The sequence below is a fragment of the Notolabrus celidotus genome, chromosome 17, assembly GCF_009762535.1.
Source record: "Notolabrus celidotus isolate fNotCel1 chromosome 17, fNotCel1.pri, whole genome shotgun sequence".
Lineage (NCBI taxonomy): Eukaryota > Metazoa > Chordata > Actinopteri > Labriformes > Labridae > Notolabrus > Notolabrus celidotus.
In genome coordinates this window covers 19996582-20068670 of record NC_048288.1, presented here as the reverse complement: position 1 = coordinate 20068670, position 72089 = coordinate 19996582, and the positions used below count along the sequence as shown (strand labels likewise).

At 39.5% G+C, this 72089-nt stretch overlaps 2 protein-coding genes across 4 annotated transcripts in view; both read right to left on the bottom strand.

Annotated features, from left to right (window-relative positions):
- Positions 1-21202: 21202 nt before the first annotated feature.
- Positions 21203-60088, bottom strand: plod2 (procollagen-lysine, 2-oxoglutarate 5-dioxygenase 2). Of its 2 annotated transcripts, XM_034707037.1 has the most exons (20): positions 59688-60088; positions 46240-46331; positions 45088-45224; positions 42142-42305; positions 38035-38147; positions 37873-37936; positions 37457-37554; positions 35765-35866; positions 33436-33561; positions 33194-33315; positions 32603-32707; positions 31573-31698; positions 29720-29861; positions 28961-29023; positions 27683-27796; positions 27319-27384; positions 26866-26970; positions 23706-23852; positions 23393-23518; positions 21203-22265 (listed from the first exon to the last, which is right to left on the bottom strand). In XM_034707037.1, exons 1-20 carry the CDS (start codon positions 59788-59790, stop codon positions 22110-22112), a joined length of 2271 nt encoding a protein of 756 aa, XP_034562928.1. In that variant the 5' UTR covers positions 59791-60088; the 3' UTR covers positions 21203-22109. The 2 variants fall into 2 exon arrangements, with proteins under 2 accessions (XP_034562928.1, XP_034562929.1); XM_034707038.1 differs by lacking the exon at positions 28961-29023 and having other exon boundaries at positions 21230-22265.
- An 11478-nt stretch (positions 60089-71566) lies between these two features.
- The window catches only part of si:ch73-206p6.1 (phospholipid scramblase 2), a 5619-nt gene continuing 5096 nt past the window's right edge, over positions 71567-72089 (bottom strand). For both annotated transcript variants that reach the window (XM_034705819.1, XM_034705818.1), the window contains exon 7: positions 71567-71721. In XM_034705819.1, the coding sequence (XP_034561710.1) occupies positions 71692-71721 (30 nt within the window). In that variant the 3' untranslated portion in view covers positions 71567-71691. The remainder of the gene's footprint in view (positions 71722-72089) is intronic.

Below are 72089 nucleotides of genomic sequence, written 5' to 3'. Positions count from 1 at the left end.
CTTTCCCACACGCAAGACTTCATCTGAGACATTGAAAGGTGTCTTTAGAACTGAATAGGTTTTATTCTCAGCTGAATTTGTTCACCTTGTGCATTGTTCAGTTGTGTAGTTCTTCAGAGGCGTTTGGGGGACGAGCACTCTAAGATGCTTTACGAATCCCTTGTGCTTCAGCATTGAGACACTGGCATTATGTCTTAGGTTGCTCTTGAAGTGGGTGTTACAAGATTACTTAATAGACAAGGCCTTAACTTGACTGACCCTCATAGGCTGTCAGCAAGACACCGATCAACAAACTCAAGCAGTCCCTATACTTAGTTCTACAAAGCAGGATGTCCTTTCATATGGTTTGTTTATTACACTAACAGTTGTAACATAACAGGGCTAGAGTAGTTATTATTTTTATGGCAGTTATACTGTACTGAAGTTTTCTGTAAATCACAGATCAAACTTTGTTATGACACGGCATGAATAACAACAGTCATTGAATAATAACAGTAATAGTAGTTTAAATCAGACATATTGGGAAAAAGTATGACTATAGTTTTAAAAGCAAAAGTGATACCATCTTGTCCTCCAGTATATGTTAATGGCAGAGGAACTCTGTTTTCTATCAGTTTAAGGCTAGATTCGATGCTCGTCTTAAAAAAAACATGATGAAATGACTTCTTAACTTGTTTTCGTAACAAAAGGTCACTGTCAAATAATAGAGATAGGTGTCTGGCTGCCAGGTTGACATTTGCTGATGGGGAGCCAAGAGGCTTTTGTGAAATTTAGATGGACTTTGGAGGACAAAGAGGGCGACATCCGACTTTTTTTCAGATTAACCAGAAAAATATTCTAGAAATCTAGCAGTTTATTTTTAAAGACAAGATAGTAACTGATATCCAATTTGAATCTCCTTTACTACATTTTCCTTAGACAAAAATGTGCATGTTATCTGCATTACAATGGCATTAAATGGTGATTTTATGTATTATATGTCCCAGTGTTAGAATCTAAAGACAAAACAATTGGGGACCTATAGGATGGTGCTTTGGGGGACACCAAAAGCCAGAGGAGTCAAAGGAAGGCTTCAAAACCAGCTTACAAAAAGTGTTCTGTTCAGTATATTTGACCTGTACCAGTCTTAAGCAGTATCCCTGATAAAAGTCTGTATTATTTTATTTGTTTTATTTATTTTGAAGGGTAGAGGTGGGTGAGTTTAAGTAGAAATGAACAATCGGTAGTACCAAACCTGCACTCCAATTCTGAAGAGTAAGAATGTCGTCAGTTTCTGTGATGTGATAGTGCCATGGTGCTATAATACCTCCATACAATTTCTTATAGGTGTCATTACTATTTATAATCTCATCATTTCTGAGTTCACAACTCTTTCTAACATTTTGAACAAACTTGTAAAATCTACGCTTGCCTTAAATAAGAAAATGTTAAATTTTACAATGACAATTTGAAATGCGATAGAATGACAAATACCAACAAATGAAACCGCCTGTATCTATGTATGTGTGCTGTATCAATAACCAACTAGTACCTGGAACCCTTATCCAACTTCATCAAAACAGCATTACAGCATGGCTATTATACCAAGGCCTCCATCTAATGGCTAAAAGTTGCGGTTTTGTGAGAAAACATTGTTTGTTTGCATATAATGTATTTTCATATTCTTTGGGAATACTCCATACTTTTGAGATTTGTGCATTGCCACTGCTTAAATTGTGATTTATGGTGCAGCCCAAATGGAAACAGGACTACATTTTTTAAAATCTTAGAAATTGAGTCCCCTTCTCTGTAAACAGGAAGGAGCAAACCAGAGGACAGAGAGCTATTTGTAATCCATTAGCTGATTAGTAAATGGACAAAAAAATGAATGAACAATTTTTCATGACAAGAAAAAGTGAAGAGCAGTAAATCCTCACTTTGGTCAGGCCATTGCAAACTCAGCAAAAACACTTAATCATCTCAGCCCTAATAATAATTTCATCATTGTTTCTCTCTCGGATTAGGATTGTTTCTTTTGTTTGCTTTTGTTTTCCATTCAGACTGTCTATGATATGAGTCAGTCGCCCGGATTTGCAAGCTTATTCAATAATGCAAGACCAAAGTGCTTGTGTTGCCGTCATTTATCAGACACAAAGAGCAGGATGAGAGCCAATTCCATTCCTTCGCCACCTGATGTTGTCTCTCAGGACTGCAATTTTGCTAGATAAGTGTCCTTATCCTCGGGTGACATAGGGCCCACCTTGAGGAGAAATCCCTCACATTGTATTATGCCTCCTGCAATCCAGACAACACCCAGACTTTCGGTTCCCACAGACATCCATCATATCTCCCTGGACACAAACGCGGAGAAGATAAACCAAGCCTCGTCCATGACCATTCATCTCTTCTTCTGCTTGTGCAGTCTCCTCTGATCCTCTATAAAGCTGGATGGACTGAATAACAATTCTCTTTGACAACACTCTCTCAACACACTCTGCTACTGAAAATCCTGACACCAGTGCGTTTGAATCTTCAAGAGGAAATATGTAACAGATTTAAGTTTATTGCAAAAGATATGAGCCATTCAATTTGTTTGTGAAAAGGGAGCAGGGAATAAAAGCGCATCATTTTTATGTTTTTGTCAAAGACATCAGTGACTCCAGAATTATCGCTGCGCCTCATAAAAAAACATTTACTTATACTTTGCGGATGAAGCTCATTTCAGATCACAAATTCACCAAAGGCTCAGAAATCCACCCAACAGCCACATTAAGCCAGTGAATGTGCACCACTATTTACCCCCCCACCAACACTCCCCGCCTCCCATCACCGACCTGCTTTCAAGCCCCAGTGGCATTTCTCTATTCAGCTGATGAAAGAGATTGCTTGGGTCTTGCACTAATGAATTGGCATTATTATTAAATGATGTTTGTAAATTATGACCCAGTTTGCTCCCAATGAATGGCGCAGAAACTCAAAACCCACATAGTCAATTAGGAGCTCAGAGCAAGGGCGAGCAGTAAGTTGTGGAGGTGAATTTGGATTTGGAATGCAGGGTTGGAGTTTAGGAAATTCATTTGCAGCTCACTGGTGCTACCTTGTGGGCCAAAAGCAAACATCCCTTATTTTACTCAGACAGAAATGCTGCCTTTGACGCAATATATGAATCTATGCAACATTCTCTTTGCATAGAGACATTTCTTGATTACCCAGCTCAGCAATATATAAAACTGAAAGTTATTTATAGTAAAGTATGCTTGCTGCATTAGACAAAAATCTATGTTCTAGAGACTGAACTTTTGGCCAGAGTGTCTGCAGGCTAGGATTAAAACATTAAAAAATACATGCTTGAAAGTCTAATAGTGCCTCCTTAATTAGGACCTATTTTTTGTCCCATTCTCAGCCACAAGGGGGAAGAAGAGTGGAACAGATGCAGGCTTCTCATCTCACTGATCAAATATTTCCTTTTCATTTGAAATTCTGCTTTGTGGCTAATGATGTTGACAACAACTTCAGTCAACTTGTGATAATTCTGATGAATGAACATTTGACAAAATGCAAATGAGCAAATGTTAATCAGTCTTTTCATCCCGATGGTTTTCAGAAGCATATTTGTTAAAAGCCTCCCCATGCACTGTGTTGATAATGTTGTTTAAGAATGATGCAGAGTTATTGCTCACGGCACAGCTGCTGTGGATCATCCGCACACTGACATTTTGCTGGAGTGGGCTGACATTTCAACTCAAGTACATCCAAACTTTAAACCGTAGCAAGATAACATTTGAAAAAAAAATTCAACGTAAGGTATCGTCGATTTATTTTCATTCAGGATGCTTTAAAGCCAATGTAAGCCCATGGGAACTCTCCTCCCACCTTCTCCAGTAACTATTTTCCCACACAAGATAAAGATTTAAAGCTCCTTTGAGGATTCTGCAACTGGTTATGAAACAGACTGAGTTTAACACAGATGACTTTTTATGACCATAAAAAGTAGATAAGACCATTACTTAAAAGATGTAAATTTCTAGATCATAATTTTTAATGCCAATAGTGCAAAGGGGTAGGTGTCAGATTAGGGGACTGTGAAGAAAACACCATTTTATTTAACTTTTTCCATAGTAAATTTTTATAAAGAGTGATACATTTTACTGTTAAAGTGGCCAGGATGAAAACATCTTACATGATTTCCCTGAACTAAATCAGCAAAGACATATAAGGTGTCACTTTGTCAACAGGGGGCGTCAAAATCATCACAAGCCAAAAACTCCTCATAGGAGCTTTAAAGTAAAGTTTCTGACTACTGAATATTATTTTAAGTGTGTCAAACAATTTGACTAAAATAGTACTAGATGTTATGAGGTCTATGTGAGAACTGTGAATACTTGTACTGTTGAAGTCCTGTACCTATCTGAGTAAAAGCTGTAAATTACGTCATTTGACCCCTTTTAACCTCAATTTGACCCTAAACTACAACTATAAACACACATGCAGGACTAGCTCCAGGTGCAACTTTATGGTGTTTTAAGTACACATACCCCCACTTCTCTCCAGCCACTTTCTCTGCTTTAGCTTGGACAGCTGTGTTGACTGTCCTTATTAAAGTGACAGTGGGATTTATCTGCGGCGGAACCTACAGCAAACTAAGGACACAATGGGATCTAGTTATTTATTTGCCGCTAGTAAAATATGCAAAACACAGCAAATATCTCATGGATCAGTAGATAAGATACCACAAAGAGGCCGCAGTGTGTGGTTTCTGTTTTATAGTTAAACACCAACAAGTATCAGTAGTTTCCTTGATGAAGGCATCAAATAAAATTGATGAAACATGATCAAACTGTATGAGATGAACTGGAGACACTTTTTCACATGTTTTAATTGGAGTCCATCTCAAATGCATCAAGTCATAATCTGAATGAAAAGTGCTTGTCAAGAGAGTTGAAAGCTCTTTTCCACCAAAACAACCTGGAACCATAACTTCTTATCAAGTAACTTCAAGGTACTTTCAACCTGTTGTGTGTCTCCCTCTTACAGACCACAATGTGAGGCAAAGTAGTCTAGTGTATATAGCAGGACAAGCAACCAACCATGATATAAAATCTTAAAGTACTCAACAAATGAGAAAAGTTTCACCTGTAATGTTCCTGCACTCTACATAGTACCACCCATCAAGCAGGAACTTTGTAGAGAGCACAATCAATTCTTCCCAGGACTCAATTTGGACTATTGTTCAAGTGTTTAAAATGTACAAAGTTCCTGCAAAAGTTTGCAGTCCCTGGATAAAGTCCCTGTTGTGAAAATGTTAAAGAAACAAAAAGGAATCTGTGTTTTTGAGTCTGCTTGCCTTAAGAGTCTCTAACATAATTAAAGTCTCTCACAGGAGTCTCAAAAAACATGAGCACTGTTTGGTTATTTTTTTTAAATTAGTGAGGAATTTCCTGAATGTTCAAAATTGGGAGTGCTGCTCTTTTTCCAAGCAGTTTGAGAACGTGAAAAAAACAAGAAAATTAAAATGCAACCAAAAATGTCATCTTCCCATTGTTACCTCTACTTTCCTGAACCTCCTGTTGGTGTGGGTTTAGTGTTACAGTATTGCATGACTGGCTACATTCCTCTGCCATACTTCACTGACCAGATGTCTCTCCCACGCACCAGAGAGGCGATGGAGCGTTTCCAGCCACATTGTGTGACGTTTAACACAGCACTCCCTCGCCCAACATTTGAAACCACCTGAGAATTATCCATCTTCATCAGCACCAAGGAGGAGAAACTCTTCAGAAAAGACTCTCATTTTCAGGGATCTTTTTTGGCCTTTTCGTGAATTTATATCTCCCCTAACCCTTCAGATCGCTCTTGGTATTCATATGCTGTTCTGCATCTGCAACACAGCTCCATTTAAATTCAGCAGTATTTCATCAGATCGCAGTAATAACACCATTCAATTTGGCATTTAGCATTACGTTCCACCCATGCTGGGGACATAATGGAGGATAAACTCACTTAATGCCTATTTTTTGTGGAGCAACCCTGCAATTTGACGAGGCTGGATTACAGCGCATCCCTGTAAATAGCATCCAGGAAAATATCCATCATTTTAGGGCTCTTATTATTTTCTTTATGCTGCTTAAAGTGCCTCAAGTGAAATTATATTACACACATCACTTCCTTATGTGTTTATCTGTACAAGTTTTACTTTCTCTCAGGGTTTTGGGTGTCTGTGAACCTTTACTGTGTCTGCTATCATTGCTATGGATGAATTTCACAGCTTTGTCTTATCCAGACAGCAGCAATGGGGTTTAAAGAGGAGGAGGGGGTCGCATTCCAGACCTACTGAAAGGAAATGATGTCAACCTCACCCAGACTACCATGACTCATTAGTTTCAGGCTGTGCTTTTAATGTTGCCCTACATTTGGACCCCTGGCAGCTACGACTGTCTTAGCAGTGCCACGGAAACTGTGAGGAAAAACACCTCTACCATTAGATTTTTTGTCTCCACACCCATTTCTTGTCTTTTTTTTTCTGAACCAAAAATGTTTTGATCATGCTTGTCCGGGCTGCAGACTACACACTGAGTTTCTTTTTCACAGTTCTTATAAAGCACATTTTAGTACCTTGTTAGCAAGCTGTAAATTTTTACCTTCTTGCCATACATTCCTGTCTGCAACAGTGGAGTGTGGCGTTGATTTAAAGCAGTATCCACTATTAATGATTTTCAGGTCTTGAAAGCCTTTTCATTCCACCATGGCTCACTTGAGAACAGTTCAAGACCATCATTGCCAGTGTACATATAATTTTCCTGCTCTAGTTGCATTGTTTATGTGCAGTAGGAGAGAGTGTGCATACAAAACATATAAATAGATAACTACCCAGGGAAAACCTTACATGTTTGTTCATTTTTGGCTGCGTTCTTATCAGATATAACCCTCTTTTTAGCTGTACTTATACAAGATAGGATAAAGCAACAAACCACTTAACCTACACAACATACATGCAGCAATAAGGCAGTTCCTGTGTGGAGGAGTGTGTGATTTCTCTAGCAGACTCAGCACATTGTGGGTGAGACAGAAGGCAATCAACACAACCAGCGCTGGGTAGCCATATGTGTACATTTAAGAAGCTTCCTGCACAAGTGTAAATTATAGAAAATTGTGTGTGAATGCGCACGTAGGCAAACATACAGCAACCACTGATTGACCCCAGTTATTTCAGCCTACTGAGTAAATCAAATGAGGGCCTTTAAATAGTCGGTGTGTGATGAGATGTGTGTAGGTAGTGTAGTTTTGCCTGTAAAGGCACACTTGCTTGAATGTTTCATCTTGTTTGACCATCTATGCTATTAAATGTAATTTCACAAGTAAATATAAAGAAGATGCATCATTTTTACGAGTTGGTCTTAGAATACCCCAGATTCCATAAGAGTTAGGACACTGTGTATATGTTGACAAAAACAGAATTTGATGGTTTTACAAATCATTGAAACCCTATGTTCGATTGAAATAGTGCAAAGTCAACAAATTACATGATAAAACCAAGCGGCAACCTCCGGTCTCAAACTATGAAGCCCATACGGAAGTGTTAGAAACTGCAATTCATTGAGAATCCGCTTGAGGCTGGCTGAAGAAACACCAGAAACCACATACACACCAATTCAAAAAAGACGATCTTTGCAGCAGAAATAAACATGTTTACAGCCTGATTCAAAAAACGGCTTGGCTCTACGTAGCTAATTTGTCTATCGGCACACACTGTACAGGGGTGAATTTTTTTCTAACGCGTCGGTTCAGAAGATATTGAGATTATGAGTTTTGCCCAAATAAGGACATGACTGACGACTCCCGGACGGGAACACATAGCTGTTTGCTAGGAGGCTCAAACTTCGCCTGGCTTCAAAACAGCGTTCAGGAACAGATGGGTGACGTCACGGATACTATGTCCATCATTTATACAGTCCATGGATAAAACTGAAACATTAGTTTTTTATGCAAAACATATTCTCATTTTAAATTTGATGCCAGCAGCACGTCTCCAAACAGTGGAAAAACTTACTTGCAACAGGTTAGTAACATGACTGGGTGTAGAAATGGTATTTCAGAGAGGCTGAGTCTCTCAGAGGAAAAGATGGTTCACCACTTTGTTAAGGACGAGGTGAGGAAATAGCTCCTGAATAATGTTCCTTCGTATAAAATTGCAAAGAATTCAGGGATTTTATCAACAACAGTTCATGATATCATCAAAAATCTGAGAATCTGGAGAAATCTCTGAACAAAAGGGACAAGGCTGATAACTGATACTTCAGGCGGCACTGCATTAAAAACAAACATGACTCTGTAGTGGAAATTACTGCATGGGCTCAAAATTACGTCCAAAAAACATTGTCCTTGCTCCTCTAAGGGACTGTAGTTTTTTTTTACGAAAATCTCCTCTTGCTTTATTTTGATGGTCTAATGTGTCCCTCAGTGAGAATCTTTGCTGTGGGGAAATCTTAAAAAAAGGCAATTTTTATGGTGTGCATTTAGTTACTTTGTCAGACGTAAAGCATCTTAAGAAATGTGAAAGTTACCAGACTCCATGTGATTTGATATGATCAGGTTGTCCCTGGCATTGCTTTTGCTGTTGAAGATTAATCACTGCTGTTGTTGGGTTTTGACCAATCAGAATCAAGTACACAGCCATGGAATTATAGAAAAAAACAACTGACCTTAGAGTGCTGTAATCAGCCATACAGAATAAAGTATTCAACAAAGCCATGTTGTAATCTTGATAATGTCCCAATCATCACTTCAAAAGCTTCCAACAAAAATATAAAAAGTAGACCCTGCTGAAGGATTTCAGGAAAACCCTCCAATCTAATTTCTGCCAGACATTAAAATGAGATCAAGATAACCTTGAAGGAATTTATGATGATTGATTTTGGGAATCGTTTTTAGATGTTTGATGTTCTTGTTTGTTTTTCCACAAACACCTGAAGCTCTGTCAGAAACCGGTCAACCAGCAGAGATTTATTCCTACGATAAATATATGTCCAGCTTTTTTATGAGCATTCATATGCATGCCAAGATAACTGCATTCAATGAATTATGTGGCTCTCTCCAGACTGCATGATACATTACAGGTGCAGACATCCAGTAGATATTGTTTCAAACTTGATGATTATATAAGACATGAGTCAGTTCTGTAGCATTCAAGCCTTTGATTTCACTTACCTATGTGACAGCTGCTTTTATCAACGTTATTTCACTTTAAGGGTATATTTTCTCCAACTACAGACTCCACATCTACAGATTTTTATGACGTTTCTTCAGACTGTAAGAGGCGCACACCAAAGAGATTTAGCGACTGAAGAGAGAGCGTCTCTGTGAATGAGTGCTGCCAAGTTCCAGTTTTATCAAGCCTCTGTAACAGAAGGACAGCTTGATGGGAGCTACAGTATGCATGAGTGCAGATTAAGAGTCTTGTAGGTCAGGCTGTACATAAGGAAAATCTTCCTCTACCAAAGTGGAAACATATGTATGCTCTCTGTGTGTGCATTCACTGCAATAAATCATAGATATTGTGGAATTTTGCCACATAAATAAGCTCACTGGTTACTCCCAAGCCACATAGCAGAAAATATCAAAAAGATCCTTTCCTGTGACTATTTCAAACATTTTTAATCAGTGGTCCCACGTGCTTTTTTAAGTTTGAGAAAAGAAAGTGGTGGAGGAAGAAGAGAGGTACAGAAGGAGATCTGAGAGAGAGGAGAACTTTTGACCTCACGAGTCTCTGCATACCGGGGAGGTTGTATTACTGGAGAGAGATGTGTGATTTCCAGCTTTCACAACTCCCCCCTGTTTTCCAACCTCTGTGTTTGTGTGTGTGTGTGTGTGTGTGTGTGTTTGTGTGTGTGTAAGGGGAGGATGGAATGGAGGGAGGTGGTTATGGTGGCAGGGGGGCTTCCTTGTGTCCTTTGTAATGACCTCCACTTGACTTTGGCTTTGGCACTTCTCAACCAAACCCTGACCTTCAAAGACAATATTTACTGTTTCATTTCAACAGAGATCACACACTGTTGGGTCTAGTTTACTCTGTGATTGGATCAAACCAACCCTGATATTACAGAGAGCTTCACCTGATTAATGCAGAAGCAATGGCGTTATCTCATGCCCTGACGTCTCTGCAAATGTGCTTCCTTCGAATGAGGACATTTTTTGTTTGGTTGGATGTGATGTTTGAGTCTCAGAGGACTCCTTTTATTCCTTCTTTCCTTGTAGAAATGCTCTCGTGGAATTATTTGAAACATGGCTGAATCTGTTCAAATGAGAGATAAAAGGATCATTTGAATTCACTGACTGTTCAATGTTTATTGAAGTCTTTATGTTGATTTAGCCATGCTGAATCTGGCACTGATGCTTGGTTTGGTCAGTCCACCAGTCTCACCATATGAGATATTATGTATATATATAATTCGAAGTTGCCCGGGACTACTGCTTACTGCTAAAAGGTTTCACTTGATGCATTATTTTGTTTCAAAGTGTTGATGTACATCTTGATACAGTGATGTTCAATACAATAAAGCATCATGGGAAGGGTCGTTGCCATTGGTTTTGTCATGCTTGATGATCACATATCAGTTGGTTTAATCCAAATTGAAATATTTCACAATTGAGTTGACTCCATACTTGATCAGAGGACGAATCCTTACTTTTCAGCAACAATTTAAGTTGTCCTGCTTGAGGTCTGCAAGCAGGACCTCAAGCTGAAGAAGAAGTTCTTTATAGGTTTAGGTAGAAACTGAGTATTCTATAAACCAAAGCTTCCAGGGGATAGTAGTCTATTGAGATTTGTTTCTCTTTAAATTCTTAATAAAGGTCTTTTAATGCAGTATTAAACCATGCATCCCGAACTCTGAGAATCCAGAGTGAGTAGTAGTGTTATAAAAGTGACTTGATTTTATGTGATTTGGCAGCAGAAATTGGTAGCATCTGCTATCAATTCCAGAAACAGTAGCATTGTTCCCCAAAGCAGCACATCTTGACAGAACACATGCTTTTTATAAAATTGTTCAGCAATCCTGAGTTCTTTGATAGTCACCTTCATTAAAAGAGTTGTCCATGTTTTGCTTTCATTCCACATTAGTATTTATCCATTCCGCTAATAACACAAGTGGAAACTCACAAGATCCCATGAGGTAAACATCAGAATCAGAATCGGTTTTATTGTCGTTGTACAAGTACAAGGAAATTTCGTCTGACTTCTCTCTGTTTAAAGATAAGAATTTAACAAGAATATATATATATATATATAAAAGGAATGTTAATCAAAGACGACAGATTGGCAGTATGAAAAATTTTACCGCAACTGGGAAATGACGGTCGGATCAGGAACATGGATATCACATGGACATTGACCCGAATGACAAACTGCACACACTACCCATCTCAATTTGAAAAACAATTATATCTGAATAGGCTCAATTGGAACAATTGGGTCTCTTCCAATTGAAGTGTTGGCATGAAGATTTTTTTCCTTGGCTGATCAGTTCCAATTATTAGTGGTCCTTGTAAAGATATCTGATCAAAGTCTCCTCAGATTTCACCCATTACTTTACTACTTGCAGCTGTGGCTGAGGAGAAGAGTCAGTTTCTCAGTTAAGTCGTCAGTTATCTCTCCATCAGAAGGTCGGGGGTTCAATTCCCAGTCCCCATGTTCACATCCGAAGTGTCCATAGGCAAGAGATGCAACCCCGAAGTGCCTCCATTGGCTGTGCTATCCATGTGTGAACAGAATAGTTAATACTGATGGGTCTCTGCCATCAGTGTATGAATGTGATGTGAATGGGTGAATGTGACAGTAATGTAAAAGCGCTTCAAGTGGTCAGAAGACAGGGGGTATAGATCTCTATCTATTTATAGATATAGATACTAATCTCAGTCCATTTACCAAAGCGTAAAAGCTGATTTCATCTTTCTTTGTTTATGCAAAAAAAGATGTCTCTATATCTATCTTTTTGAGGCAATAAAAAACTAGCAAAATGCAAAGCATTCATACTTTCTTTTATGAAAATCCACTCAAGGTATTTGTTTATGTCGTGTGTGCCTTTCTAGGGGAATCTCCCTCATGAAATGTGATCTTACAGTATTTCCCTGGCTAGTTACACTTACCCAGATCATAAACCATCCATCTAAGTAAACTTGAGAAAGTTAAAAGAAAAAGGCGGTTATGGCAGCGTGCCTGCACGGAGCCCGAATGCCACAACACCGAGCTACAGACCACAATGACCAGTGCAGAAGACTTCCCTCATACATTCACAGAGGTATCCAAAGAAAAGAAAGAGAGGCCCTCACTTGTGGTTGGTCTTTTAAGTTGAAGCCAAGGGGCCAATTAAATGGATTAGGGTGGATCACCACTGGTCTTGTCTTGATGTGCTGTGGTCACCAGATTGCCAGTCTACTGCTACTGCTGCTGAATCGCTTCTGGCTCCTCACAGGGCAACGGGTTCACGTGGGATGGATGGCTGGAAAACAAACACGCCCCGACTGTGGGATTCTGCATCTCCAGTGTCTGATAGGACTAGAGGAAGAAGTGCTAACTACAAATCCAACAAGAGCCACACAACTGAAAACATACAATTATATCCTACCAAAGACATAGACAGGCACTCAGAGAAAGCTCGACATGGCACGAGGTCAAGAGCGAGCAAGACGTCGGTAATGCTCCCATGACACGAACACTGCAAGATCCCTCTTCTTTTTCTCTTTATAAGGAAATGAAGCACGCACCCAAACACATAAAAATAGTTCAGAGGTGCTGTAAATATAGTCCTCGACACCGGGGAGAATGAATGTGGTTGATTCATTTTGTGTTCCTGGATGAACCTCGTATGCCTTGTGGCAAATTCAGGTGAGTCACATACTCACAGGCTTTCATCACAGGTTCAGAGAGATGGTTGCTATGTCATTGTGTTGTTGAAACCCACAGTTTGCCCAGGGCATCTGTGATGATTTTTGAGGAAGCACTGTGAAGTGTTTCCTTGATTTTACCCTCAGGTTCTTCCTCGCTGGTATAGCTGCTATAATACTGTTAGATACTGAAATACACTTCCAGCTAAAAATCATAATCTGTGTTTATTAGCACAATTTTCTTTTTGTAAAGGCCACACTGACGCCCACCACTGATTCCTTACATCTATTCAAAGTTTGTTCCATCTTTTGCTGTCCAAGGCCTCAACTTTTAAGAAGAACCTATCGCAGCATTCAAACGAACTTCAATAAACTTCTGCAGATTCAGAAATTCTGAAAATTCCTAAACACATGCAACAGCACAAACTACAAATGAAAGCGCATGCAGTAAAAAGACAAAACATCAACAGCAAACCTGCTGTACAAATACATACAGGATGCAAATTAAAAAAAACAAGTGTATTGAAGAAACTGCAAAATAAAGGCTTCAAATTGAATCATATCAACAGGAGTGCTCCAGGCCTGTTGATATGTCTTATCATTGACGGTAGAGAGTGAGGAAGACCAGAATTTAAGTTTTTTACCGGTAGTTACATTATAAGTACAGTAGCCACAGGGCTAATTGAAGCTAATTCACACTCTGTATTCAGAGCCTGACAGCTGGCAGTGTCAGCTAATACTGAATCCCGCTGCAAACAGAGTATTATAGCTGACTTAAGCCTCTCTTATGCCGAGGTCAGACTACATGTTTAGAGCACGATTATAGCCTGATCCGGTAGATGTAGGGTGTCAAGACCATGTCAGCCCCCCGCCCGGACTACACACCACTGTGTAGTCCAGGGCTATTCAATCCCTCTTCTAACATTCAATTCTGACATTGCTGTCCAAGCAGGGTTGAACTTCCGGTCATTCACTGTCTATTTTTCGCTTTAGAGTGGACAACAACATCTTTGAAAGCTAGGCTACCAATCATGGTTTGAAAGATTACTACAGACTACCTCTGCTCACCTATGTTCTGATTGGTACTGCATATGTGCAACTCTTGACAGAGATAGGTATGGATTAGGATGGATCACTTGCAAGCTACTTTCAGGCAAACTGGGCTGTTGAACCATTCAGATATTGGATTCATGTATTCAGGTTGAGTTGGAGCCTCTCAGAGGTTGCCTGCGGGCCAGATTCAGCCCTGGGGTTGCCAGTTGAATAGTTCAGGTGTAGTCTGTTACTCTTAATGAGGATCATTTGGGCTGTTTCATATCGGTTAGCCTTGTTGGCCACTCTAGGGACTTGACCAGAACATGATGACACACTGAGCATTGCAGCTCTTATGACCTGTCTGGAAGATTATTTGTTAACTTAAAATACCTGCTCCTGTAACAGAAAGTGTTTAATAGTAATATGCATCATACTGTGCAATCCACTGTCCCCAAAACTCTGTTTTGTCATTGTTTTTTCAGGGAACAGCTACATGTGGGTGGCCTTCTCCACCAGTGTGCCAAAAATCACAAACTAACATAGATGAAAATCGAAAGGAAATAGTTTGTGTGGAAACAAACAGAGACAAAGTCTGTTGACAGATGTCAACAAACATTGCAGGAAGTAGCATCATCTGATGTGTGGGAGATTTCCCTGCCTGTCTAAAAGAAACATCCGCATGGAGAGATTTCAACACTCTGCTCTGCCTGCCAACGTGTCACACAGTTTAAAATTATATTTCTCTATTTCATAACTGGCACATATTATGTTGTTTGAGTGCTGAAACAATCTCCTACTACCTGCAAACAGAGTCTGGATTAGACTCCTGTAAATTTGTGCCTTGATATTTGCGGAAATACGTCCATGCAGGAACTACACACAGTGTTTCTTCTTCTTTTGATTGAGGCTTCGCAAATGTCAGTCAGCTCAGAATTTCGACTTCTCTTGCTCTACAAGGACCCGTACAGGTGTTTTTCTTACTTGGCATTACATCATTTTTTAGCACTTGGCTCATGAATTATTAGACAGGAAGCACCTAGTCGGTGAAACTGTTGTTTTTAGGCTCCTCAAACCAAAGTGCAAGTTGTTCAAAGTTTACACCAGAAAATGCACAGGCTGTCTGTACCCACACGGGGGCTCTGGGGGTCTAAACACAGGCCTCCTGTTGCTCCTCCCTTTGTACCCATATTGACCTAAGACTCATATCCTCCACACACACTCAGGCACACACACCCTGACACCAGAACCCTCCACATACACTCCCATTCTTTCATCTCCACTTGAACTCTTAAAGACGCGATTGAAACCAGACTAAACATACTGAATGATCATTCAGAGGACTCTGAAATAGCCTGTAAAAGGCACGCTGTGCGACTTTTATTTTTCTCTGCTTACTATAAACGGAGCTTCTGCGGTTTCTGACATCCACCCGTCTCTAATTCTGCTTTTGTCTTTTCCATAAATCAATATCTGTCAGGGAGTGTGGGGCTGCTGATTGTTTTTACAGAGCGTTGCTGTGTAATTTGGCTAAATGGTACGTGCAGCCAGTTGACTCTGAGGAGGTAAACAGTCTGGCTGCTAAAGAGGGAGTGTGTTGATAGACTTAAAGCATACAATCACATATAATTGGTATTTTGAACTATGGATCTATTTGATGATTTACCTGGGAGAGAGTCATGATGGCAGGCCTGCAATAACAAGTGCTATTTATAGTAAATTATATAATACTGATCACATTCACCTCATCACGCGATACCTGACATGTCTCATTTCTTCTATCCATCACCGCTGTACGTATAATCAAAGCTCCTAATATGGGAGATTTCAAACACAAAAGTTAGACTCTACAAATGTATACTCTCATGGTGTTTTTCAAAGAGTCCAATAAAGTTGACGAAAAAAACTTTTACGACGTGTTAGAGCTGGAACTGTATCAGAAGTCAGTGGTTCAAGTTGTTAAAATTAAAGAATTAAAGGCTCATTTTTCTACAGCTGGTTAAGAACTTGAGCTCCCCGTATACAGAAAGAAATGTTGAGGTTTTAGCCTAAAGGGAAATATGTACAGTATAGAGTCCATAGTTAAATGAAGGTACTCATCTTTGGCTGCAACCAGAGCCATTTTTATTTCTATTTTTTAAAGTACATTACAAATAATGTGAAAGGTTTCTAAGCATTCTTTCCGCCTGTTTTTTCAGTACTGAAAATTTTCCAGCAACTTTTCCACTGACCATTAACTCAGTAAACTTTACCATCAGAGTCTTTATGGTGAGAGTTTACATTGAGTCTTTAACAGCAACTTAAATACTCGTTGCCTTCTTCTGAATATTTCATCACAGTTTACTTTGGTTTCATCCACTTTTTACAAATTTTGTTACTTATTTGGACTCAGAAATTTGATAAAGGTGATGCAAAAGACAAACAGCTCACTCAAACAATAGTTGACTTTTTTGACAATTTCCCATTTTCTCTAAGTGGATGTATAGTGTGAAAAAAGTCTAAAGACCCAGTAACTCATATTTGCAATTGTTGCTAAAATCAGGCATTTTAGAGTGCGGTAAGTGAGTGAGGGCCTGTGTCCACTAACAGAGTTCTTGGCATAGTTTTTTTTTTCCCCTTTTGCTTTTTTAAATATAGAATCATTGCAGATCAGTATTTCCATCACCTAGCCTCCAAATTACAAAAAATACTCCAAGCATCACATTTTTTTTGTTACTCTGCTTGTTGGTGACAATAGTTCAGCTGTGCTATGCTTTTCTATGTGACTTCTCCATCATCAACCAATAGACATCAAAAAGTGGTTGGACATCTGATATCAACTTTGTCAACAACAAACGTTGAGGTCAATACAGAGGGGAAACTAAACACTTGTATTGTAGTGTGTAGTGTACAGTTTCCTGCTTTACTTTACAGCTGCTGCTAATGATATGATATCAGTCTTTTCCCTGTTTCCTTTGTAAAATATCACTCGATATGTGTATGTGTAAAGCTTGCAGAGCAATTTTAAACAAACTTAATGGTTACTACCAAAGGAAGTGGACTTTAGTTATGGGAAGTTCGGCTCTTTTCAGAGAGCCGGCTCCTTTGACTCCCGAACGGCTCTTAATTTGACCAGACCCTAACCCTAAGGCCTAACCCTAATCCAAACCCTAACCCTAATCAAACCCTAACCCTAACCATAGTCAAACCCTAACCCTAATCAAACCCTAACCCTAATCTAAACCCTAACCCTAATCCAAACCCTAACCCTAACCGTAAACCTGATCGAAACCCTAACACTAACGCTAATCCAAACCCTAACACTCACCCTAATCCAAACCATAACTCTAACCCTAATTAAAACCCTAACCCTAATCTTAATCCTAACGCTGACCCTTATCCAAACCCTAACCCTAACCCTAATCTTAACCCTTACCCTTACCCTAATCAAAACCCTAACCCTAACTACAATCATAACCCTAACCCTAACCCTCATCCAAACCCTAACCACTAACCCTAATCCAGACCCTAACCCTGAACCCTGACACTAAACCCTAACCCTAATCAAAACCCTAAACCCTAACCCTAATCAAAACCTTAAACCGTAACCCTAATCCATTAGGGTTAAGATTAGGGTTAGGGTAAAGATTAGGTTTAGGGTTAAGATTAGGGTTAGGGTTATGATTAGGGTTAGGGTTAGGGTTAGGGTCATGATTAGGGTTAGGGTTATGATTAGGGTTAGGGTTAGGGTTAAGATTAGGGTTAGGGTTAGGGTTAAGATTAGGGTTAGGGTTAGGGTTATGATTAGGGTTAGGGTCATGATTAGGGTTAGGGTTATGATTAGGGTTAGGGTTAAGATTAGGGTTAGGGTTATGATTAGGGTTAGGGTTATGATTAGGGTTAGGGTTATGATTAGGGTTAGGGTTATGATCAGGGTTAGGGTTAGGGTTATGATTAGGGTTAGGGTTAAGATTAGGGTTAGGGTTAGGGTTAGGATTATGATTAGGGTTAAGATTAGGGTTAGGGTTAAGATTAGGGTTAGGGTTATGATAAGGGTTAGGGTTAGGATGAAGATTAGGGTTAGGGTTAAGATTAGGGTTAGGGTTAGGATTATGATTAGGGTTAGGGTTAAGATTAGGGTTAGGGTTAGGATGAAGATTAGGGTTAGGGTTTGGGTTAAGATTAGGGTTAGGGTCATGATTAGGGTTAGGGTTATCATTAGGGTTAGGGTTAAGATTAGGGTTAGGGTTAGGTTTATGATTAGGGTTAGGGTTAAGATTAGGGTTAGGGTTAAGATTAGGGTTAGGGTTAAGATTAGGGTTAGGGTTAAGATTAGGGTTAGGGTTATGATTGGGGTTAGGGTTATGATTGGAGTTAGGGTTAGGGTTAGGGTTAAGATTAGGGTTAGGGTTAAGATTAGGGTTAGGGTTAAGATTAGGGTTATGGTTAAGATTAGGGTTAGGGTTATTTTTAGGGTTAGGGTTATGATTGGAGTTAGCGTTAGGTTTAGTGTTAAGGTTATGGTTAGGCTCTCAGAGCCGCAGCTTCTGATCATGACACATCATTAGTGGACTTTTCAATGACAACATTCCTAATCTAGCAACAAGCGCCTCTGAGAAGAAGCTGTGGGCACTGCAGGGCAACAAAACCCCACTGTTAGTGGACACAGGCCCTAACCTAGCAACGAATAATTCTTGATTTTCTATGTCAGAACATTTTAATGTTGAGTCTTAATAACATTGTGCAAGTAGCCCCCAGAGGCACCCTTAGTGTTGAAACAGCAGAAGGCCTCTTACTTCATCATACCCATTTTTAGAGGAATTTCAAAAATTAGGGCACTATGCAGAGGTCTCATGCTGTCCAGTAACAAATCACACAAAGGGGGCCTTGTTTTTAGGCCTCAAATATTCATGCATTTCATGTATCTTGCTCTCTCTCTCTCATACACACACACACCTTGAATGTTTTGTTCTCCGAAGCCACATTTGTATAACACGTAAAGTTTAAAAATACATGAAATGCACACACAAAAGCAACACTTGAGTACACAAACCTAAAGACATATGGTACACTAAAACACACACAAACATACACATTCTGTGTCCAGCTGGATTGAACGTTTCCTCATTGAATTCTTGTTCCATCTCAGTACTTTTCCACTGATGTCTGACTCGCTTTGCACTGTGCCTGAACCCGGATACCCCCACTCTCCGCCCATCTCCTTCAAACATCATTTGAGAATTTACAGTAAGTGAACCATGCACTACACTGTATATGTCATACACACACAGTTGGCTTGGCTTGCACGCTTGTGGATGCAGTGCATTCTACACAGATGGCTTACTCTACAGGGACTACTGTAGATGACAGTTTAAACCTACTGTCTCTATTTCAAGGCCCTTAGATTGAAGACATGAACAATCTACATTTTTAATGTTAAAAAAATTGCAATGCCTTCTTACTTCCCTAGCTGAAGCCTTATGAAGTTAATTAGTCGGCTTCATAGACCTCCTTTGTTTCAAAACAATCTAAAATCCATCTGAGGACTACAGTGCTGCTTTGGGAGACATGTTTCTTAGACAATGGTGTTTATTATGACTCAACTCCAAGTATAAGCCATACCAGTGCCAAAAAATACCACTGTATAAAAAATCGATATAAATGCAGAAAATAGTTCCTAGGAAATGCTCTACGTTCCTCACTAACATTGGTGAAAAAGCAACGCAGCAGGAAATTACAAAGGAAATAAAAACACTTTGACTGGAACTATATATTTCTGACCTTTTTTTATTGCTTTGTCGTCAGTTCACCACATGTAAGCTTTAATTAGCAGCGAAGTAAATCACAGTGCAACATGATTTATTACCTGGGACAGTATTATAGACGCCGTGACAAAAAATAATTCACACCCTACAGACGGCAAAAAAAAGAGAAATGTAGTAAATAGCAGTGGGATGATAGGAAAGTGGTTACATAGCCCTGTTGACTGTTTTTCCGACCTCCTTGTGGCACAAACCAGGTCACCATACTGCATCAAGATATGCTGGAAACTTCTCCCGATTGTCACATAGCACGACTGCATCCAAACCACGGGCACCAGATATGACCACACACCGACTGGCCTCAGGCACTTGCAGGCTCTCATCATTGTAAACACTTAATTTAAATCCTTTGTTTAGTCAGGACCAGCGTGGATGCCGCAGTAATGGCTTAATCACTATCTGTCAGCGGGCACCCTGCAGTTAGTGGCACGCTTGAATTTACTTTGGGAAGGGATCATGTTTCCCGTTGACCCAAAGAAGGGGTGTATAACTGGGTGTTTCTGACCTACTGGTGTGATCGGGTTTGACTTTAAAAACATGCACTTGGCAGTTGAGAACTCTTTCAAGTCTAACATGAACAAAATGATCTGAGACATTCTGTGTTTGTATTTCAAATGCCCAGTCTGTTTTATTCTCCGTCTCACTTTAGACATAAATCTGACTTAAAACACTTCCTTCTGTTTCTGCCTTTAAAAGTAGCCGTTCCGCTGTCAAACCTACCCGTAGAAGGTATGCAGGTTGCTCTGCACGCCTGGCCCAGATCAATGTCACCTTTCAGAGGGGCTGAACGCAGGGCAGAGAGAGGGAAACGGCGGCCACAAAGGGGCTCTTTCAGCATGAGAGCCTTTCCCCCCATGCTGACCTAAATCTCCTCCTCCTCTCCTCAGCAGCTACTCAGACATTCAGCCTTCAGGGTTCAAAAACGTGTGCCTGTAGTCACGGAGGCAGGTCTCAGGGGTAAAAAGACAAGCCTTACAGGAGAGGGGGGTCCTCAAGTGTCTAGACACTTTGGGTGCTAAAAAGTAACAAGATTTCACCGAAGGGTCAGACCTTGAAGAGATAAATAAGAGCACTGACCCTCCTTTCTCTAATGGATGACAGGTTTTCTGTTCACCCCCCTCTGTTTTGGCATCAGCCCTAAAGTTTTTCTAAGGTTACATGTACGTGCTTGCACTGTGCCCTTAAAGTAAACTGAACTACACTCACACTCATGTACATCATCACACTCAAGTGTTGAAACGAAGCAGAACTACAGACCAGACCTGATTGCTTCTACATCTGACATGTTCAATGTGGAACTACTTGATAGACTGAAGGATGAACTGATGGAGTGATTACACAATAAAAGGCTATATAAAGTGGATGTGATCATTCCCAGACATTTCTATAATTCTGCCAGAAAAATCAGCAGGGACTTAATGCTGAGTCAGTAAGAAGAGTCTGTTAAGGTCTTGAAATATCAAGCACTGCTGTTTTATGATGTAATAAAAAGAAAACAATACGTTTTTTTTAAAAGACTTTTATTATATTTTGTCAATAAGTTAAACAACTTTTCAGGAAGAAAAGTCAAAAAGTCCATGAACAAATATCTCTCAAAAAAGTTGCAGAATGTTCTTCAGAAAAGCAAATGACACCAACCAATTTCAAAGAAAGAAACAATCCTTTCAAGTAATACAAAACATTGAACTTCATTCGAACAGAACTCACATTGAACTCTGCTGTCTTTTTTTTCTTGTGTGCAAAATTCCAAAAATATATTCTTTTTCGGGCACAAACCAAACTTTAAATAACAAACAGAATCTGAGCTCTCTCAGGGCAGAAAAACAATCTGCATCAAAGTGACCTGAATCCTTAATGCAGAAACATGGAGGTTGAAAGCACCAGTAGTCATTCTTGAAGTAATAATGGCATGATTTTGTGACATGAATGGGATGAGGGAATTACACCCCAAAACACAAATGTAAACACAAAGACTGGGCGCATGCTAGCATGGTTACGCTAACTGCTAGCATAGCTTCCAATGTGTTTTATTGATGGTTACCATGACAGTGTAAAAATCAGTATCATAAATGCCAGGAGTAGCTACAGTACCAGGAAATCTTTGCACAATGTTTTTTTGGGGTCCAAAAACAAAAAACAAAATGGAAATGCGTGTGAAGCAAAAGCGGTAACCCTGTGAGCTTGTTTCTCTTTCTTCCTGCTTGTGCATCTTATTTTGTCACTTTCTAATCTACACTCTGTTTGACAGAGATTCCTTTAATGCAATGGTCTCTTCTTTTAAAGCAACTGCTTTGAAACAGAACTGCATCAGCAAAACATGTAAAGGCACTATGGTTTAAACGACAAAACAACACAAACATGGCAACACAAAAGATGAAGCATGGTCAAAAAAACTAATTTACAGTCTAATCAGAGAGTTCAAGGGTCGATGAAGGAGACAGCGATATAGCGGGTGCCGTTGGTGGTGGGCAAGCCTTCGTGAAGATGAGTCAGTCGTCCTGGGTGCATGAAGCTCCAGCCTTTCCTTGGTGATTCTATGGAACAGTTATACCTGTGGAAACGGCAACCTCCACCCTAATTCAGGACAGAGGGTTACAAAACCATAAAAGGGTTAAGATTTTGAAACTTGATGGCACAGTTATTATTTCAAACAGTTGTCCTTTTTCAAACATCTCTCTACAGACTCTTCTCAGTTTTTCTCTCTGTCTTGTGTTTGTTGGTGTGTTGTTATGGTGGGAAGTGAGAGCTAGCATGGAAGGGGCTGGTTGTGGGGCGCTGGAGTTAAAGGCCAAATTCCACCAGGTCCGTTTACGATCCGTCACGGCACTGGATCTGATTTCTATTCTAGTCAATCTGTTAACTTCCACTGGATCCGCTCCGTTGTGTTCCGGCTGCGTCTCTGATCCGGCAAGTTGGAACGCAACGGATCAGATATGCAAGACTTCTACTTGTGCCGGATGCCGGAGCACGACGCATCAATTCAGCACAGAGCAGATGGAGCGGGACAGGAAGTCAGGCACCAAAACAAAATAAAAACCTGGTTCAATTTCAGAATAAAACAATCTGAGTTATCGTTAGATCGTTTTTAACTTAACTATGACAATTTTTTTTTATTTAGAGTGACGCCTGGAGTCATCAGGTCAGAGGTTTTTAGAGGCTGATAAAGACAACATGGACGAGGCGAGGAGGAGGAGAATCCTTGATTCAGTGATTGCCGTGGGAAAACCTCGGTCACATGACTCCAGCTGTCCGGCGGTCCTGCTCCGGACCGCTGCGGATCGGAGACGGACCGGACACGGATCTGGTGGAAGTCCCGTGTTACAGAGGTTTTGCAGGCCCAACTTGACAAACCAGTAGGAAATGGAGATGCCCACTTGATAACCTCAGTGATGAACTGGCTCTTGCAGCCCATCTATCTTTAAGTTTGGGTGTTGGGGAACATTAGGCGCAATGTAGAAAGTCATGTAATTTAATGCTAGAGCACAAATATTGGGATGAAAGCAAAAAGGAAAGGGTTTCTTAGTGTGCACTTTTTCTTTCATCACAGCACAAGTACCTTGTTTTTATCATTGTGCTATTCTGACTGCTGAACTGCTTTTCAGACATTTTTCCAAATTATATTGAACCTCATTGCTATACCCTAATTAACAAAGTAAGAAGAATATTGTGAATGCAGGTCTTCAAAAAGATTCCTTTAATACCTGAAAGTCTGTGTCTTTGTTATTGAGAGCGATGTTGATTGTGAAGGTGGAGGAATCATGATGTGGCCTCAGGTATGCTTGCCTTTCAGGGGTGTATTTCACAACAAAGTTCATTATAGCGTAACCCTGCGATGAAGGGGCAGAAATACACAGAATTAGTTGACAGTGTATATTTGGACATCTAACATAAGAAAAACCTGTCAACCCACTGCAAATGTGGAAACAGATTTTCCTTCAGGTGCAGGTTCATTGAAAAAGAAGTCGGGTCTGTTTGTCTATCTTCTATTATTTTTTTCCACGAGGTCAGACCAACCTTTGTGTAGTATCCAGAGAAAACTTTTAATGTGACAGGTGATATGAACTCTCGGATGAAGTGCAGCCACTCCTTGTCAAAGCCGATCTGCTTCATGTGAATGTCGTCTGTTGGCACTGTCTCGTAGCCCCCGGCGATTCGCTTGTCCTGAGGGGAAAAAAGAAGAAATTAAACTTACTGCTTTGTGATTAATAGTGGAACAAATGACCCACCTTCCTGGCTGTTTGTGTCCACAGTTTTTAAAGTCATAATGTGTCTGTGCGTGTGTGCGTGTGTCTCAAAAAACCGCAGGCTGTACTGCTGTCTGTCTGTGTGAGGCTTAATGATCCATCCAGCTCAACCATTTCCCAAACACAGTGAGTCAAAGTATCTGAGCACATTTTGTCTCCAAGGCAAACTTTTAGACACGTTAAACACCAATTCCAAACTACATAAAACAGGCCACATGAATTAGAAACCATAAACGTAAGACAGAACATCATAACCATTTATCTGGAAACATGTAAATGACAGACCTGCAGATGATGGTGATAAAATTAAGTCTGAGAGCGCATGAGAACCCCAGTCATGTCTGTGTGTCTGTGTGTGTGTTTGAATGAGATTATGCGTGTCGAAACAAATATATGACATCAACATTAAAAAAGAATGATGCACTATCGACCCTGAAAGTAAGAGCTCACCAAACTGTCGTAAACAAAAAATACATTACTGTTCCAATAAAGTTTACAAGGAAACACAAGGAACTTTATTTCCCTCCTCGTCCCCCTGTTAAGTGTGCTATAATAAATTTGACCAGGACACAAACAAACACTAACCACTCTCTACTCTGATAATTATCAAACTGAAGCAATTAAAAAGTTTAACACATTTTTATGAAATTGATTTTGTGTCTTCTAATTCAATTATATAAAACTATCTTCTGTAGGTTAGAAATGAGCCAAAATGTCAAAAACTGTGTTAACCATGTGCTACCACTTTAACAAATAATTATATTTTCACTTGTTCTTTTTTTTTGGGGGGGGGGGGGGGGGGGGGGGGGGATATAGGACTCAACTGAAAAAGCTTTACATGTTTTAACACATTCAATTGCAAAAGGTCTCTTTCAATTTCACATCTTAAGATTTTTGTAAGCCATGATGGAAGGCTAAATGATCATGTTCTGACAAAGATGGAGACTTCAGCAAACATTTGACCTTCTAAATGTCAGCAGACAGTGTTGCCAACTTAACGACTTTGTCACTATATTTAGAGAGTTTTCAGACCCCTCTAGCAACTCTTTTTCAAAAAAGTGACTAGCGACAAATCTAGCAACTTTTTCTGGTGTTAAATGAAGACTGTTTGAGACTGACGTGAAAGCATGTATCATGCCCAGGCGCTGCTGTGAGTCCCTCCTAGGCTGCATTCAGAGCAGGAGGCATTCAACCCTCAGCGTGCAGACTGCAAATGTGTCACGCATGTACGAAGACACCAATGGCTGAGCCCGCCTACTGTCTCTTTTTTGGTCCATTTAGATTGTTAAAGCAGCTGTGAGGAACTTTTGTTTTGTATCAATTCTGGCGCCCCCCTTGTGGACAAAGTGATACCTCTTATCTCTTGTCCTATACATACAAAAGTAGTGTTTTCAACAAAACCCTCATCCTGTTGTCTTCAACAGTCAATTTTATCAGGCAATGTGATTATTTTCCATGAAAACAGTCAAATAAAGGCTGTTTCTGAAGCAAGAAGTCCATTATCTGGTCTGGGACCTACACCCCCAGGGCGGTTTCAGGCATTAAAAATTACAACATAGAAGGTGTTAGTGTTGCTGCTGATGGTCTTGTTTGCTATTGAAGGTCATAAAGAGGCATCAGTATCATTTTCAGTCTGTTTCTCAGCGAGTTCAAAACTCCTCACAGGGCCTTTAATGAAGATTGTATACACTAAAAATGTAGAAAATGTTATGGTTGAAAAATTTCACGTTTTACTTTGATTTGTTCTAGGCTCCTAAGTGTAGTTCTAAACATATTTAGGGTGTTTTTTTACTCTCATTTAGTCTCTCCTACAGCATCTATTACAATTCAGATTATGCAAATTAAGTGATGACATCATTTAGCGACTTATAGCGACTTTTAGGACAGCCAATAGCTACCTTCCTCACTAAGGAGTTGGCAACACTATCAGCAGGTAAGGGTTTCATTGTTTGCATGTTAATGATTGAATGTAACCTTTCAGCCAAAAGCACAGACTTAGAGTCGACTTTTTGGTCTTGTTTTACAGATAAAATTATCACCATGGCAGCTAAACCATGAACATAAGTAAGTTGGTAGCTAAATCTTGAGTTTTAATTTTATAGCAAAAAGGAGCAGTGTAATGACTCCTAACTTTTAAGACTTTATTTATAGTAAGAATTAGCGACATGGCAGCTAACTTTGTAGTCTTTAATAATAGAGAGGATTAGCAAAACTCAGCTAACTCTGCAGAAATATTACTAACATGCTGCTAGCCTTGTAGCCTTTATTAATTGAAAAAATGTCATGACATGGCAGCTAACCCTTTAGTCTCTATTTACAGAAAAAAACTGTGACATGGTTTCTAACTATACTGTCTGTTTTTCTATAAAAAGAAACATTTGTGACATGGTAGCTAACTCTGTAGTGGCTACTTACAGAAAACATCCATGACATTGTGGCTAACTCTTTTTTTTCTTCTATTGACAGAAATAGTGACATGGAAGCAAATTCCTCTGTAGTCTTTATTCATTGAACAAATAAGCATAGTAGCAGCTCTTCAGACTTTAATTGATGAGAAACTTTAGGAACAAGGAAGCTAACTCCGTAGATATTTACCGAAAAAATACTCAAAAGTGGCAAAAAATTCGTAGAGAAAAAAAAAAAAGTGACATGGCAGCTGACTTGGGATTTGATTGATTTAGAGACAACTTGTGTAATGACAGCTACAACCCGAGTCTTGATTTTACAGACCATATCATACGATCTGCATTTGTATTTTATTGTCTGAAATTTTATGGCTAAAGCTGTTGATGTTGCAGCCTTTTGTTATTTTTCACTATCTTGTTCTTGCCAAAAAGACCTAATAACAAAACCTCATTAAAAGTCAGTGCATGCCTGCAATGTGTTGTCTACACCACTGTGTTCAGTGAACCTCAGGGAACAGCACTGACCTCATGGTTTCCTCCAGACCAGGAACCCAGGTGCTCCATCTCCCCCACTATTTCATCACAGGCCTTCGCTGAGAACACGGGGAACCAGAACACATCTGGACAGGGCTGCAATACACACGCACAGGCACACGCACACGCACACACGCACACACACACACACACACACACACACACACACACACACACACACACACAGCAGCAGCTCAGATAGACTTCTGAGAATAGACTTCAGTCACACCTCCACCTTGAGCTACAGTGTGGATGTAATGTAATATCCAGATATGTTGAAAACAGATGTTGGGCTTTGTCTGTGAAATTATGTCATTCCCTTACAGTCTGGCACGAACAGATGAACACACACACACACACACACACACACACACACACACACACACACACACACACACACACACACACACACACACACACACACGCACGCACACAAATACCTACCTCCTCCATGTAGTTCTCTGTAAAAATGCGAGTATAGTTCTTGTGGATGTACTTCTCCTTCCAGTCCTGCGAGGAGAAAGAGTTTAATGATTAGTGACCATTCTTTTGGACTGTTTGCTGACCTGCATACCTAACAGAGTTAATCCCCCTCTCCCACAGAGCAGGTCCCAGCATGCAAAATTCAGGAGAAAATCACAAAGCCTTATCAGTCAGGAGTCTTAACACACTCAAGTCATTATTTCAAAATCATCTCACATCTGGAATCCCCTCCCATTACAGCTAATAGCCTTTACAGGTGGCTGCTGTTTATCCCAGCTATTCAGAGAAATGTGTCGGAGAATAATGAGAGATTCTAATGGCTTACCACTGGGTTTTCATATATCTGCCACAAGTCATTGTTATAATGAGAAATGTTATAATTGGCTGTGGAAATAAGCCTCCCGAAGTCGTGTCGGTTTGTAAGGGACATGAAGACTCCCTGCAGCAAACAGGAAAAACTTCAGTTAGTTTCACAGCACATAAAAGTTGAATTATCTCTGACATTTCACAGAAAGCTTAATATCTACCTAGCCATTACACATGCACAATTACAGAACATAATAGTACTGCATGATATAATTATAGTGACATATTAATAGTTAGCACTAGCATAGAACCTGACAAACTGTTTCTTGTAGCAAACTACTTCAAAGCTTCATTTGCACAAAAAATGAAGAAGTACGATTTAAGTGTGCTTTAACACACTGAAATCTATTGTTTATTGATTTAGACAAACACAGATGCCATATAAATAATCTAAGATTATTTATGGATGTTGGGGCTGCAGGGTGTTGGTGGTTTGGGGATAGGAGAGGGTGGGACAGTGAGGTAAAAGGAGTGGGGGAACAGGAACAGAGGGCTGCTAGGGAGCTAGGGATTAAGCAAATCCAGGAATGATATTCCCTCTACAGTAAAGCATGAGGAGGGGCTGTGAACGGCTGGATTTGGACTCACTATCAGACTAGGCTTTGTGAAGGACAAGATGATGAATTAGGAATACTTTTGCAATTTCCTGGTAAAGGTTTCCAAATTGCTCACGTCTGAATTCATAATGTGAACCCTGTGATTTAGACCAGGACACTCTCAGGAGTCAATAGACATATTTTTGGAGCCTAGTCTGAGATCAGTCAGTGTGTTTAAAGGAAGCAGCTGGTTACATATGTTTTCTGTAAAGTTTGGCTGTTTCAGGGTAAAGCATCAGGACAGGGGACTTGCATGTGAACCGACTCTCCAACCTTCTTTCTCCTCCTTGATTTCCTCATGGAAAGCATTTTTAAAAACAGGGCAGACACCAGTGTTTTCTTTCTCTATCTTAGACAAGAATATCTGATTTTAAACCAAAACTCAAGCAAAATGTCAACATCAATTTCCAAAGAGCTGCCAGACATCTTCATATGAAAAAGGCAGCAAGAAAAAATAGCAAATTGTGTAACTGCCAAATCTCTGTTAAGCTTCATGAAATACACTTTCACAGACTTTATCTCAGGGCCAAGAATTCTTTTCATCTTTAGCACGTGATAGAGTTTGCTTATGAAATGAGCCTCCTGCTAACCCATTGGAAATGGATGTTTCAGGCAGCAAAAGAATCAAAGCAAACGGACACCTTTGGGGGCCTGAGCATATGGAATGATTCCGGTGAAGGAGAGTCTTTTTCTCTGTGACTTGTCTAAAATGAAGGAGAAGCATCATGTAAATAGGATAACATGAATTACGATATCAGAATATGAGACAGGGTGACAGTTGAATTGTGTACATATGTCACAAACATGGGAGGAGAAGAAATGCATGAAAAAAGGAGCAAGGTTCCCTCTGAAGCTGATGTTTTGGTGGATTAATACGGGGGGAATGCATGCTGGGTAAAAGGTAACCCGACAGCACACAGAGTTTGGATCAGGCACGGTATTTGTTTGTTGAAAATAAGAGATTACAAAAACACAGCTGATTCAACAGTTTATAAAAGGAAAGGAGAACACACAACAGACAAGACAACTTCTGTCAGCTAGCCAGTGGGGGACTGCAGCCGGTTGCAATGTCTGTGGTTATGTTACAATGCGGGCAAGAGAAAGTCAAGGCTGATGGGATACAAGTGGAGGCAAGAACACGAAAGCACCACAAAGAAACCGTACAGAAAGGAGGATCATGCCATGATGACATACACAGACATTTAAAACCTCTCATACTTGCCGTCATTTGGATTCCGTTGAGCTGTTGGGCTTTTACGTTAAGATTCATTGTATTTGTAACCTAGCAGCACCTAATCTTTCTATGCGTGTATGCATATATGGTATTCCTGCAGACTTGTTCCTTATGACAATATGTTTATAGGAGTGTGACATGAAGATGGATGGTTGAGTAAACTTACCATTTCTCTGGCATTTCTACACAAAGACATATCAGGGTCTAGTTTCTCCAGAACAAAGTAGTTCCTTTCTTTCAGCTCATTCCTCAATGTACTGCCCTTGACAAGGTATACATGTGCCATGTAAGGAATGTTCCACACACCCCTAGAAACAACAAGACAGGAACAGGCAAAATAAATGATCACTTTGCATTGACCTTCCTTGAATACTGGAGATTATTCATTTTAAACCTTATGGACTTCAGGTATGATATCGGGGTCATTTGAGGAGAAATAAATAATTTATAACATGATAAGAAAAAAGCAACTTATATAAATCCCTTTATATTAATTAAAACCAACTGAGCAGCAGCTGAAACAACAATGTGGAGTGAAATCCAAATGGAGACAGAGCTACAGTTCAGGTCTACGGTGCAACAGTATTCTACCATTTTTAAGCTAATATTACTGTTCAACAGTGTGGCTTGGAAGATTAGAAATTATTTGCAAGTGATTGTGTTAGTTAGCCAACATTGATGTTAGCTAGCTAACACTAATGCAAGCCAAGTAACAGTGACGTTGCTAGGTATTGGATTTAAGCTGCTTTGAGGTTTTGTAGTTGCTCAGGTTTTTGGGACTTGGCTTGGGAACCAGAGGGTTATCAGTTCAAATCCCAGTACAGACTAAAGGTGCATTTCGACCAAGTGTTCCGGGGTCTTTTAGCCCCCAGAACTACTTTCCCTGGAACTAAAGGGTTCCTGTGCCCCCATTATTGTCTGCGTATCGACCGCGGGCTGAAGTCCCGGGTAGATTGTGCAAATCAGGCCAGTGACGTATGGAGAAAAAAAAATTATATTAAATAATATTTTGAAATCTTAATAAAAAACTAAACTAGTATGCATTCCCAGGAACTCCCTCTGTGTTTCAACAACTGTGTAAACTCCACAAACACCGTTACGTTCAACCGAAAGTCCCAGGACCTTTGAAAAGTACTAACCCCCAAGCAGGGGCTTTTCAGGGGGGAGATTATCTACCCCTGAACTAAATTTAGACTCTGGTTCCTCTGGTCGAAACACACGTAGTTCAGGGGTAAAGTCCCTAGTTCCGGGGTAAAGTTCCTGCGCCTTAAAGTCATTAGATTGGTATTGCCTTGGTGCCCCTTGAGCAACCCCTGAGTACTCGGGATGCCTTTCTATGTGAGGTCCCGCCAAAGTGTAAAAAGTGATATTCCCCTCCGGTATTAAAAAACTATGTATCCAATTTTATTCTTCTTCCTCTTAAAATCTCTTATTTCTGAGCTGTCTTTAAATAATTGCTTACTAAATATGTTTTCTCTTAAAATCTGGCCCAGTGTCTCTTCTGGATTTGCACTATTCACCGTCTATTCAGCTGCTTCACAATCCAGAAGCAGTGAAATAAAAGCTGATACCAAACATTTCTTTGATTTGAGCAGGATTGTTGACACTGAAGACTATTCTTAATCAGTTTAAACAGTATTACATAGATCTGACACATGTTGATTTTTAGGGGACTTACAAATTATGATATCAGTATCTGTACACATTTTCAACTCATTTTAAACACATGAAAATAATATGTGAGACAAAAACTGGACTTTGATAAGAGCTTTCTTTTTTCCATAATTCAGGCTTTGTTTGTTTGTACTTTATGACTGCTCAGGTTGATTTTGGCCTGTGTTGTTGTTCATGTGTATTGTAAGAAGTAGCTTATCATAATAACATCTTGATTTACTTATTTATGATAAAAACCACATGATTTACTTTAGTCATGGACACACAGAGATCCAACTCTGGTGTGTGTGAACCATAAAAATGCAAAGCCATGCCGTATGCGCCTGTATTGCTCTTGTGACTTACACACGTTTCCTCTGCACAATGTCGACATAATCCTCCGAGCGAGCGTAATAACCATCCAGACTCAAAGCTCCCCAGAAGTTGGACCACAGCTTGCTGTGACGAGTGACAAGGGGGCCAATTATTTTTCTGTAGGGAAGAAGGAGACGGAGCAGAGAGATGGTAATTCTGTCAGAGCGGATAAAACTCAAGTGACATCTCACAGACATCCAACCACCTAATGTACTGGGTCTCTTACAGCTAAAGCCAGAGTGGTGCATTGATGAGATCAGCCTCTCCTTGGCCTGATATGATAACCTGCCCAGTTACAATCAGATTGTAGAACTGTGTAATTCAAAGCAGGGCAGGAAATCATCCTAAACTGGATTCAGTATAACAAATTGCTGAAAGCTGTTTTTCTAAACTCTGAATCTGGTCGATTTCCTAGAATTTGAATGATTTTTCCGCTGCTGTCTTACAAACAGAAACCACCAAAGAAAAGTACTTTTTCTACCGTAAGAAATAAACTTTCCAATAATTGAGCCATAAATGACAGGGTAGCTTGATATGGATGCGCTGCAGCACTGTATAGTAATGCTCCTTGGTGAAAACAGATCAGTGTTTTCTTCCCACCGCGTCAGTGCCAGCAGAGAGTTCTCATGCTGTCCTTAAATAATCCTAGAAAGGCTTTTACTTTGCATGCCTCCAACGGGACAGAATGCCACGCCACTGCCACATTACATTGAGTTTACGGGAATGTTTCTTAACAATCACGAGCTGCAAAAGGGGAAAAGGGTTTGCATGTTTGTTTTTTGTATAATGAAGACTGGCATTTCGGGGTTAGGGCAATTGACTATTCCACTCTTTCCATGTGGCCATGGAAAACAGGAAGCCAAGGCGTCTTATTTTTAAACTTTTATTCACTCGGCTGTAATGTTCCTGTGGGTTTGCCACTTGAGGGACAACTTCCAACAGTTCACAATCACAACAGCCACCAGGGAGGCTTGTTGACTTGTTTTCAGTTTGGCTCCTCTTCATGGCACCACATGCTTACCTGTTCTGCTCGATGAGAAGCTTCAGTGTCTGTCTGTTGGTGAGCATCACATCTGAATCGATGCTGAAGTAAAAGTCACATGTGGCATCCTTACGGCAAAGGTCCCTAATAAAATCGAAAACACACACAGAAGAGAAAGTAGTGATTACTCAATTTGGCACTGATTACAGTCAATGAAATACTTGGATGTAATCACAGAGAGTTAGACTCTCACTGACTATCTTTATGCTTCGAGCGGATAAATGTGATTTTATGAAGATTAGAGGCTGCTAATAAACCCTAGACGTCTTCATTATAGGGCTGTCCTGGCCAATGCTTTTAGGCGTGTTGGGCTTTGATAGAACCTCTCAGATAAGACCTCACAGATTGAATTATCTCAGGATGACAGAGTATTACTTAACACTGAGCAATGAGAGAGAATGAGCCCGCAGGAGGAACCAGGGAGACAAACTCCACCTGTCTGACTGGTGGGTAGAATACCAGATGCACGATTCTATGCTCTCACCAAGACAGAAACATTTGGTTGAATGATTTCCTTCCTTAAACCACAACTTCAAAGAGATGCTACATTTTGAGAAGAGACACACATACATGCCCATGTTCCTGGCCTCTCCTTGGCTCAGATTTTCCTCTGGTCCCACAACCTTGAAGCTGTGGAACACGTTCCTGTTCTCTTCCCAGAAACTCTGGATGTGCTTCTCGTGGTAAACCTCCTGAGTGGGAGTACCGATATTAATGGATTAAAGGTGTCATATATAGAGCCAAACATGATCCATTATAGATATTTATTAAATGAGGGTATGTTAATAGCATATGCAGCTGCTTGCACTCACATTGTTATGGATGAAGAGATTGAGTTTATCTTTGGGATAGTCCAGGGTCAGCAGCCGCTGGAAGAATTCAGGAAGAAATGGAGTGGGCTGCTCGATGAATACTCCAACCATCACATTTGGATACTCCTGTTTAGATCAGAGAAGAAATACACTAGTACTATTTCAAACAAGCTATTTATACGATGGAACATTGTTTAATACTCACCACTGATGAAATTGACACTTCCCTTAGGACATAAACAAAGAACATGGTTCCTCCCTCCGTTAACAACTCTTTTTTCCACTAATGCAAATCCTCTTTCCTCTCTGCACTGTTCCATCCAAGAACTGTAACTCCTTAGGTTTAAGATAAGTAAACATTGCCTGGGCCTTTCCTGCTACTAGTTCCCACACAATAACTGAGAGATCTCATATGAACAGTTTCAAAATAATCCTTACTTGTAAACTGGAATGCCACGTATATGTCTTTTTTAGTGAAAACCCATGTTCAAAATTACTGCTCAGACAGTAAAGGGCAAGGAAGATATAAAGGGAAATAAAGCAAGAGACACAGAGAAGAGACTAAGAAACATTTTCCCATGACACTAGCTCCAGCCCACACAGCTCAGTCTGGATCCCTGATCCTCTTGACCAGTTCACAGCAAAGGTCTGGGACGGGGATGAAAAGGGATTCGCGCAGAACCATCTAATTTGCAAGTTCCGCAAAGACTGTGTTTAGGGTACAAGTACGGGAACTCATGCATCTTGCTAGTGTGACCATAAATTGTTATGGACTTACAGTGGACAGGCAGCAAAGGAAAAAGAGAGGAAAAAGGATGGGAAACAGTAAAATAAAGCATCTTTTACTGACTGAAGCAGACTACAGGGACAACTAGCCCTTCAATTGAACAAAACAAGACAAGAGTTAGCAGTGCAGGACTCTGGCTAGCTCAGTACAGGGCTTTGGTTGTGAATCACAGTGTGCTGCCATGGGGAGAAAACCAAAACCCAAGTACACCAAAAACCAAGCTAGACAGCCAGTGACCTGGTTTTACCCCAGTAAGACCAGCGTGTCCACATGACCTGTCTCCTAGAACTCTCAGTCCCAAAAACACAGTCGAATGAAACGTTTTGAGAAATAACCTGACTATTATTGAGAAGCAGCATTTTTTAGTATGCACTTTGGAAGGTCACTGAGAGCATCTTTCACAAAGAGGCCTTTCATGTAGCTGGGTTTGTATTGAATCAGCTCCAGTCACAGTATTGAAGCAGATTTATTTATAGAGCATTCAGGATGAATGTAAACCTGCCGTCTGTGTACACTGAAAGCCTTGATGTGAATTAATTGCAAAATAAATTATTTTCTCTCTCTCTCTTTTGAACATGTTGAAAAAGCTGAAACGTATTATCTGCATTATTAATATGCTGAGCGTTGTCATGATAACTGGATTATGTGTTCAGTCTATGGAACATTAATGAGAGAAAAAAATGCACATCCCAACTTCCAAGAGCCCAAAGTGGGGTCTTGAAAGTTTTTAATTTGTCAAATCAACACTCTAAAGCCTAAAGAGTCTTCATTTGTTATTATAAACGATATAAGCTTTAACAAGCAAATGATGGACATCTTTCTTTGAAATTTGACAAAAACAACAGTGAGGTTAGTGTCAAAATTGTTGCGGGTCTATCAGAAATGTAGATGAAAAGAAGGATAATAAAATAGATTTACTGGTCTCTTGTGCATACTGCAGAACTATGTCCACAAAAACTGAAGTAACGTTTGCTAACATTGTTGACAGAAGCAACCACACAGCCAGAGACATTTCCTTCTGCCTGCCATTCCTGCTGTCTATATGTCGCCAGGCTTGGCTGAACTCTGCGACAAATTTTCAACGTAACCACCATAACTTACTATTGTGGATAAAACCCATACTGAAAGCCCACTAAAAGGCAGGCTGGCCGACAGTGACACCCCTTTAAATGAACCCTTCTAAAAACCCCAGAAGCCATATCCTGCACCACAGCAGTGCCGGGCTTCCTCTTCCCTGAGGAGTTTCCCTGGCACTTGTGCTCTTTTAAAAGGGTCCAAAAGGACCAGCAGGCACATAACCTATTTTCGTTGGAAAGGGTGCAGTGTGTGCAGCACTAACGGTCCTGCTTATCTGTCGAAATAGGACAAAGTGGGCTCCACTCCTGCTGTCTAGACAAACGCACATAGTTCACAATGGTTCACACTGGGAGACAGGGCAATGTTTCATCCTTTCCTATGTCCGCAAATACAAACTTTCCACAGCTGCACTTTGAATATGGGATGGCAAACAGAAGAGAAAATGTCTCAATTTGAAGCACTTACTTTTAACTGAGACAAGTCCACAATGTCATCATCGCAGTGGCTACACCCATGCTCGTAGTTCCATGTATTGGGGACATAATTACCTAAGTAGTTCAAGTACATCTGCAAAGGAAAAAAAGAAAGAGCATAAATGTCTGTTAGCAGAAGATGAATATCAATCAAATAAAAAACACAGAAAATCTTTTCAGCTCCCTGTTATAGCCTTGAGCTGTTTGGAATACTGTACCTTGGTATATGAATGTAATATTTGGCCCGATGATTTGTTTTATGAATAAGACAGAAACGACAGGCAGTATCAGATGTCAGATGAAGGACCAAGAGGCTACAAATTTGTAGCCTCAGTTTCATTGTAAGGAAGGTTTAAACCTTCTTTGCAATGAAACTGAGACTCAACCCTGTATTGTCCTTTTTTCTTTCTTCTCAGCTGCCTTCATTTATGTCAGCATATTGCAAATGTTAACACTGACATTTTGCTAGCTTTGTCTTATTTGCATGAAATCAGTTGATATTTCTGGAGCTAACTGGTTATGCTATATAAACCTTGAATTAACCAAGAATCAATCAACTGGACACTGCCTTTGTGGCTGTATTAGAGACTGATAACAAAACTCTATTTATCATTATGAATTCTGTGTATTTGGTGTTCACAAAGAATTCAAATATAAAAATAATAATAATTAATAATTAATAGGATTTATATAGCACTTTTCTTAATACTCAAAGTCGCTTTACACAAAATAAAAGTTAAAATAAAACAGGCAAATAAAACAGAACAGAGTCAGAGGTGGGGCGGGGGTATAGGTCATGTGTTGTATGCCTTTTTTGAACAGGTAGGTCTTGAAGTGGTTTTTGAATGATTGAAGTGAGTCAGAGTTGCGGATGTGTGGAGGGAGAGAGTTCCAGAGAGCCGGCGCAGTGATGGCAAAGGCTCTGTCCCCCAAGGTGCTAATATGTTTGGAGAATGGTGTCCATGCTCTACTGTTTTCACAAATCTCTTAACACATCCATCAATAACTTCTTCATGTTTTTCAAACAGACTGAACCTGGCGAGATAACTGGAAAGTCACAAAAATAAATAGTAAGAGATCCTGCAAGACAGCTCCAACAGTCGAAACCACTGCTTGGACAAGTATTCTGTGATCTACTATTTAGAGCTTCTCCTGCAGATGTTGGGGCCTCCGGGAAGAATGACTCAGTAGTTTGTTGGATTTGGTTTGTTACCAAGGAAGACCAGAGGCAGACGGAGGTTGGTGGAGCAGTCGAGAGATGGTTAGAATACAAAACAAAAATCCTCTATAGAGTGATTATACAGACCTCCTGTCCTTTATTCTAATACAAAGAAAAAGAAAATTGGGGACATCTACAGAAAAGAACAATACCCTAGGTTTGGCAGGATATTTCCCTGGCATTGAATACCAGTTTGGATTTTAAAGACTAAGTTCTTGGTGACAGCAGCAGTATCAATATCTCTTGTATGTGTCTATGCACTTACATGTAACTGTAAGCAATGAATGTAGAATTGAAAATCTGAGAGACACGGTCCAAAAGAAACCCATTTGCAAATGGGAAAAAGAGTTGAATTATTCAGCCATTCTAGCCAAAAGCTAGTGTCCTTGATGAAAATCATTTACTTGAAAGAATCCAATCTATGCCATATGCAAGGTGTGCCTGAGGTCATAATTTCTTACTCACTTTGGTGTTCGCGTTGCCATGGACAACCACTGGCAGAGAGTCATACACAGTGTTTCTAACTCTCACTCGGTCTGTTGCAAACTTTAGAAGCACTTCATCTGCCAAAAAAGGGGAACAAGAGACATAACAGGCCAGGTTATGAAAATGGATTTAACACATGGGCAAGAGCTTTGAAGGTTAATAACTTTGGACTAGACGGTTCGCCAAGTCTACATGAAAATAATGTCACTATCTTTCCCAGAGTGTGGGAACCGGAACAGAAGAGTACAAGGAAGGAAAAGTTTTTAAATGGGCTGTTTTCTATTTTTATCTTAGGTGCCTACATTAAACTGTGGAATGAAATGCCTCAGTTTGAATTATTTGACTAATAGCGAACAGATTAACAAGGAATTCAACTGTGGAATGCAATTTCTCACCAACTGCCCCGTTCAGGTTTTGGAATATTTGGCACTTGTGGTCCAAAGTCATATTGAGTGATTCCTGAAAGGCACAAAACCATACAGTATCTTAGTCATTCAAGATTTCTTTTGAGGGATATATTTTACACCCAAGTGTTGGCGCTGGCTCAAAATACTTACTCGCTTTAAAGGATCCAAGTATAATTTAGTGTAGAAGAGCTGGTCATCATCGTTGTCATGGAGGTTCCACTGGGAAACAATTCTGTTTATGTGTGGGGCGTAGCCGATGATACCTGCAAGGAAATAACAGTGTGAACCACACATCCAGCCGTAAAGTGTAGGGTTGAGAAGAGTTTACAAGGTTATATAGGCTACAACTGGCAGACTGTTAGCGACAATTATACACTATCTGCTGACTTCATGGTCAAAAGTCCTCACTGGAGGAAGCCTGAACGCCTTCCACCAAGTGTGATTCTTGGCAATAATCCCGAGCACACACGAAATGGGCAGGGACTTTCTCTTCCCACAGTCTGTAGATAGAAAGGAGTGCAATAATGGGCAGCTGGATCATGGAACTGTCTGTGCAAGTATCTCACACCCTCCCTAAATGTACATTCTCATGGCAATCTCCTCTCCAGCTTTGCCCTGTCTCCTCTTTTTCCTTCTCTCGCTCCAGGACACTGACCGCAGTAACAGATTGCAGGGTTCAGCTATGTAGCTTGTCTGCGCTGTTTTGCATCCCATCATTTAAAAAGAGGCCGTGGACACTGTAAACAAGTTGAAGCATAGACATGACATAATCTAGATGGCTGGAGCAAGGAGAGTTGAAAGGAAATCATGAAATTTTATGGGACTCATATTGTCGGTTGCTTATCCGCAAAATGATGCCTTTAAAATCAACAACTCTTGGAGAGCGCTGGGAATTGCCGGCCTGTTTGACCCAATACTTCTGGAAAAGTTCACTGTTCTGCTCTGCTGAAAAACACAATAAACAATAGTGACTGCAAACTGCAAAAATTGTATCATTATGCATCTATTTTGAAAGCTGCAATTAAACGTTTTTGCAGCTGTTAGGGCCCACTGGTCACTGGTTTTAGACATTCTTAGTTTTGTGAGTGAGTAGATTGGATAAACTTAGCTAAATAAACTCGCAAAGCCACACACAAACACAGGCCTTCTGTATCTCGATTCCTTCCCTGAAACACAGTATTCTCTGTGAAAGTATGTGTCCAGTCGTCTAAAACATTAGCCAAGGGTCATTTAGGCGGTCACTCTATAGGAACACAAACAAAACCAGCAATTTTATACAAAATGTGGCACTTTGTGGGGGCCAAGACAAATCCACATGTCAAGACAATGACAATGAATGCTAAAAACAGTCTCTGATCTCTTGGAGGCAGCTGAAGTCCAGCGTGGGAGGTCAGAGCAGGCTGATGACCACAGAGAAAGTAGTACTTCTGTGTCCTGAAGACAGACAGGATACAGCTGGCCATGCCATGTGGATTATGCATGAGAGCATACTGTTATTGTTTCTTTGTATGAAAATCCCTGGACATTCTCTGTACTTTCTTTCACAAGCTTGATGTTAAATTTAACATATGCAGAGAAATATTTTTTATTGTTATGTAGAAGCCCTACAATGCTTGAGTTGAGGAGGTCAATGGGCTGAAAAGGAACAAAGCATGCAGTTAACATGAATGAGCTTCTGTCCGCCCAAATCCGCTTGGACAGGAAATACCTCAGAGAGTGAGTTTACAAGAAAAATATACTTCCATTTCATTTAAAGAAATAGTAATAAAAAGTCTGGTGGTTTTACATTTAAAACTAACACCAGTACGTTCCCATTCCCTGAAGGTACCACACCACTCTTTAAAACAATAACACTGAGGCTGTGCGGGTGCTGAGCTCCTTGAATTCCAGCTAAGCCTGCAAGTCTTCAGAGTCTGACAGCTGATCGGGGAATGTATAAACATGTGTCCACTGATTTAAGGTTTGGGTTCAGAATAGGGATGTAAACAATTAATCCAGTATTTAGTGAATGATTTCTAAGAACATGCTCAAAAGCGCTTCTGTTTGTTTCAATTTTCTATCCGGTAGATATAAACAAAGGGTGGTCTCATATTACATTCAGCTATCAGGGTGGTGTCATTTAAAGCATGTTTCAATGCAAACCAACTGGCTAAAGGTGTGGATGTTGAGACAGGACCTAATCCCATCTTTAGATACAAAGCCGACAGCCTGGTAGAAAGTCAATGCAGAAAGATTCCCCAGACTGGCAAAGCTGGCACTCCAGTATCTCTGCAACATCAGTGCCTTCTGAGCGAGTGTTTTCTACCCCTACAATGATTGATTGTGGCCCGGTTGCACTCCTGTCTGACACCTGACCACATGGACGTGCTTATTTTACTCAATGAGAACAAGTAGGCAGAGAACTGGACACTGTGAGTCTGAAGTACTTTTCTGTTCAGTTCTCTTGTTGCAGCTGTAAGTAGTTTGAGCCTCACTCTCAATACAACTATATGCTCAGGGAGGTTATTTGTATGAGCCAGCCCACATGTTGATGTTCAGCAGGTGAAACAGTTTGTGGGTCTCTGTATTTTTTGTAGCTATTTAATACTGTCAGTTACATGCATTATGTTGCTGTCTAAGACACTGTATATGATTTAGGGGAAAAAACACATTCAATATTTTTTTTGTCATAGGGAAAAAGACATTTATTGATACTTGATAATGGGCTCCAATCCGTAACATTTCTAAAGATTAATTATGGAAATATTTATAATTAACATTCTTAGTTCAGAACTAAGTTAGTCCAACACAACTCTACTCCTACACCACATAACATCAATAAAATGGCTCAAATTAAAAAATGTACAGTTTATAAAACAAAAATCCATGTGTCACTGATTTAACAATTAGCTTTTAATAATTAAACTTAAAAAAGAGTTATCCTTATTAAAACCATTAAGACAAATATGAAATTCACTGTGTATGGTGAGCAGGTAGCAGGTAGCATATAATGATGCATATCGAATTTTCCTTAAATTACTAAGATAGACTAGTGCAAGTTTTATGTTTGTATCAAACAATGTCCCTACATTTCATGCTGTACTAAGAAAGTTGATGTATAAATGTATGCATCGCTTAGCTGATTCAGAAAACGAAATTTTAAGGGAGCTCACTCAGCCCACATTAAGTGACACAAGGTATTTTTCTTGCTTTTGGAAACATTGGAACAAATGCCCTTTTATGCTCTCAGCAAAATGAATGTGTAAACTGTAGTCATATGATCTTTTTATTTCTTGCTGGACATGTAATTTACTAATTTTTAGTCTTTTATATTACTCTTGTGCTGATATGGACCTATGGGTCTGAAATAAACTCTATCTATCTATGGATTAGTGTAAGGATTAAGATTCATGCTATGTCAGTTGGGGTTAGAATTCAAAGTGGGGTCAGGTGGGGGTTAGGGATATACTGTACTGTGTCTAAACCACGTGTGTAAGCTGAAGCATGTTAGCAGAGCAGCAGCCTCGGTCCTACATCTGTGTCTGCTAAAGATGTCTATTCAGGCACAGGATGTAATGTGGGTTACCCATGTTTTGGCAGCATATGAAGCCTATCACACAGTTACATTAGTCACACATGTGAGATAAAGGAATTGGACTGGAAAACATTGGAAAATGCATTTAAGTGCATTTAGTTCCTGTAGAATGAATGTCATGGGTGAACCTACGTAAAGACCATGCAACTGTTTGCATGTGCTGGGACTGAACCAAACTTTCAAATCCAAGAAGATGCATACCAGAAGAAAGTTCTTATGCGTAGGAAATAAATAAAAAAACTTTACTTATAAAGGAAGCTCCTTCATGGTGCTCCTTTTGAATTTCAAACAGACATACAACAGTTGAGTAGAGCTGCTCTGCTATTGTTCTAATCAAATCATCCATGAGCTTAAAAAATGTGGCTTGCTCAGCTCCATGGTTACCGATGCCAATGCAGCATTCAAGCTAAACTGGACACGTCTCATAGGTTTGACTGTCATCTTTCTTAGTTGGCATGGTGGTGATTCACTTTCAGTAGGCTTCTGCACAACTCAGATGTCACTCCCTCAATGTAAAGTGGATGCCTGATGTTACAAACATAGACTTATCTATCATCTTATTTTGTTCAGCTTACATCCAGAAATTTAGGAGGACCTTCCCATTACCTAAAGTCTCCTGACAGAGAATCAATAGACCGAAACATTGCAGCATTTTAAGCATATTTAGAATTCTTGGCACCCACCTCCAGAGTTGAGGTAGCGCTTGCCGCTGCGGATTGAGGGGTATTTTTCAGCCAGTCGCTTATCTGGCCATATAAGTCCCTCTGCAGCAAAGAGCACCTTGTGATTGGCTTGCTGGAACTTCCTGAGAATCTCCTCTGGTCCCCCAGCAAAGATAAGATCATAGCTAAAAGGGAGGAGTGAAGATGAAACACAACAGATCATTATCAGCTTGACACTTTTCTTAAACAAGAAACCTGTGCTGCTACACGTTTCGAATAGATAGACGTCTCAATGTAAACAGTGGACATTCTTCATCAGTCTGCGTTCGTACAGGCAGGCAAACTGCTGATTCATTCAGTGAGTTCCATGACCGATGAAGGAAAAACTTCCTAACCCTTTTCAAAGGCCTTGTGGTGACTTAAAAGCATGCTATTATTTAAATGGCAGATATTTTAGGATGTGCAAATCCAAAGTTTTCATGTGATTTTACTCCAGAGTGTGAAGCTGTAACAGTAAAAGAACTGGTTCCTCCAAGTGACAACTTTTCCACAGAGTCACTGGCTATAAAACACCCACTTCTACACTCGACTTTGATTCTTTACTTGCGTGAGCTCACACTAGTCTAAAAATGTCTGATCCCAAAAAAACCTGTACTATATACAAACTGCTTTATATATAGTGGTAGGAAAAGGGAAAGACAACCACCTCTTTGGACAACCTGTGCTACCTCAGGCAAGTCATGAGAGGAAGCACAGTCTAACATACAGTAGGTGAAGAAGGCTGTATGCTTCAGGCTATCCACATCTGGCCAACACATTTAAACAAGGACTCACTGCCCCTTGTGAAGTTGTAAATTACAGTCACTGCTGTCGTATAAAATGACCTCCAGTCCCTGACAAAACAATCATGATAATGTTTTTAAAATAAATAATGTCAGACATGCTTCGCCTCAAAACCAACTGATCCATGTTACTTTCTACTTGTAGTATAACATAATGTCACCTAAAATAGTAACAAATAGTCATGAAATGCTATGCTACTAAAACAAAACTTTAGGAGTGTAACTCAGCACTCAAATACTGTGTAAGCAGTTATATTTGTTCTCTTTGAGTAACTGAAATAAAACATGTTATGTGTTTTCTGTAAATTTTGAAAAATTCTGTAAATACCCTTAAAAAATGAGAAAATCAATAAACATATGTTTATATAAAAAAAAAAGTAGTTTGGCATCCTCTTACTGTATTATGCATCAGGTCTTCCCTGAAAATGACATCGTTTAGGTGGCACAATATGCTGCTCCAAAACCTGTGCATATTGCTCAGCATTAATGGTGCCTTCCATGATATATAAGCTACCCATGCCAAGAGTAATTATGCATCCCTATACCACCATGGATGCTGGCTTTTGAAGTGTGCTCTGATAAAAAAGCTGGGTGGTCCCTTTCCTGTTTAGAATCTGGGATACAGCATCCATTATTCTGAGCACATGCAGTGATTTCCACTGCAGTCATATCTATTTTTAATGCAGTGTCGCCCTTAAAATAAGCATATCATTTTATAATTTCAACATTTGATATGTTAATTATATATCTATGTTAAGAAATTAGATAAAAATAAGAAATAAATTAGATTTCAAGAATGCAGCACTAATAACATAGGGTTGTAATTTTACAATAATAAAGCTGTGAGAGAAAAAAAATGTAAATTGATATGGATAAATTGTGGATAAATTCACGAGAATTAAGTTGTGACATTATTAGAATAAAGTCATAATATTACTATATTCAAGTTGTAATTTTAGCCTTGTTAGGGTTATAGTAAGAGTTCTTGTAATATTGTGACTTTATTCTCATGAATTTACGATTTTTCCTGTAATTTCTTTCTTTTTTCTTCTTTAATGTGGCCCTAACACTCTGTACTTTTGACCTGTGGACAGTGGTTTATTTTCATTTTGGGAACTCAGCATCCACTCAGAGGCTCAACAATACTATGGATGAATTTTAGTTTCACTTACATTTCAGTAAAATAAATCAACTATGGGGCAAAAGGGATGCGACCATACCTGAGGCTGAAGCAGCTGCTGCTTTATTGATTGAAACACCGGGAAAGGCTCAAAATGTCTGTAGTAAAATACTGTTTCCTACAACACACTATTTTCAAAGAGGATAAAAAATAATCCAATTACCTGTTGCCAAGGTGTGAAAACTTTGCTTAGCAATAATTCATGTGACTTAGTGCAGTGAGTATCATCATCATCATCATCTGCTCTATTAGAGAGAGAGCACAGCCTGCAAAGCTGTTATCATTCCAATCCACTCACATTATCTCAGCAAAACTTTCCATTGGCCTTGAAACATCAGCCACTATAATTCTACTACCTGCATGTGAAAATTACCCTCCTCACATATTTGCCCATGCTCTATAATGATGCCTTTACATGAGACAGCGGAGGGTGGGTAATCGCCAGTTAAGTGGGAAGAAGCGACTCTCTCTGACTCTCTCTGAGGAGGTTGAATCGCTTTCAGAGCAATCATTACAGTCTGTGATTGTGAAAATAAGTTTAATCTCTAAATGATGGATCTACGCAGCAATTAGAGATGCTCTGCTTCCCTTTCTTGTCATGGAGATGCTTTATATTTCAAATCAAAGGTAAATCAGAACAGAGCTCAACCAGACTGACGTCTGGGAATAAGAACAACATCTCTGATAAGAGTGATACACAAAGAAAGGAAACTAAAAATGAATCACAGCAAGATCTTTTTCTTTATTTTCTTAAGATGCTAACATCAAGGAATGAGTGAATGAGAAATATGAAGTTAGGAAATATAAGTCTCACAGGTAAGATTGTACCTGAATTTCAAGTATGAATGTAAAAATGAGTATTGGTCAAAGTAAACATACATGTTGTGAATCCATACAGTCATATATAGTTGAATAAAAAGTCAAATCTTTGTTTGACAAACATACCTATCCACAGTAAGGATGATCAAATCCTCCTGGTCAGCCAGAGCCTCCATGGCCTCCTTCAGTAGTCTGACTTTTTGCCCCCCACCAATAGAGCGACCCACATCACCACCTTTCCATGCCTCTCCCATTCCCAGAACCTGAAACAGAGCACATGCTTCAGAAGTTAGATACTTCTCATGTTAAAGCCTTGCACCAAAACATACCAGAAGTTTGCCTAGTTGCACTGTGAGAAACTACACCCTAAAAAGACTCAAATTTTAGTCCTTATTAATTTACATCTCAAAACCAAGTGGTGATTCTACCAAGTGGTGATTCTAGCATAAGGATGACATTTTTTTTGGGACAAATTACAAGAATTTCCATAAAAAGGCTGAGCAAAATGCGTCAGCTGGTTAAAAAAATAGATTGTTCTAGCTGATTGAACTAATTTCCTTTATCACTAATGCTTTTTGACACTTTAAAATCAGTATCAAGCCAAGAAACTTTCGTCAAAGTGAGAATTGAAAACTCATGTGCTGTGGAGCCAGAATACACTTTCACAGTATCTCAGTGGCTTGTAATGGAAATGTGGAAAGAAAAAGCACACAGCTGAAGGGTGATGTAGGAGTACGAGTCTGGAAGTTCACAGCAGCCTCATACATAACACCAAAGTTCTGTCAGGTCCCTGTTTTCTTTGTTAACTTATGCAGTCTCCTTGGGTTTGCTTTACATAGATGGGTGCATTTCGAGCCACAAGGAAAAATATAAGCAAGCAAAGAATAACAGCAAACTGACAACAGCAAAGGTCATTTAGAGAGGTTACAAGCAAGAATCTGTAAGTAATGGTAAAAGAAAATAATCTAGAAAAGAAGCTTAAGTGTGTTGGCAGAAGAGAGACAGAGGGCAATGCAAATGCTTGGCTGCACTAACTCTGACTTGTTTGTGTAATGTGGCTTCAACCACAGAGAGAGTTTCTGGACCTGCATTGAGGAGTGTCCCTTTAAGATGGTTTGTTTTTGCAGCTTGCCGCACCTCATTGTTCCCTTTAAGAGGCCCAATCAATCAAGTTTGTTTGAAACATTTGGTCTGCGTGTGTGTTCGAGTGAAGCCTCGTTAGATGGGAGGACTGCACATTTGTTGATAAAGTTAAAGACTATGAGAACACTGACTTACCTTCACAGTGTAGTTGAAATAGTTTGCCGACTTCATAAAGCGCAGGAAGCCATCTGTTTCCTCTGTTGCGACAGTTAAGACCAGCAACTTTTCTGAAAAAAGAAAGAAAAACAAAATCCCATAACCTCACTCAAATGTCTTATAAAGTCATCACATATTCCGGGCCGCCAAATTACAGGGATGTGGGGATATAATCTTGCAGATGAAAATTGTAACATTTTATGTTGGAGCTTAAGAGGTCTAACATTTAGATCCCTTTATGGTCTAATCTTGGCTTCAATGGAAATGTGTCTGCAGGAGTATGTCAAAATATGTTGGTGCTTATATGAAAGCATTGAGATTCCAACTTCTGTGGACCAACTTCCTTGTAAACCTCAAACCTATGTCAACACACTGGTAACATCTTGGCTTAGCAGTCTAAACCTACATCTCAAATTAGCTACACATACTGTAGTCTTGATTTGTTCAAAAAAAGGAGGTGTAATTTTAAGCACAGACTCAATAGTTTCTTTCCTGTTGGGTTAAAAGAACTCCCACAAAGCTCCAGGACATTTCCAGTGGCCATGAATCTCTGAAGTCTGAGGTCTAAAGAAGGGTTAGACCAAATACAAATTAGCACCATAGCCTCATGTGAATCTAGAAAGGAGCGGACTAAACCCACTAAGCTGTTTTTTACTTGTACTGTTATGTTTTGTCAGACCAAACCGGGGTGGCCCTGATTAATAAGAGCCAAGGAAGGAAGTACCCTGGATCTCTAGATCCTGGTCACTGAACTCTGTAGCTGCATAAAGGAAAAGTTTTCATTCTTTTTCAGCTTCCAAAAGATCTCCCTGAGCTAGAAATCAGTCATGCCAACAAAAGTTAATGACACTTTAATATGCTTTTATAGGACCACTTGAATACTAATCCTGCTTTTCATGTGTCGAGCCAATCTGCATTCAATTTAATATGCAGCCCTAGGTTCCTCTAAAGCCTTGTAAATAAGTTATTGGACTTTGGCAAGTAGGATAAAAAGTATTAGAGAACATATCAGGTACCAATAAAAGACCCAGACATGCACTCTACCTCCAGAACACTTGAAATACACCTTACGAATACAAAGATAAAGACGTTGTCATTGTTTGTTTTTGTTGAAAATTACTTTTTGGCATAGGAGTGATAGCTTTTTTTTGACACAATGCTTTAAGAATCCAGACTAATAAAGGATATATTTGAACGTTAGCTATTTCATCCAACTGAGTGTTCATATGAAACATCTGTAGATACTGAAATTTTGCAATATGAATATTGTTCAACCCTAGCCCCTAAATGGCCTTGAATTGTTAAGTGTTTTTGACACAATATCAAGTGTTGACATACAGCAAATGAAGCATGACCCACAAGGCTAACTGTGTCTTACAAGTAGGTGGCGCCATGACAAAGACTGACTATTGGTATGTAGATTTTTTTAGACAGGCAGTTTAATTTAACTTGTTACATTTCAGGCAGTTTGTACTAAGTATGTTTGAGTAACAGCAACCTATTTTTCATGTTGAGTATCTGAACTTTGATGAGCTACCAAATTTTTTATTGTTGCTACCAAGATAACAATACAAATCATTCAATCAAGTTTATTTTAGAAGCAGACCAAATCTGGGTGTGATGGAATGAAGACCTCTGAAGGAAGTCCTATTTGGAACCATTATTTGTCAGAAAACCCCCAGTCTCCCACCTACTCATTTAAACCACAGTCCATTACAGTCTCCTTGCAGCTCTTTTCCACCAATTTCCAACCAATGTGACTTAGCCATTCTCTCATCCAAGTCTAGCCTGTGGCCCTGTCATCGCTCTAATGGCCATTCCAGTGCTCATTTGACACAAAGGTTCTGTTACAGGTTGAAAAATCATTCTGTCTGCCTCTAACTTAACAGCTCCAGATGACATTAATAGCAAGAAACTAGGCGATTTTCAGAGCCCCATGAGATCCAAGTTAGCCTGAGCACCGAAGACGGGACAGGGAAGGCGATTATGAGCCACATGTGTGCCCCTGTTCTTGGCTTGGAGGTTGAGGAAGATCGAGCGTGGTGCACTGAGAGAATGATGTGTCTAACATTTGGGAAACACATTTCCTTCGCAGCTCTGTTGAACAAGTAATTTTAATACTTACAAGAGAGGTTGACATGCTTCCCATTTCCCTACACCAGATTAGGGCAGAGCTGAAGCAAATTACTGTTGAGTAGGATTACTAAATGCAACATGTGCTTGTATGAAGACAAATATGAGTGATAAATCAAGACTTTTTTCCTCCCTTTTTGCTGTGTGAAGCAGTTATTTCTGGAGGACTAACTTTTTTAAATATTTGGATTAAGGAATACATTTGCAGATAGACTTTCCTTGAAGTAATTCGCTGTGTTGAACACTTGAATGTGCAACAAATAGCTGTGCCTGAGGGGGAAGTTAAAACACGGCTCCAAAATATTTTCTGCTGGGATTTCCTGGCAATTTTTAGAGACCTCCCTGAATACTCTCTCTAAGTCATAATGCTGTGACTCCAGTAGGACATGTGTTTTTTATTTCTTTGTAGGATGGTCTCAATTTGCTTTTGTTTCCACATTAAATGTGAATTGATAACCAGTAGCTTTGTTTGTATTTAAGCAATTAAGCCAGTGGTAAGCTGCATGTTACAACCCCTGATCCCAATTACCCCTCAGTGGCTTTGCCCTGACCTTTTGGAACCACACAAGCCTTCCCCCAGGCTGCAAACTCACAGGCCACATGAGTGCATCCCAACAAGCAAGCTCCCAGTTAAGTACAGCCTGGGGATGAAACCACCTCTGATTTAAAAGGATGACACTGACACTTTTATTTTCAACATTAAAAATTGTTGTTGAAACACTTCCTTGTGGTCTCTTTTGTGGCTTTTCCATACAATTCCCAGTGGAAAAAGAATCCCTTTGGAGTCGCAGTTGCCTCATGAAAGCTATGGCTGGAAACACTAACTAAAAATGATAGTACTGTATCCAAATATAACAGAAAATCCATACCAAGATTTATGACCTATCACTTCTACTATGAGCCAAGGCTATTCATCTTTTTGTATGTTGAATAAAAGTTGGACTGGGGTTTGTCAAAGGCTTCTTCTAACACCTCATTCATATTGTACACTAATGATGGACATCATACGAAAAATTGCACTTTTCACATCAAACTGTAGATAACAGGCTTGAAGGGATTAGAGTCGTAATTTAAAAGTGTTGACGAGATGATTTCATACTGTTAAAAGCAGATTATTTAAACAGATTCATGTTGTCATTCAGCTGAAATATGTAGTTTAAGAGATCACTTTATCAGCTGCTGTAAGTAATTATAAAGAGGATTGATTTTACAGCCTAGTATATAACAAAGGAAACTACTGTCAGCCAATATGTTTTGGGTCAGTTTTTGGTCACATCATCTACATCACTGGTTCCCAAAGAGGGGGTCGTGAGGCACTGATGGGGGGTCGCGAGATCCCATCCAATAAAGTGGTTCTTTCAAAAGCTTTTTTTCCTTTTTCTGAATATCTAAAATTGTGTATTTTATCCATTCTTATAAAAATATAAATATAAATAAATATATTATTTTAAATTAATGCAAATCAGAATCTGTATATCCTATCACTGTTACAGACTAAACATGAAGATTACTCGCATTCTGCTTTCATCCTTTTTTAAATAAACATAATTATTGTATTTTGGCTTACAGTTTCTTATGTCTGTTTTTGGATGGACCTATTAGTGCCTGCCCATGGCTGTAAGTAACGTTTAACCACTCTAAGTCACAGCATGGGTCCCGAGTCTCTGGCACCATTATCTTTGGGGTCCTGGGCTGAAAAGTTTGGGAACCCCTGATCTACATGATAAGCAGCATCTTAGAAAGTCTCTTAGAAGCTGTTTTGAGATGTCCTTTGGCCACCTAGATAATGTATCATGAAGTATCCTTAATCCTTGATGCCACTTTTTATGCCTCAGCTGGTGTAACTCACCCACATATATGGTTTTACTTTTTATACATACGCAGATGACACCCTATTCTATTCAACACTACAATCTATACCTACATGTAATTTAAATGCAGTTTAATTTCAGTGATTTAAAATATTCTGGTCACCTTAATACAGGCTATCAAGGTAGAGGGAGAGAGAGCTCCTTGAATCAAAAACATGAACCAAACTTGAATGGATGAAATGAATGAAAATAAAAAAATGGTCAGTTATATGGTCCAGCTTAATTCAATCACTTGGGACTCGTTGGGGTATTCCCTTTTGAAGCATTCACAGTGTGTAATCGTTTCTGTCAGTAAATATTGCATGCTACAGTATATACAGTTTTAGTGTTCAAATGAGTCTCCAAGGAGAGAAAACAGCCTGCATTTTTCACTCTCTAGAGGAGGGGGAGAGGCAGAATAACAGAACCATCCAATGTAACCACAAACTTCAATCACAGACCATTGGTTCAGTTCTTTAGTATGTGTTTTATAAGACAGCATAATTACTTATATGAAGCATAATAAAGAGAGAGATGGTGACACACAGAGATAAGAGAGGTTTTCAGACAGCCATGATTTTGTGGGATGAGTGTTTGGTCAGAGTAAACATAACACACTCTCATGTCAGCTCAGAAAGAACAGCCCACAGGAAGAGAGGAATGCAGCTCTTACAGTACTGCTGTATCTCCTCTCCAAGAAAGACATGGGCGCCAAGCCGTCTTTCTCTAACACTCTCTCTCTCACTGTACCACATGGGGCTCAGCCGTCTAGGTAAACTTTCACACTCGGATGAGCTAAAGTCCTGACTCACTGGCGGAGGCTAAGCCTAAGTAAGCATTTCTTGTAGAACGGAAAGAGGTATAATGGGAATGTGTTCTGGCCTTGAACATTAGGATAACATGATCTGTCCTCTTTGACGAGACAGTCCTGACCAGTGAAATCCCTCCTCTTTCTATTTTGGTCATCCCAGACAAAAAAGAGTTCACTGTTTGCCTAAAAAGCTGAACAAAACTGTCTGAAAAGTTCCAGCCAAAGGCCACTGCAAATGGTTCAGTAAATAAGTCTGGAATTCTACATGGACAGGCCTTGCTATTGGCCATACCAGGTAACAGAACCCCCTAACTTTGCTTGTTCAGGTAACAGATATTTCCATCTTGCCAAGAACCACCTCTAAAAGTGACAATGTTGAAACATTTTGAGTTAGGTATCAAGGAAGATACATGACTATTCTACTGGTATGTAATACATGGTTAGCAAAAATTCATTTTGGCTACATTTTTAAGGTATAACCAAGCCATTTTGAACTTTTGCTAGCATTGGGACCTGCAGACTTGTTATTCAGTTTCTAAGTGAATAAAAAGTAACTTGCCCAATTACAGAAAACGGAGGTCCAGTGATGTGATTTTCACCACAGCAATGGTAAGTGGTTCTGTAACCAGAAGCACAGCTGCACATCTTTCTTGTGGACAATTGCATGCAAAACCTGCACGGCAGTCTTCAGCGTAAGGCCTCAAGTCATTGTTCTGTGTACTGTTCAGCTCACTGTAGCTCTTATACTCATAATAGATATGATTATGATAAAAAAAAAATATATGCTTAATTTCTTGGATAAATTGGCCCCATTCAAAAATATTCACATTGAAATGGTGCTGCTGTCGAGATATTTCGTCACAGTTGGAACCAAGAGGGTGTTAATCCAACCATCAGTGCGACCATGTGCACTCAAGACATTGTAAAATCTGAGTTGGCAACTGCTGAAAGAAGCAGTATAGTGTTTCAGGAAGGCTTAATGACAGAATTCAACCCTGAAAAATATTGTTTTGACCATTTGAGGGAAGAAGAAATTTGTTGTGGAAACACCTAAGACATAATATTACCTTTTCAGCTGAAATTGTTTGCTTTGTAGTGCTGAGCTGGTATTGTACAGTAGGTTTTTATCCCAGAAAAGTTTGCCTCCTGTGGCAGAACAAAAATACCAAGAGAATGGGAATGAACAAGTGTGGGCATGAGGACTAAACAATAGGCCCAAACTTACCTAAAAGCTAAATAGCAAAGGGAGGCTGTAGATTGGAGTGATTAGTTTCTAAAGGTTGTAAAGCAGACTGAGGTAAGGTTTTCCAGCTTGAGAACACATCACAATTTAGATGCAACTACAAGCAGCTCTGGCACAGAGGCAGCACTGTTGATATCTAACAGCCAGCAGCCCTGGGACATTCAGACATTCCTTTGACCTACAAAATACCATTGTTGCTACTTAGGTGAGCACACCATGTGTTCGTAATTAGCTGTGTTTTAAAGGATGAGACCCAAAAGACCAGCAAACCCCGATTGCTCACACGTCTGTTAGTCTAACATTATTTTAGCAGTCCACTTTAGCTGTTAATATAGTTGTTTTCTAATGGCTTCTCAAAGTCACCATAATTGATAAAACACACCATTTCCCATAATCCAAGAGGCGTACCGTAGAACAAAGACTGTGTTTTCGATTATGCATGCCAAACCACAGGCTATTCAGGCTGAGGATATGGAATGATGTCACCAGTATTGTGCCAGGAAACAATTTTGGAGTCTCGTCACACGTCATAATGATTCGAGAATAGCTTGTTTGTTTTACCCGAGAGTAATAATAAAAATGGAGAAGTAAGAAACTTATTTTGATCTGGTTTGTGTCAGCAGTGCTCCTGTCAGTGTTAGATGAACACTCTTAGAAATAATTTCCTCTTTTGGCCGCAGTGCACGATCAATGTAGGCCTTTAAATCCTCCATTGTTAACAGAATCACCCACTTAGTTTACTTCAACATAATGAAGTTAAGAGGAACCATTCGAGTTGAAATAGTACATGTCAGTACAATTTTAATAAAAATAAGAGAACACTTTCAAGATATAAGCTCCTTTTGCTAACATATTCCACAAATGGCATTTTAGTCAAGTATTCAAACAAACATGCATGCCATACTGGCAACTCAAAATGGACCATTTTGGTACATTGGGAGTTAATTGAAAATGCTTAAAAGATACCAGAGTTAAGTTCTTGGTTTGGCAAATGCACATTCCTCTAAGCATGCCTCATTATCTTTACAAGCTTGAGTCATTAGTTAAATGAAATTGAAGCCAGGGGCTCATAAACACGCAGACAATACGCTCTTTTTGCTATCAGACAGCCTTCTTTCTTTTGTATTGGACACACTCCAGGCTCATGTGGGGATATTGCACTTTGTTTCAGTGTTGCTTACCCTAGTGGATAGAGTGGCAGGACTCATATTGCTGATCCTGTCCTGTACATGAGTAAATAGTGTTTTGGAGAAGGAAATAATTCAGATTTTGCTATCTTCCAACTAGATTTCCAAACAACACGCTCCAGATGATACAATGTTGGTCAGATTTTATGGGTTGATAGTACTGAAAGTTCTGGTGCCAAAAAACCAACAACAGATCTATGGTCATATTTTCAACGGATTTATGGTCATATTTCAGAATATTTCACAGCGGTTCTGCTCTAAAAGACCCATCAATACATCCACAAATGTGCAGATACTGTAAGTGCCACTTTTTTTGTCAGCTGCAGAAGTCACACACTCCCTGCCTGCCGAGTGTGACTCTCTCCTCCACTCTCCATGACAGTCAGCGCTAACCGATTTCATCCACTGGGCAACAATTACTGACATTTCATTAATAAGTCATTTTAGCATCCCATGTAGAAGCAACTGTTACATTTATGTCTGATGCACACAGAGTATAGAAGAGATATACGAAAGTCACCAGGTCCCTTTATGTTCTTCTATCAGTCCTGACATGTGGAGTGCTGGCTGTGAGCTTCTCACTTCTGAACAAAGCTGATGCCTATCAAATAACCAAGACAATAAGAGTAGACATACAAAAGAGTGCACTATCTGCAGATTAGACACAAGTATACACTACTTCTAGATAATCATAAGAATTCAAAGAGAATTTTTGAGTTTGGGTGTATGTTATCTTTGAGAAAGTCTTATCCAGTTTGTCATTTATTACTACTAACAGCACATCAAATGTTGGCATGTGTTCAGTGACCCTTTCTGTAACTTTGGTACGTTACAGTAAGAATTTCAGCCATCCTGTCATTCATATTTTAATACACAACTAGAAGGAACATTTTACGAGTTTGGACAGTACATCTGAATTAAAACAGCACACCCTGTCAGCTCTATCAAGGCGAGATCCAGCCAGCATAACTCTTGCCAAAGATCAACAGCTGCTGAGATTACACTCTTGGAAAGTCATAGTTTAGATCACTAGTTTGGTAGGACAATGAAATACTTGTAACAAAGCCATGGACTTGACAACATAGTTGAAACATCATCTGCTTTTGGAAGACTCTGCCTCAAGAGATCTGTCAGCTCCATAAACTGCTGTTGATATCTATTTAGTAGTGAGCAGCAGTGGTGGTTCTGGACCAATTTTACTTGGGGGGCCAGGCTGGGGCCAAGGGTGTTGTCAGAGGGACACATTCAACCCTGACAAAAGAGACTGAGAAGGGCGAGGACCGGCTGAGAACAAACTGGCGAAACATCAGTGCATCCCTATATACTAGACATATAAACTACTGTGTACTATATCAAAATGCAGACTGACAGCAGCTGTTTGGCTGTTTACACTCAACATGAGTCCCTTAGCGCTCAAAGCTTTTTTAATTGCATATTTGTTTGGTGTGGAGGGGGGGCCACAGGGGGGTCCAGGTTCAGTTTTACAGGGGCACTGGCCCCTGTTGCCCCCCCCCAGAACCGCCACTGGTGAGCAGAGAAAACCTCAGACACACAAGAAAGAGTAAAAAGCAGACAACACAATGCATATTTGACTGCAAAGAAGGCACTGAACCAACCTTGTGGTGATACACAGACAATGTTCTGAGACCTGATTACAGACTAGGACTGCCAGCCGGGTTTGTTAGTTTGTTAGACTGGAATTACAGGCATGGAGAGCGCTATTATACTGTACATAAGGCATGGATGACTTTAGGTGGAGTTTCCTTTTCTTCTCTATAAAGTCCTCCCTGTTGACGCATCAGTGATGCCTGGGAGAGGTAATCTATTCCATGGGACAGTGAGGCAGGCCAGATCATATTGAGTGATGGTATTGCGTCTCCCGCACACATATTCACACACATGCCAAGAAGTACGTTCAAATTTCTGTCAAAGATACAGCACTGCTTTCCAAGTCAATAATGTGATCATCTGTCTGTAACTATTCTTGATGTAGAAGGTCTTCTTTAGGTCATCCAAGCTTTAAGAATTTTCAGATGTTGGCATCTTTATGTTTAAACTTCTTGAATATCCACACAGTTGGGTTAAGGATACTGGAAACACACTGTTTTCACTACTGGAACTTTCACCTTTTACCCAGTGGGACAGACAGATTGTAAAACAACTGTTTAAGAATCAAAGCACATGATGTGACTACATGTTGGATCCATAAATGCTCTGTCAGAAGTGCTGTTCACACAGTAAGTCAGGAAGAAGTGAAAGGCTCCTTTCAGGCAACTGGACAGGGGGGGGGGGGGGGGGGTCTACCCCACCCGGTTTTTGTAACTTTCCAAAACCGACAAAAAAACCAACAGCCAGGTCCAGTGTTCACAGTGACCTGCCAGGTGCCCGTAGGTGAAAAATGGGCAGAACACTGCATTCCTGCCTCCTTCATTTTTCCTTTTCAGCGCTCAACACCCCCCTTTGAATTTATGCAATTAGTGATGGAGGGACATTTTGCTCTCAGAGAAAAGCTAGGGGAGAGAAAACAAGTCTGGACCAACAGAGATACACTCACTACATGTAACAGCTGGCATTCAAAAAAAATCAGGAACCAACTGTTATATCAACTTAATAATGTCCCATCCCTATAGAGTCACAAGCGCTTTGCCCCACCTACGTTTAGTAGAGTCTCTCACACTCTACCGCAAGGGTTCCATAAGTGTGGGTCGGGACCAAGCAGCAACCTTCGGTCTAAAAATACGACTCCAATGTGGGAGTGCTAAAAACTGCAGTTCATGGAGGATCCGCTTGAGGCTGGCTCCGGAAGTACAGGAAACCACATACACACCAATTCAAAAAAGACGATCCATATTTTATACAGTCTATGGTCGGGACCCCCTGACCCCATTTTTTAAGTACTCTCAATTTGCTTATTTTACCCTTTATTGTAAAAATATAGACAAAATAATAGTTACATTTGAAATAAAACCCTGCAAATAAGTGCATTTAATTAGTTTTCTGCTTTTCTTTGCTGCAATATGACTTCCAAAGTTGGGATTATGGTTAGGTAAGAGTAAGCAGCACATGAAACAGCCACATGTGCAGGTAGGTAAACTAATTTTTAATTATGAAGTATGGTGCAACATTTATCCACTTCAAGGGACACTGTGGGTCACAAGTCTTTGGCACCTATATTTTGGGGGTCGCGGGCTGAAAAGTTCGGGAACCCTTGCTCTACAGAACTGTTCTTCCTAAGGCGCTCTAGAACTTGTTGTCTGACTTCTTTCTGAAGGAGAAAATGAATGCTTACACAGCTGGCAAAGACCTAACATGCCTCTACCAAGTAATTAAAGCTGTTAAAGGTATTTGCAGCACTTTTCACCCAATGCACCCTGCTTTCTATTTCATTTCAGAAAGGATTAGAACACTCAGGGGGAACAATGACTCATGTAGCGGGTATTATATTCTACTAACACATCATTTAACAGGTGTTAAGCTAAAGTGTTTCTGACGTTATTGTCCTGACAATCCCCCAAAATGGCCAATGACCGAACAGGACGTAAGTGTTGCAAACAAACAGCCACCATTAGTATTTGAAAATTGGCTGAACAGTTAAAACATCTGGACTGCATATTACATTTTTCTGATTTAATGTGCAGTTGCATTGTGTTTTGTGTCATAAATTGAACATGGAGTTCACTGCAAGATCAGTCAATCAATGGATTCAATCAATTCAAATAAAATCCAACTGGATTTCACTCAAACGTTTGCATCATCTGTAAAGTAAGAATGTCATTTCCTGCTCCCAGCTGTTAAATCTAAGTGTTTGCTTCTTTATTTGTAATTTGTGCCACTAATTTAAGATTTTTATTTTTTTTTTAGATTTTTTGACTGTTTTTGTAACAAAAGAGGCAATCCTAAATTGTCACATTGGCCTCTGGTAAAAAGTGAAAACCTTTGGTAAAACTTTGTCATTTTGTAGACCACAGAATTCAGTGATTTGTCAGAAAATGATTGGCACATTATAATTTAATGCTTAGAATAACTAGTTCCAGCCTTTATATTTAAGTATAATGACATATACGACCTGACATGGAATAAATGCTCTATTTATTGCCATTCATTCAACTCATGCCAATTTATGCTATTATGTGTTCAGGGGCTTGTCCAGAACTTTTCAACCAGGGTGGCCAAACTGAGGCGCTCACATAGGCAGGGGTGGCCAGTGCATTTACAAATAAATAACATTTACCCTTTCGGTCTTCACAACCTACTTTCATTAAAAGTATTAAACAGTTGTTATATTCATTTCAACTTAAAAAAAACATGACAAAGTGGCAAAAATCTTCTAAGCTTAATTCTTTAAGGACTTACAAAAGATGTTTTTTCAAAGTCACATTTGAGGGCACTAATAAAGAAATCTACTGTCAGCCTTTTAACTCATCCCAAATTATAGATTCTAACAGAAACCCCACCTCTGACAAGGCAAACAACCAATCATAGTTTAGGATTTTGGGGTGGCCAATTGGATTTCAAGGGGTGCCAGTGCCACCCTTGGCCACCCCTCTGGACACGCCACTGTGCATGTGTTACTTGTTAAACTTTGTTAAAATTTACATTTTATAAATTTCCAATTAAATTTCCAATCCTGAAAGGTTTAATGGTTTTAGCCTGTGCATCCAGATTAACTGACCCACTCTAGCTCATGGTCTAATCCCTCCCAGGTGTTCTAAAAGGGCTTTTATAAGTAAACATTCTAATACCTTGTAAAGTAACTGTGGCTACTGTGTTGGTCCAGACCAGAGAACAAAACAAGCCTGTGGAGACTGAAGGCAGCTGTTGTTCCCTGATAGCAGACTGCCTCACCCAAGCAAAATGCATCATTAGAAAAGTACATTTCCAGACTTCACCCAAGCCCACAGTAGCCTACTTATGTCATGAACACAGTTATATATATATATATAAAAAAACACACATGTCTACACTTATGTTGTTGTCTGCAAGTTTTTACAAGATGCCCCAGAAGCGTGAAAAAAAGCTGTGTTTAACTGAAATGATTTCAGGGCAATTTGGAGCAATTTACCTCAGCAACATGTTAACAGGGGGAGGGTTTGAAACAACTCAATAAAACTGTGGGAGTGGGGGTGCTTCTTTGAAGAGCACAAACTCATATACATGTACATTATATAGGTTGTGTGAACAGCTGAGCGCCCAAACAGGTTGAACTTGGCTCTGCTCTACCAGCCTAGAATTATAAACTGGTTTACAACTGCTTTTCTGTTACTCCAGCACATAATTGCTTGTTTGCCATTAAAATCAAACGATAATTGATTTCCTACACATTCTTATTTAGGGTTCAATCATGCCTAAAAAACGACTGTTTTGCCATTCAGTGAAGCTTTTAAAGAAAACGATTGAAACTCAACTCAACTCAACTTTATGTACTGTATATAGCACCTTTCATACATAACAACATGCAGCCCAAAGTGCTTCACAGAATAACAGAGACAGAAAACAACAGCAATGGTAAAATTATAAAAGGCATGATTGTTAATAAAATACTTAAATACTTAAAAATAAAATAAAATCAACACAGTAAAATTAATAAAATAAGTTATAGTGGAAAAAAAAGTTAAAAATAAGGTAGCGTTAACAAGATCAGATGAATACAAGAAATAAATAGATACATAAGTAATTAAACAAGATAAACATATGTTAAGAAATTATTCAAATAATAATACAAATAATAATTAAACACAAAATAATAATAATGCAGTCCAGGGCTAAAAATAAATTATTATACATTAAAAGCTAGATTAAAAAGGTAAGTCTTAAGGTTACTTTTAAAAGCTTCAAAGACTCGCCGCCACTTGGTTAGTTGGTCCTCGCGCTGATTTTTTACAGCCTGACATGTGTAGTATAAAAGCCGGCTGCGCACGAGCGAACAACATGAGACGCAAACACAGATTGTGAGAAACCGCACGCAGTTCTTTTGTGTCAAGCTCCATCATATAATTAAACGCCATCATTAAACCTGCCCCTTAATGCTTCACATCATGTAGCTTGTAAGTTACATATTGAAGAAGCCACTACAGTTATCATGACAGCTTTTAAAATTGACGTTCAAACGTGATAAAACGTGATAAAATATGACGTCACACAATAAAAGTACAGTATGGCTGACTTCGAGGCAATTACAGTAACAGCGAATAAAAACTTCTTACCTTTAGGAATAGGCTCAGGAGCTTGGGATGTCTCGGTAGAGGTGAGAGAATAAGCAAAGTTCACCCAGCATGAAAATACAAAACAAAACTTGAGGTACTCCATTGCTGTTTCAGTGCGTGTTCCCGGACAGACAGCGGGTGACCGACTGGATTAATGCCTCCCAGCCAGAAAACAGTGGTCAGCCCAGGAGGGTCTTAATGCGACTCTCGCGATATTAAATAGTCTATGAATATGAGGTCTCCTGGACGACTAGCTCTTGAGGCAGCTCCAGGGAACGAGTGAATAAGTAGTGAATTTCTGGAAGAAATTAAAGAGCACCAGGCGTGGTTACTTTGATTGCAACTATACCCCCACTTGGAATAAAGTTAGTGGAGGGAAGATAACGGTGTTCACTCTTGACACAGGGACGTCCTGCGCGAAAGTGTTACCAAGCACAGCTGTATTTGAATGCCCCCCCTTCCCTGCTCAACCCCCATGACTGTCAAATATCCCTCCCCCTGAGCACCCAGCAGTCTGTGTGACCAACACTACCCTCCTTTCCTACTCTGCTCATAGGAGGGTTCTCTTTCAGTCTCATCAGTGCAATTCAAGGAATAAAAGTAGAATCACATTAAAGGTAGCATAAACTTTATAAGTCTATTCAAAATACTACATTTTTAAAATTCATTATGCCCCCCTTTTCAATAACAGATGGTCCAGCACTGTCCACTTGTCTCTCATTTAACATTGTATGACAGTTGAATAAAATATATATGGCATAAAAGTAAAAAATGCAAGGAGCACAGTAAAAATTTCATGTATTTTTTGTGCATTATATATTTAAGCTACAGGCAGCAATATTAAGATATATTTTGTTGAGTTGATTTAAGTGTCTTATACTCTGTAAAGTTGTTAATCTATAGCAATGAAACATTTTAAAAGAAGATCATAGTTGCATATTATTAAATGTAATGTCAGGAATAGGATTGTGTAAGTGCAGGGCTGTAACCATTGATTTTATCCTGATTAAATGATTCATAACTTGGTCTTTACTATGTCAGAATAAAGTTTTCCAAAGCTGGAGATCTTTATCTTTTGTTAGCCAGACCAAAGCCCAAAAACATGCATTATACTCTAATGAAAATCTGACGAAAGCTGGTCCTCACGAAACCATTAACAATATATCAAAAAGTTGACTGTCACACATGTTCACACTGTCCCACTCCCCCACAGCACAGTGCACACACGAGGGAGCAATAAAGAGGAAAACAGACAGCAGACATCAAATCCAGTCTCCATTTTCTGTCGCTTTGTATCTGCGTCTCTGAGTGTTTCAGCTGACCTGGAAACCATTTTATGTCTAATTTGTGTCTCATTCTTTATTAGAAGTTACAGACTCAGCCCCCAGCAAAAACTGTTCCTGTCTGGCGAACACTTTGCATGGCAGCTGCTATGACTGCGAGCACCCAGACTGTTTGACTTAATGACATCACCGGGTTTCTGGGTTTTGAATGCAGAGGGAGCAGAAGCCGCACTTTTTTTATGAGATAAATTACTTCGTTCCAGTGAGGCCTAGATAAACCCTGAAAATGTAGAACCACGCCAGAAAGCAAGAAAGTATGGTACTTGTCTTGGACTTCAGCCATTCTTTTTGGAGTAGTTCAGCATGCAACTGATAGTAAAGCACTGGGCAGACATCTTAATGGAAATCAGTGTGTCACGAGAAAATTATCACCTTAAGTCTTGCTGTCTGTTAGACCAAAACACATTCAACCAGACGGTCATCCATCCTACCATGAAACTCAGACAAACTTGAGTTGAAACAATGTGGCATTAGCCCAGATTTGAAGGCATTAAATGTGCCTTTAGAAATGTATAATTTAACAACTGAGTGACAAATAACCTAGAGCGATTTTTCCCTGTGGACTGGTACGGGAGCTCTCCGTAGCTGGAAAATGTAAGTGTTTGTGGTGGGGAACCTCATGAAGAATCTTGGCAGCGTGTGATAGGGAATACGTTATGTGTTGCTTCAATTCACTGGCACAAGTCCGAACACCCACCGAACATTTGGGAGAGCCCCGTGAATTGTCGTCTGGATTGGATTACACCCTGACAAAATGTCCAGAGTTATATTAGCTGTTTAATATTCCTGTTGGAACACTGTACTTGAAGATGTGAGATACTGAAAAGCCTAACTGAAACATGAGACATACTTTCTGAGGCAGGATTTTGCAAAAATGGGGACACGTTCATCCTTAGGGTGGAGGCAGTGGCGCTGATGACATTTTAATTTAGGATACACGTGGCGTGGGTGAGAAAATTACATTTAATTGCACAGAAATTGGCAGGTTCAGGAGCTGGGCGACTGCAGTGGTTAGTTGGGCAAGTATGGAGAAAGCTCATCAAGACAAGGTTTACCTCCACATGAATGTCCCTACTCTTTGTCTGCCTCGTTATGAGCAGAAAGTAACAGACTTTGGAATGCAGCCCACATGGACATACAGCTAAAAACGTCTTATCAACGGTAACAAAGGATCGCAGACTGTGTGGAACCTCTTAACTGCACAGGTGGCGTTCTCTTGAGCTGGCTTTTTCATTTGGGCTTATTTCAGCACCAAATAAAACACACAAGCCTCCAACGTGGACTGCCCTGGCAGTGGCAAAAGACTAAACAGTGTTGCAGTCTCCTGATGACAGTAAGCCATCCTCTATTTTCAGCACTGTTGTGGAAACAGTGGGTTTGCAGGCACTGTTTAAATTTAATCAAGCTGAAAAGGAAACAGATGATGCAGCAGGAAGGCAGACTGTTAATTGGATGCCAAATATTGAAACAAAAACACAATATAAGAACAAATAGAAGTTAATAAGAACAAGGGCACAAGGATTTCTTTGAGACTGCTATCATAAGTGTTGGAAATAAAATAAGAGAATCAAGTGTTAATCCTTTCACTTGAATGAGTCTACTGCTTTCTGTGATATCTTTACTCAAATCATGTATTCGTCAGTGGTTCGGACACACCTTAGATTTCTCGTTATTTTCTACTCTATTTTGGACAAAACCTACTTGGTGGTACAACCGGATGGTTTTGCAATTGCCCTGGTGAATCACTTGGTTTCCTAAGCCCTGCTTCAGGACCCACAATTGCACCATGATTGTAAAAGAATGGTCTTCTATTTTCAGCACACAAGCTTTGATCACTCAACAGCCAGCTTAATTACTAGTCCAGATCAATGGAAAGGACAGCACTCCTTTCTCCCAGTCAGCACGTCTTTCTGAAGGACTATCCTTACGTCATTCCCTGGCGCAGCTTTGTCTACGTTGGTCCCACTTATGAGGCCACAGGGCGCATCCATCGGCTCGGGGTGTGGTCTAGGAGCTGCAGGGAAGGGGTTTCATCAGCACGGCTTTTTTAGCAGAGACCAAAGAACTTTAACAAGCACAGTAAGTACATTTTTAATGTCACCCTGGAGTCTGACCACAAAAAGGGAAAGAAGTTCACCGTGGATTAATTAACTTTGATCATGGGCGGTCTTTCATCTGTTGTCTCAGACTGCAAGCCTGAGCTTACGGTAAAGACTTATGCAGCAAACTGTTATAAATGCTCAGTTGCAATTTTCAAACCAGTGTGATATTCAGCGGTGCAAATTTACATTTCGGCTCATTGGACTGGGGGTTTTGTGCAGTGTTCCTTCAAAATTGCACATAATGAGCTCTTTTGCCAGGCTTTCATTTGAATGTCATCATTAGGCGGCCATGTGAAAACCACAAGGCTCCAGAAAGTGTACAAGAAGTAGGTTAAGGAGAGGAGGATTTAACCTTGCATTAATCCTGTCCTCCCAGTGCCACCTTAAAGAATAAGTTTGTACACTGGTTATTTACTTTGCCAAATATAGTTTGGAGAAAACGTAATTGTTGCCTGGACTCAATTCACTGACCACAGTATTTTCCAAACCAGGAAGAGTGACATCTTAAAGTCTGTTTTTGTACCAGACAATCCTGGGACTCCCTGAGGGGAACTGCCCACTCGGGACACGAAAATAAACAACTCACCCTCAAGTACCCCTACCTTTTATTTTTTTCTTTCTTCATTTGCATTTGCAGCAGTGGGAACACTTGAGTGACGTATGCCGGCCTGTGGTTGCAATAGCAACGGGACAACCAGATGGAGGATGCCGTGGTCAGAGCTGCGTATTTGTGGCAGTTTCAGGGTTTCATTTATTATAATAACAGAGTCGGAAAGGTCATGAACATTTTGACTGTATTGTTCAACCATTTGTTGGTGTTTTGGTCCAACTGTCACAAGATGTTGCACAGGCTTTTAAAGGTGTTGGCTGCAAATGCTGCATTGACCCAAGTTTGACCAATCAGTGTAAAAGTTGCATCAGTGAAGTTTCTCCCTGCAATTGGAGAGTACCTCATTTAAAGTAGGTTAAGGCTCTGTTTCCACTGCAGGAAATGTATCCAGGGACATGAGCTGAATGAGGTACTCAGTAAGTTTCCACTACCACCACTAAAGTCTTAACTAAGTCTTGGGGACTTTATTTTACACTGCAGAGGGTCTCTGGAAGAGATGGGATTTTTCTGGAACTACAGGAACTTTGGGTCTGAAATGTACCATTCTGATTGGTCAATCCTCTGGCAGCACACAGGGGACTCTGTCAGTTGATTTAGCTAGTTTTAAAATCACCTTGGACGTGAAGTGTCCTTTTAAGATAAAATAAACTGATTATATTGTAATAAACTTTAATACATCTCCCTAAACTGACTAATTTACATCCTTACCGCAATAACTAACCCCCTTCTTTTCACAGATACTCCCATTTTAAATTATCAATACATTTTCTTTTAAACCACGTCTCTGTCTCACTTCAGTTGTTGAACCTGTGTTGCCTTTTTATTTATTAAAGTATTTTTTTATTTCCTGGGGTGAAATTCCCCAGGTGGCGTTGTTGGATCAGTTACATTTTTCTTTCTTTATTTTATGTCAAACTCTTAGTGCTGGCCCCCCTCCACCTTGCCTCTCTCTCTTACTCTCCTCTATTCCTCTTTCAAGACCCAAATCGTTTGAGGCATGATGGCTGTCTAACATGAGTCGGGTTCTGCCTGAGTTTTTCCTTGCCACTGTTACTAGCTAAATACAGTGATGTGCAATGCTCATGATGAATTAAGGTGGGGTAAGACTGAGTCTTATCCTGTCTTGAAGTTGGGTCTCTGTTCATAATTTGTCATAGAGTGGTCTACCTCCTATGTTTGTAAAAGCGTCCTGAGATAACGTTTGTTGTGATTTGGCGCTATGCAAATAAAGATTTATTGATTGATAAATAAATACAAAATTGGGCTTGAGGAACCTTGTAATTCCTTATAAGTCCTGACATTCCAGGAAGAAGGCCAGGCTGAATGGTGGAAATACAGTTTAAAGCCAAGGACATTGACACTTAAATGTCGGATGGGTCTTGTGCTCCACATTTTGTTAACACTAGCTATAAACACTTTGGTTTTGGGCAGATTTTGTTTGAAATTTTGCAAGAAGCCGATGACACATCTGAGCATTACTTTGAGGAGGTTGTTTTGGTGAGATGTAAAACATTCTCCAGCTGGAGATTTCTTCTTTCAAATGTATAAAATAAATTACGGTCCCTCTCTTTGCATTTCTTCCCCCCCCTATTGTGTGTTTGGGGTGTTTCCCAAGCCTCAGTTTGCACAGATGTTTCTCTAGCTATTTCTTTGCCAAAGTAGGTTTAAAACACAGATGCCAGAGATTCCAGATACTGTCTTTTGTCTCTTGAGAGCAAACAAAACTCTGTTACGTTCTCATTTCCAAAGTAAATCAACATCATGACACGTCTGGCTAGTTGCCCCCATCACAGCTTTCATCACAGAAGCAAAACATGCTGGAGTTATTTGTATGGTTGTTTCTTTTTCTGGCCTCCAGACTCCAGAATTCACTCCAGTAATCAGTTGTGTCTTTATTACAGACGTGTAACACTAAATTTTCACATATGTTATGAGCTGCAAAGCTGTGATATGTGTTTAATTAAAGGGGGGCATCAATTGAATTGGATGTTGCACAAAAAATATCCCACATACTGTAGGAAAAACATCTGTGTTTTCCCCTGTCTGAGACATCTCAGCCAAATAATCACTGCAGGAATTACATGGGTGACATCACTTGTGTGTGGTCGGGATGATTAATTGTTTCCAAATGTGAAGCAATATGATAGCACAGTTCCTTCCCACAATTTCTCTCGAAACCCCCCTTGAGAGAGTGATTTCTTAGGAAGTCTCTTCAGTCCACTCATTAATGATAAACATGCATTTTCACAGTCCACAGCTGTGTCTGTGCTGAGTCTTTGTGTGTGTGGGGGGGTGGGGGGGCAAAGCTAATTGAAATGTGGGGTCATTGGGAGTTCAAAGGTGAGAGTTGAACACTTAAGTGACCAACATAGCACTAAATACAATAGCAATTAATGCCCAGACCCCAGCAGCCATAAAAAAGATACAGGGAACACAAGAACAACATAACTAGAGACAGCTTCATGTAAGAATGTTAAGGAAAGTTGTATAGTAAGTGAGCATGGTATCCCAAATTTACATTTGCTTATATTGGTATGTAAGGTACTCAGTTGTTTGGTGCAACCCAAATAATGACTGTTTGGTTTAGATCCACCAATTTAAACTATTTTGAGCAGACCCTCTTGAACTCCATTCACAGATTTCTAGATTTATGATATCAAATAAGACTACAGTCAAGAGCACATACTTTTACCAAAACTTCACAGTGGGCATACATGCACCTACATTTATTTATTCCACACAACTTTACACTTGAACTGCTACAATCCATATATTTAAAAAAAACAGATTTTTATCTGCTAGAAATTGCCATCTGGATGACAAACAGTGCTAATAATCACATACAGCACATTCAACTACTGGACTAAGTCTGTGGCCATAATGGATTCATGAGATTATACTATTTAAAGTTATATTTTTGGGGCTTTTTGCCTTTATGCGATAGGACAGCTGAAGAGAGACAGGAAACGTGGGGAGTGGAGACCGGGGGAAGACATGCAGGAAATGGTCGCGGACAGGAATCGAGCCGGCGACCCCTGCGACAAGGACTGTAGCCTGTGTATGAGTGGCACCTAGACCACTAGGCCACCAGCGCCCCCAGATTATACTATTTGAGCAAAATGCTAATGCCATCATACCACACTGAGCCTGTGTAATGGTTTATGAAAACACTTGTCCATTTGCATTACAAAATGCTGAAATTTGCTCGGACAGTTGTAGACCTGAAATCAAAGGACACATAAGATTAATGGGATTGACACTTTTTTTTACAGGTATTTGGGCATACGTTGAGGTGAGGTTCTGTTATTGGTGTTTTTTTTAGGGATTTGCAAACTTGAAAGCTTTAACAATGTCATTTGGGTTTTACCTCTGGGTGCCATGAGTAAACATACCATATTTCACAAGGTATCAGGTATCTAGGCATAAGTTGAGGTAAGGGACTCTCTTCCTGAAGCGTCTATGGGACGTGGAAACATGAATCTGTTGTTTACAGTGTTACAATGTTACAGTGTCATTTAGCAGACGCTTTTATCCAAAGCGACGTACATACGAGAACAAGAACAACACAAGCAAAGATCTAGACAAGAGGAAACTAGATCAATAAGAGTAACAAAGTGCTTTAAGTCCATTTGGATGCAGGTACTGCCAAGCAGTGTAAAGGCAATGCACAAAAATTAAAAAAAAAAAAAAAAATTATTTTGTATTTTTATAGTAAAATAATGAACATCTACAATGAAGCAACCAAACAATTTAAGACCTTCCATTATCATCATCAACAATTAACTTGTCATCACCACAATAATTACCAAAGTACCAAGTGCTGGGTCACTCAAGAGCTGAACACAGATTGTTTATGTTAAAGGATTGGGCAGAAAATCACCAACATAGTTAAGCTATATCTTCTGGGGGCCATGAGTATATATCCCAAATTTTATATCAGGTATATGGGCTTAAATTGAGGTAAGGGACTGTTTCTTGACGAATCTCTGGGATGTAAAAGCTTGAACATCTTGGTTATGCAATAGGAATAGCAAGAAATCGCCTAAGTAGTTATGGTTTATCCTCTAGGTGCCATGACTTTAAATACCTCATTCTAACAGGTATCAGGGCTAAAGTTGAGGAAAGGAACGTTTAATTACTTTTTTTAAGGATGTGAAGGCTTTAATCTGTTGTTTGTGTTAAAGGGTTGGACAGAACATCAACAAATGAAGTAAAGTTGTATCCTCTGGGTGCCATGGGTATGTATCCCAAATTTAACAACAGGTTTTATGTATCAGAGCCTAGCATGACTTAAGTTAATGGACCTTTTTTGATGTTCCTTAGAGAAGTCAAAACTTGAGCCTGCTGTTTGTGCTAAAGTGAGGGAGAGTCAAGAGGGTTCATCCTCTGAGTGCCATGAGTATACACACCACATTTTAGAAAAGGGATCAGGTATCTTGGTATCAGTTAAAGTGAGCAACTCTTTTTTCTGTTTCTTAGGAACATTAAAACTTGAACCTGTTTTTTATGCTGAAGCATTGGATAGGAAATCAACAATGTCAGTGTTTATCCTCTGGGTGTCATGATGAGTATATTTCATTACAAATTAAGCAGTAGTTTCTGAAACATTTCTAGTTGGAACATAATGATGGATCAACTGAAAGACAAATATTGCTAGTCCAAGAGCCATACCACAAGCATGCCAAACAAGTTCTCCAGTGATCAAGGGAAATTGAGCAAGAAATTATCCCCGCTCATGTCCTCCCTGACCCTTCATATTCATGCCTCTGCAGTTCTGTTTTCCAACCACAGCTTGACTACCTTGAACAATGAGAGCGATGTTATGCAGGGGTATTTTTTGCTATTACAAAGAGAAATTCATCAAAGACTGAGAAATGCAATCCCTTGGATGGAACTTTAGGCCCAAAGCATCTGTGTGCTCAAATGGTTTGAATAGAAAAATGATAGGGGAATGGTCTTGTATTGTATTCATCCCTTTATCCATCTTTTCTTTCTCTTATTTGTCATCTGTCTGTACCACTTTCTGGACTTGGCGTGTTGCGGCAGATGGCTGTCCCCCAAAGAATCTGGTTTTGCTTGAGTTTTCTACCTGGTAAAAGGATTTTTTTTCCTTAGTATTGTTTCTGCAGATTGGGTTATTTTCGAACACAGGCCCTCTCATTCCTTGTTGCCTTTCAACGTTTTGTTAAATAAAAGCACATTGGTTTTAAAAATGTATTACATTTATAAAAAGGAATGATAGCTAAACACAGTCAGGTATTGAAAACATTCAGGGACATGCACGGACATCAGCCCCATTAAACTTTTAGAGTATACTCTTACATTGGTGAATTATTAATGCTCTATCAATTGCATGTTATATGCATGAGCAAATACGTATGTTTTTCTCAGATGCAACCATTGGTAGAAATAATATGAATAAGCTGTTCCAATCTGCTCCAGGAACAGCAGCAATCTAAACAAAACATCTATTCAACACTTGCTCTTTACTAAGAGCCAAAGTCACTCTCTTCATTGATGTGTGATTAAAGAAAAGCTTAAGGAGGCAGTATTAAAAAAAGGAGCTCTTAAAGTTATCCCCAAGGTTAACAGCTTGAGGTTAATGGCTAACCTGAAAATGGAGGAAATCAAACGTTCTCAGTTCTCTTTTAATTTTCCCTTCAAGGACATCCATTATTGACGTAATCACTCCAATCAGGGTCTCTGCAGGCTGGATTTTTGCAGCAAGAAAATAACTCATATTCCTAAAGGACTGCAGTAGAGACTTGTTTAAAAAAAAGGGAAGGTGGCAATTATAGTGGCTTTTGAACTGAACTTATTAACAAGCAGGGCTCAGTGGTTCAATGTGACCATTTATGAGGTCTGACTCTTAAAATATTTGCTATTAAAACTCTACTGAAAGAACAATAGCTCAGATTGTACCCAAGATGGAGTGCTGATTTGCAAAAAATGTGATCACTTGTTTTTAATGTGAAGAGGATTGAGAGACAGACACAAATGAAGAGAAAAGCAAAAGTTATCATATTCTTTTTATTTAAGAGTTTCCATGGACTATTAGCACAATTTAAGCTAAGCTCACAGAGTTATTTATACATTAATTGCATGACTAAATTGTTTGTTAGTTCACAGTATTAGTGCAAAAGTAGAAGAATAAGTATATTTGAACTGTATTTTTTACATATATAACTGGTTGGGAATGTCTACATTCCCTCTATATCACATTCCGACTAAAATTTTTGGCTTTCGAACACAATCAAAGGGCCTTCAGAGAATATAGCACCAGCATATTTTACTATCAGTGCAATCATCCAGGTAATACATGGTCATTCCAATATTCATGGCAAGAATGTTATTTTAAGTAACTTAAAAGGTGTACTTTTTCAACAGTGAAACCAGAAATGACTGCAAAACATCCATCTTAAGTAGCTGTGTATTTAACTTTAATGTTTTTAAAAAAATGTTGCCAATGCAGGATAAGCTGAATCCCCTATAAGTGCTATTGAGTCTACATTGAGACATGGTGGCCTTTCCAATTGGCAGTTTGGCACACCTTTACAAAATAAAAGCCTCTATCTTTTTAAGACTTGACATTTGTAATACAACAAAATACAAAAAGAGGTGAAGGTGGATATTTTTCCCCAGTTTTCCAGAATAACAGATCCCCTTCATGTAAGGAAAACACATCTTTATCATGAGGGTATGAAAAAGTACAGATGATAGTTTTGCTACGATGCTTTATACCATTCCTAATCAGACTGATTGCCAAACTCATTAAATCATGTCTAGTTTCACAATGATTTTCACTCTAATTTGCCAAATAACACAACATAAAATATATGCAAAATATTCATATTTCTATGAGATCATGTACAAACTGTCCTCCAAAATACATACCTATCTTTTCTCTTATAGTATCAGGTGCAGGTGTGAAATTCCCAGAGCCAAGATAAAGCCAACACTATAATTCAGCAGCATGCATCAACCTGAGTTTATCCCAAAATATACAATGTCATCAGAAACTGATATTTTAATGACACCCTATGGCATGAGCAGGCATAGTGTCAATCCATTTGGGTTGTTTGGATGTTCTGAAATGACAAGCTAGCTCCCTCTTGTGGAATAGACCGAGATTGTACCTCAACAGTTCCCCTTGACTACAAAACCCTTACATAGTTCTCAAAGGATCATTACTATGGCATTGAATATATTAGTTTATCCAAAAATTATGTGTTAGTTTAATCACACACACACACCCACTCACGTACACTTATAGCGCACAGACACACAACCACTCAAACAAAGCAGTGCAAACACACATTGCTCTATACTGACAAACTATAAAACAGACCAAAATATAAATCAATAAATAAGAGCAGTGGATATCTGCTGCTAACTTCTACATTATGTGAGTCCTTGAGTTATCAAACATTATAGCTACACACATATTGTTCTTTCTGTATTCACATCTGTGTTATAAATAAGATAAAGTAGTGCCATTTTGCTCAACCCTTTCATATTACAGACACTTGTCTCTCTGTCACAAATTATGTAGCAGCACGTGTCTGTGATGATGATCCTTGTCATTTACTTGTATACGGATGTTCGGCTTCAACTTAAGTTTTCACTTGTAGTGACTAAAATCTCTGTGCCTGGCTGGCCTCATAATGTAAACACGTATATAAGTGTCTGCACAAACAGCACTGATCCCTCACAGCCCTGTAATGAATCTGTTACAGCTGCAGCCTTTAAACAACCAACCTGAGCAGCTGAGCCTTAGACAAACCTTCCTTTTCATTGTTCATGCAAAAAAATATGACAATTAGGTACTTTCGTTGAACTATCTGTTTAAAGGTTGTTTTATGTTTGGGCATTTGAGACTGATCATTATGGCTTTGTGGCCTTGTTCTTCCAGGAATGTTGTACGCTCACTTGTACATCCTGCTTGGTTCCTAGTTAGTAGTCTCGAAGAACATGAAATCCTGTAAAGTAGAAACACAGTTAAATGTGAAAAGGAAAGCAAAGATTTTGAGCTCATGTGCATTTGATGTTTTTTTTTTCAAGTGCGACGATATCAGCCAAGGTGTAAAATGTATTCACTGATAAATCACTGCCAAATTAACTGTGAAAACACGCTGCAATTTGAGCATTTAAGCATTTTAGAAAAAGCACTTCCACAGAAAATAGCTTTGACAAGCTGTTTTGCATTTATTGTGATTGGGGTGGTTTTTGGGTCACATTTCCCACAAAATGTAGGCTAAGTGGTGCATTAAGTAGTAGGTACATGAAATTTCCGGCTACCAGTGCAAAGAAACATTATTCCCCATGAAAGCTGGGTCAAATGAGGCCA

What these genes read in the sequence shown, in the direction of transcription:
- plod2 (XM_034707037.1), bottom strand. Translation starts at nt 59,790, where the DNA reads ATGGAGTACCTCAAGTTTTGTTTTGTATTTTCATGCTGGGTGAACTTT. An exon ending in ATATGCTCAGGCCCCCAAAG is followed by an intron (nt 27,797 to 28,960) that starts GTGTCCGTTTGC and finishes TGTTTGCTGCAG; the next exon opens with GGAGTCTTCATGTCCCTTAC. An exon ending in ACAAAGACACAGACTTTCAG is followed by an intron (nt 22,266 to 23,392) that starts GTATTAAAGGAA and finishes GTCCTGAATTAG; the next exon opens with GGTGGAGGTTGCCGTTTCCA.